Source organism: Monodelphis domestica, chromosome 3 (assembly GCF_027887165.1).
Source record: "Monodelphis domestica isolate mMonDom1 chromosome 3, mMonDom1.pri, whole genome shotgun sequence".
Lineage (NCBI taxonomy): Eukaryota > Metazoa > Chordata > Mammalia > Didelphimorphia > Didelphidae > Monodelphis > Monodelphis domestica.
Window position 1 is genome coordinate 287,491,674 of NC_077229.1, and position 60,948 is coordinate 287,552,621.

The 60,948-nt window shown below is 36.6% G+C and overlaps 1 protein-coding gene across 12 annotated transcripts; it reads left to right on the top strand.

Moving 5' to 3' along the window:
• Positions 1 to 13,129: 13,129 nt before the first annotated feature.
• RNF138 (ring finger protein 138) lies at positions 13,130 to 60,518 on the top strand. Of its 12 annotated transcripts, XM_056823851.1 has the most exons (10): positions 13,152 to 13,444; positions 13,775 to 13,886; positions 14,224 to 14,278; positions 14,677 to 14,846; positions 37,089 to 37,254; positions 38,356 to 38,471; positions 48,059 to 48,115; positions 50,183 to 50,294; positions 54,126 to 54,233; positions 58,848 to 60,518. In XM_056823851.1, the coding sequence occupies exons 4-10, from the start codon at positions 14,737 to 14,739 to the stop codon at positions 58,914 to 58,916; spliced, it is 738 nt and encodes a 245-aa protein (XP_056679829.1). In that variant the 5' UTR covers positions 13,152 to 13,444; positions 13,775 to 13,886; positions 14,224 to 14,278; positions 14,677 to 14,736; the 3' UTR covers positions 58,917 to 60,518. The 12 variants fall into 12 exon arrangements, with proteins under 12 accessions (XP_016287034.1, XP_016287035.1, XP_056679829.1 ...); XM_016431548.2 differs by lacking the exon at positions 13,775 to 13,886 and having other exon boundaries at positions 13,130 to 13,444; XM_056823853.1 differs by lacking the exon at positions 13,152 to 13,444 and having other exon boundaries at positions 13,881 to 13,947.
• The last annotated feature ends 430 nt before the right edge of the window (positions 60,519 to 60,948 follow it).

The following is a 60,948-nucleotide window of genomic DNA, read 5'->3' on the forward strand; positions in this document are numbered from 1 at the left end:
AAAATGAGGTTTTTCTCTTCTATCTTCTCTAGCAAAGTTGGAAATCAAATTGAGGTTATGTTTGAAGAAGAGTTTTATTTGGGGAGTCCAGAGGGAGTATTCCTATTTAAAAGTCCCCAAGGAAGGTACTGGCTGAAACTAAAGTTCTTGTCTCTCATCAACTCTGCCCTTTCTTTATGTAGGGTAGGGCCTTCATCTCTACCAAAAAGGAGAGAGCTCCATGCCAAGGGGTCTGTCAATTTCTGGTTTCTGGTTACATCATTTCTATTTTAATCATATTCTTTAAGTAGTGCTTTCGTGATTAAATTGTTATTCTTACTACTGATAACATAATTATATAGCTCTTTAAGGTTAAAAAAAAATGGAAAAAGTCAACAGTTTTTAGTTTTTAAAATGATGTAGAAATCTTTTATTTGGCCATACTATAATCAAAGATCAAAAAGTCAAAAGTCTTTAATATAAAAATACAAAAATGAGAAGTTTTATTTTAGATTAATATTGAAAAATAAAAAATGCCATACTTTGGTAAATTCTTTCATTTTTAGATGTGTGATAGGTAATGTTGGCATTAGAGTTAATCTAAAGTCTAGCTTTACCATTTACTAATTGTGCAACAGGCATTTTACCTACCTTCTCTGTTTCTTTATTTGTAAAATGAGTTTTATAATACTTGTATGACTTTATGCATTCTTGGGAGGATCACAGAATTTTTTTCAGTAATTTTTCAATCGTGTCTGACTCTTTTGTAATTCAATATGGCATTTTTTTGGAAGTAGTTTGCCATTTCCTTCTTTAGTTTATTTTGTTGTGGGGGACTTGAGGTGAACCCTTGAGTTCCAGTCAGGTACCCTTTGCAAGAATACAAGACTCCAAACCATAGCTTAAAATTAAAAAGAGAAATTTATTTATTTGCTAGTAATGTTGAAGGGTCAAGAGATAGGTTCAAGAGTGGACACTGCTTCCTTGGGGGGATGGATTCTGGTGTTTTTTTTTTTTAATATACCCTATTAACTATAGATACTATGTTGAATTGAATTGAATTTCTAGAGGAGGGACTGTGATGGTATGAATTTTAGGCAGAAGTGGGGGGTGCTGATCATCTGACTAGGGTTAGAGTGGCATTTTGTGTTCTAGACACAGGGGTTAGCTGGGCATATTAGGGAACAAGTAGATGTCCTAGATTACAACCCTATGGTTTCAGGGCATAACCAGAAGATGTAGATCTGTGTCCATCTGGAAATCTAGGGGAGAAGCCAAGGGGATTGTTTCTCTCAAGGGTCTTTTCTTATGATGAGTCTCTGATGCCAGAGTCACCTTTCCCTCAGCATTTTAAGAATGCAAGGAAGGGAAAGAATTTTCCTGTTTTTTGTTTGCCCTGAAAGCTTCTGGAATCTGGGTTGTCCAGAATGGGAAACCCTGAGTCTCATGCCAATTTTGTAGATGAGAAATTGAGAAAAACAAAACAAAAAAAAGTGACTTGCCACAGCTAGTTTGTGGCCAGATTTGAATTCAGGAAGATGAAACTTCCTGACTCCAGGCCTGGCACCTTATCTACTGTTCCACCTAGTGGCTCATCAATAGCACTGAGGGGCAGGTCCTCTGCTTTTTCATAGTTAATCCAATAGTTTTAGATGAATTCGTTTTTCAACATTGGGCTGAATCAAATAAGGCAAAATTCAAGAGGCTGTAAATGTAAAGTGTTACCCTTGGGTTAAAAAAATCAGCTTCCCAAGATCAGGAAGCTAGAAGCGTGGTTAGTCAGTAGATTGTCTGAAGATCTGGAGGATGGTATTCTAGAATAGAGTGGTAGTCATGGGGTTAGGAAAACCTGGGTTCAAGTCTTAACTCTAGTTGACAACTAAAATAGCTAATTCGATGTTAGACAATTTCTAGGAATAATGATGTGATAGTCCTGCTGTACTCTACCTTGGTCAGACCACACATAGATAACCATATTAATTATGGGCATGACCATTTAAAAGTAAAGATATTGATAAGCTGTAGAGTCATAAGCTGGTGAGGGCCTTCAAATTCATGTCAGATGATGATGTATTGAAGTAATTGGGGATCTTTTCTCTTGTCAACGTGGAATGTAGAAGCCTCCAAACTTGTAGCCTAGTACGATTTGATGACTCCAGTTTAGTTAGCTTGAAGGTGAAAGTCTCAAGTTTGACTTTGTCACATGAGAGTTTCTCCCTGAGGGAAAGTCCAACTTCTTGAGTCACACACAGACTAACAATAGACCCTAAAGGAATTTAAGTAGAGCTAGATACTCAGTTGTTGAGTATCTCTTTTGTCCCACTGGTTTCTCCCCTTAAGGGAAAGTCCTTTACCTAGGTAGCCCAACTCTTGACTGGATCCTTCCCTTTTGTGTCCATTGTAAAGCATCAGCCCCTCACTGTTATTCCTGTCTGGAACTCCTCATTTTCCTTTCTTACCATTGTAAAGTCAATCAACCATCCCTCTCACCCTAAGCCCCCAGGTCATCTAGAATGGTATATACGTTCCCCAAATTCTTTTGTTCCTCGGAGTCCATTTTGAGCAGTGGCTCTCCCAGTGACCAGAGTGGTTTAATCCTCGGACTCCCGTGCAGTCCCATGGGGCGAACAGCTCTGTTGTGGAAGCCTATTAGCGCTGAACCCCTTTTGCCCTTGATTAAAGAGTGATTTTGACTATTTAATACTTCTGTGTTTTTTCTAGTTGACAAGGTCAACAATTTGGTTTTAGGAAATTCCAAATGTACATTTATCCCATGGGAACTTGGCTTCAAGGATCTCCCAAACTGACCCTAGTCCCAAAATGAAAATAAGCCATCAAGTACTCATTAAACACCCTGAATAGGAGAGACTGAGATACTCAATTCTTAAAGGGACTTTTTCAGGGTCACACAGCTAGTAAATGTCTGTGGTCAGATATAAACTCATGAAGATGACTCTTCCAGACCCTAGGCTAGGTACTGTGTGCCACTATCCACTGTGCCACCTCCCTGTTCTGAGATACTCAATTCTTAGGCACCTTTTTGTCTTAGAAGCTTTTCCTACTGTATCTGGGCCTCTTGCAGGTACTGTAGCCCCAGACTAGAATTCCCCTTCCCTTGTCTCCAAACAAGTCCTCTTTTTCCTATACTCCCCAAAGTGTATATAAGATCCCAAGTTCTTCAGTTTGATGGAAATTCTCATGATGAAAATTCCCTTGATGGGGATTCCCATTCCCTGAGACATTGTTCCCAAAGTCTCAGAACTTAGCTCGGTGTAGTATTTGTGTTGTTTGTGCACCTGACTGTATGATGGCCATAATAAGTATTGTCTCTCTTGTCCTGATTAAAGACTTGTGGTAGTTCTATATTTTTCCAGGTTGAAAAAAACCCAAGTTTTTAACAATTAGATATGAAAGTGAAAGGAACTGCTTTAGGGTTTCCTTTTATTGGAGCTCTTTAAGCAAAGAGACTGAACTGACCACTTATTTGTTGTACATACAGTGAGAATTCCTTTTTGGGGTATGGGTTATATATATAAAGTGGCTGCTGAATTCTCTAATTCTAACATTCTGTGATTCTATTAAAAATCTGTTATGTGTTAGGGACTATTTTAGGCAATGAAAATACAAAGGAAAAAAAGAGTAGGAAGGGACTAGTTTGTGGAAGGTTTTATATGACATGAGCTTCTATATTTGATCATGGAGGTAATAGGAAGCTACAGAATTTATTGAAGGGAGAGGTGACATGGTCATAACTCAAGTATAGCAAAATCATTTTGGCAGATGAATGGAAGATTTATTAGAGTAGAGAGAAACCTGAGACAAGGAAATCAACCATAAAGCTCTTATAATAGTCCAAATGTGAGACAATGAGGGCCTGGAGATGCATATGAAAAATGTTATGAAACTAGAAAGAACGAAACTAGAAAGGACACAACTTGTCCATAGATTATAGATATGGAAGCATATTTTTAAAACTTTTTAGTTCAAATAAAAATATTTTAAAAATATTATTTTCTCCAGGTGAAAACTCTTTCCAGACTTTTCCCTTTAGGAAGGTCAAAAAAAAGGACTAATGTTCCAGGAAATGGATCAAGGATGAAAACTAAATTTGATTCTATGTAGTTAAAATCTTTGCCTCCACACCCTTCTAAAGTGAAGAAGTGGCATGGGCATTGTAACCCCCAAATTCAGACAAACTGCAAGCAGGGAAATTCCTTTGCTCCCTTCTGTTCTTGTGACTCATAACTCATTAACATTTGATAACTTCTATAAGACCCTGAGATTATTATCATCCTTGGACAGTCCTTTAGATTTGAGATGAAAATAGAGATGCACCTCCCGGCTACACCTTGATACCATCTGGTTGTATCTCAGACATCCATCTGTCCTCTAAACTATGAGGGTCACCAGGCAGATCCTGGTCAGATGACATCCCCCCCTTCCAAATGCCAGTGTTTACCACTCTAGAATCACATCCACACCAGGACACAACATCATGTCCCCACTGTTATAAAAAGCACATAATCCCCAGAATTGATGGAGTAGCCTTCCATCTTGCTGTTCCACCTATACTATTCTCCTGCCCAGATTCAACATTACTTTCTAAATAAATAAATTTCTCTTTTTATTTTTAAGCTAAGCTTTGGAGTCTTGCATTCTTGCAAAAGGCTGGGTCAACGTGGAATCTAGAAGCCCCTAAATTGTAGCCTAGAAAGATTTAAAACTGAGGCTTTCACCTTGTCACATGAGAGTTTCCTCCCTGAGGGAAAGTCCTACTTCAGCAGTCTCAGACTAACAATAGATTTTAAGGTAGTTTAGGTGGGAATAGCTAATCCCATCAGATGTTAAGCATCTCTTTTGTACCAATGGTTTCTCCTTAGGCCAAAGTCCTTTACCTAGTTGGCACAAACCTAGGCTGGATCTTTCCTTTTTGTGTCCATTGTAAAGCATCACTGTTATTCTTGCCTGAAACTTCTCATTTTCTTTTACCACCATTGTAAAGTCAATCAACTGTCCCTCTCATCCTCAACCCCCATGTTTCACCTAGAAAGGTATTTAAGCTCCCCAACTTTAATGGCTCCTTGGAATTGTCCCATCTAGAGTGATTGGCTTTCCCAGGGGTCAGTGACCAAAACAACCAGAGTTCAATCCTTGGACTCAGCGTTGGCATGTGGTGCACAGCTCTTTGTAGAGGCCTACTATGGCATTGAACCCCTTTCCCTTGATTAAAGAGTGGTTTTTCTGACTATTTAATAGTTCTGTGTTTTCCTAAGACAACAGTACCCTTCCCAAACCCTGGAGGGGTTACCTCTAGCACCCCACAACAGAAGGACTGATTAAGCAACTTCTATGTGGTACTTGTGATACAAAGAAAGGGGGAAAAGTCCCTCAACTGATTGGTACCAAGATTTACTTAATTGGAGTGTTGCTTTCTATTCCAAGTTGAAGATAATGATCACAGGAAAGAAGCCACGCCCTTATAGGATGTGGTCCAGAAAAGAACCTAGCTGTCTTGAAAAATGTAAAAACTACTCTTAGCTCTCTGCCCTTTCAAAAACAGGCTGTAGGCCATGTCCTGAAACTTTAAAATAATTTTTAGTTTTTAAAAATTGTTTTATTTTATTTAAAAATGTAAAAAATATTCTTAGCTCTGGTGGTAGCAGATTTGGCCCTCTGGCTTCCCCCATTATGTATTGAGCTCCTTGAAAACAGGGACCACCTTTTGACTTTCCTTGTATCCTAGCACTTAGCACAGTGCCTGGAATATAATAGGCACTTATGAGAATGTTTTATTTTTTTTACTAATGTTTATTATGATTCTAAATGTTATTTTATTACTATTTTATTATTCACTATTTTAAGTTACTTATAATTCATTTTTATTACTAGTGGTAGTCTCTCGTTAACCGAGGATGACGATTGTCTTTGTGCGTTTTCATCTATGGTATATAGATGAGTGTGCACAAAGACACTTGTGCGTGAAGGAGATTTAAGTGGAAAAGTCGATGCACAGAGACAGTCCCACTCTCTCGGCTTTGGAAGCCTGGGTCCAGTGGCATGAAAAGTCGTTACACCTGGAGACTTCCTCAGCTGCATTGGATGGCCGTGTTGTCCTTTGTGCTCCAACACGCCCTAAGCACTCCACAGTGCTTTGCTGTGTCGCCATCTCAGCCGTTGAACCTTCTTATTGGTTTCTTCCATCTGTTCGGCCAAAGCAGTCTTCACATGCTGGATGAGCAAAGCCCTGGTTCACCAGGGGTCCACGACGACCCGATGGCTACCCTCACAAGGTTTAGGGGACTGTCGAAGCCGTTGCCCGGGGTGTGGCCGCTGCCGCATGCTAGCAGCTACTGGGAGCCACAAGTGAGAGCTGGGTGTCAGGTGAGGGTCAGAGGCTGGAAATCTGCCCTAAGAGGGCACGACAAGCCCTCCATACCAGAGATATTACCCCTCCCTGAGCACCCCATACACCCCTTTTTATTACTATCAATTTATTATTATCATAGGGTCACGGAGGGTATCAAACTGGCAGAAATCTGTCCCGGGGGTGTGAAAATTTACTTAAGGCCTCAAACATTACTCAGAAAAGAAGCTAAAGAGAGAATCTGGACTTCCTGGAGTAATTTGATCTAATTTATTTGAGGAAGGATCTCAACTAGGGTCCTACCCCTTTAGTTATCTTTAAGATATGTAAATTTCCCCTCTCAAAAAGCCCACTGTGGGAACCTTCTAAATGTAGTTCAATCTAAATGTAGTTCAATTGACTTAATTTACCAATATAGTCTTTTTCCTTAAGGGACATATGATATTACCATTCTACTTAAGTTTTTACCACTTTTATGGCCTAAAAAGATATATGAAATGGCTATATGTCAAAAATTATTTTTTTATCTCTCTGACATAATTTTTGCCTACAAAAAGCTTTGGAAGAATCTTAATCTTGGTCCAGGATTATTTTTCTAATTCTTGAGTTTATGCTTAAGTATAATAAAATCTAGGTTTTTAACTTTATAATTTCTCTACAATGGTAGATTTATTCAGTAGTAGTAACCTACCAAAACAACTCAGAGAAAGCAATTCTATAACACACTAATGTGCTTCTTGACTGTTGAACTAGATGATTTCTAAGGTTTTTCTAACCCTGAATTTCTTTGATTTTTATCAGCCTAACGTCTCAAGCATTTAACTCCTCAATTCCTACTATCAATAGTTTAGTCCTTCATCCCTTTAGACCAAACTGCATCCTTTATGGCACATGTGAGATGTCTCCGTACCCCTGACAGGGGAGGGAGGAAGTGCTCCCACTGGGCTGCTGGGCAGAGGGGTGGGTGATGGGTGAGAAATGTCCTCAGGCATGGTGGAGAGGGGGAAGGGAACTGTCCAGCCACATGTCCCTCTGGCTTTCTAGTAATGAACTGTGTTGGGGTGACTGCCCATGTGTCCACAGAGAAGGCTCTAAGTACCCCCTCTGGCACATGTGATATAGGTTCATCGTCATGGCATGGCTTTAGACAATTGTAATAATGTCCTGATTGTCCTCCCCACTTCTATTATTTTCCCTCCAATATCCATCTTCATAACTGCCAAAGTAGTATATGAACCAGGCATAGAATATGATGCAGCCTGCTAAAATTTTTTTCAGGGGCTTCCTATTATCTCTAGGATAAAATGCAAATTTAGTTTTTCATCTAAAACTATCTATAATTTGCCTCTAAGGGCAGCTAGCTGGTAAACTGGAGAGAGTGCCATGCCTGGAATTAGAAAAGACTCATCTCAGAGTTAAAATCTAGCCTCAGACACTTCATAGCTGTGCCACCCTGAGTTTAACCCTGTTTGCCTCAGTTTCCTCATCTGTAAAATGAGCTAGAGAAAAAAATGGCAAACCACTTAGTATCTTTGCCAAGAAAACTCCAAATTGGTTCAAGAAGAGTTGGACATGACTGAAATGAATAAACACAAAAACAAAATTTACCTCTAATCTGTTTTTTTAGGCTTATCTCATTGACTCCCCTTCACTTGTTCTATATTTTAGCCAGACTGGCTCACCATATATTTGCTACATAACTGAAGGGAATTGTGAAGTTTAGGAAACTCAAGCTCCTGTTGCTCCTGATTTGACCTAAGAACTATTCTCAACATTACTGCCTCTATCTACTTTTATCTCATTATCATATCAAAGATGTTAGAGGGCAGAAGCATAACGCAAAGCCACAAGAAATTCTTGAGCCAAGTCAGAACCTACACAGGAATTCAGATTTCCTAGATCACATAGTTCCTTAAAGGGCCTATGTAGCTATGCAGGCTTCTCTTTGAACAGTTTCCTAGCTCCCAACCTTTTGGAATCTTCTTGTATTTTACCTTACAAGCCAAGTCCAAGCACAAAACTTATATGCAAAGAGTGAAGTAAATATAATCAAAGGAGTAACGAGTATTTATAACAAGGAAAGGAATTATATTTTGCAAGGAAACTATAATCTTGTGAATTAAACTTTTCAAGCAAATTTCACACCTTGTTAAAGAGAAGTTCAATTAAATTCAATAAGCCCTTATTAGGTACCTAGGCATTGTTCTAGATAGTAGGAATGAAATAGTCCCTGTTCTCAAAGGCCATATATTCTACTGAGAGGGAAGTTGGAATAGATAAGTCTACACAGTCATATAAAATGCTTCTGGGAGAGTACTAACAAGCATTGAAAACAAGAAAGACTTCAGGTAGAAGGTTGCACCCAAGCTTGATTTTTTTTTTTAAACCCTTACCTCCGTCTTGGAATCAATACTGTGTATTGGCTCCAAGGCAGAAGAGTGGTAAGGACTAGGCAATGGGAGTTAAGTGACTCACCCAGGGTCACACAGCTGAGAAGTGTCTGAGGCCAGGTTTGAACCTAGGACCTCCCATCTCTAGTCCTGGCTCTCAACCCACTGAGCTACCCAGCTGCCCCCTCTAAGTTTGCTTTGAAGTAAACTAGGTATTCTATGAGGTAGAGAGGAGGAAAGAGAACATTCTAATCTTTACAAAAGCTGAGTGAAGGCAGAATGGTCAGATAGAAGGAACCAACAATAAGCTTAGTTTGATTGGAATGTGGACAGCATGAGGAGGAGTAATATGAGTTTGATCAGGAAAAACATTCTGTGCCTAAATGCCAAATAGTCATTTGTATATTTTTGTAGAGGTGAGAGAGCCAGTAAAGCTTCTTGGACAGGAGAACCACATGATCAGACTTGTACTTTGGGAATATCAATTTTGCAGGGGACATCTTTAGTTTTACAGTCTACAGCTACACCTAAATATCTCACATTCATTTCAGACTTTGAAGAGTTTCAAACTCTGGAGAAAATTCATTATCTTGCTTTCTAAAGTTGCTCTTTCTTCTGACTCCATCATGCCATAAATAAGGAAGAAGAGGAAGGGTGGGGAGAGAGTAATTGGGAAAAGAAGGGTAGCTGCTATAGAAATAAGAAATATAATTTAATGTTTGAAGCATTTATTTTTAAATATATTCAAATTACTCTTCAATAATTTTATATTATTAGTTTTATTTTTCCAACTCTAGGTTTTTTTAAGGATACGAATCATATATTCCCCCATATCATCTAGCAAAGCACTGAGAATGTAAGGCACCTAATGTAAGTACTTGCTGAATTGAATTCCATGCTCAACTGCCATATCAGCAGAGTTCAAGTGGTGCCACTGAAAGCTTTAATAGAAAAAGAAAGGAACTGAATGCCTCTTATTTACCTATCAGTTCAAAATATTTCTTACTAGTTACTTTTGTTTACTAGAAATATGTTCCAGATCTTCAGTTTCTGTTTAATTCTTTCAAATGTTATGATTTTATTTTATAGGCATATCTTATACCTTAGTATATAACTTCTTGAATCCTATCTTTATGGTTTTGTTAGCAAAATGTCCTGGAGCAATTCAGGACTATCTTGACAGTGGACTTAATATCTCATTTGGATAACTGAGAAGAACCTTGAAATATCAGAATCCAGTGACTGGAGGCTCAGACTCTTCTTTTTTCCCAAAAGGCAGTGACAAACAGGACACAATGGTTAAGATTGTGAAGATGAGATCTCAAGCATGTCTGTAAAAGACTTTTTTTTCCTTTTAGATTTTATAATATGCTGTATTTTCTCTCCTGAGATTATTTTATTTTATTATTTATATTTATTTTAATAACATATTTCCACATGAGTTTTCCAAAGTTATATGATCCCAAAGTCTCTCTCCCTTTTCCCCCTCTCCCCCTTCCTGAGCTGGCAAGCTGTATTGTACAAACATTATCATGCAAAACATGTTTCCATATTATTCATTTTTGTAAGTACATAATCTCATAAGGGTAAAAAAAACCCCAAACATATATCCAAATAAACAAGTGATAAATCATATGCTTTGGTCTGCATTCTGATTCCAACAGTTCTTTCTCTGGAAATGGATTGCATTCTTTTTCTTAAGTCCCTCACTCAGAATTGTTCTGGATCATTGTATTGCTGTTAGTAGCAAAGTCTAACAAGTTGATCATTCCACAATACTGCTTTTTTGGTGTGTACAATGATTTCCCAGTTTTGCTTATTTCACTCTGCATCATTTCACATAGGTCTTTCCAGCTCTTTCTGAAATTATCCTGTTCTTCATTCCTTATAGAACAATATATTCCATTACCATCATATTTTTTTTGTTCGGTCATTCTTCAATTGAGGGATATCCCTTTAGTTTCGAAATTCTTTGTCACAACAAAAAGAGCAGCTGTAAGTATTTTTGAACAAACAAGATTATTTTTAGAAATTTCTTTGGGCTCCAGACCTACTAGTGGTATTAACTGGATCAAAGGGTATGCATTCTTTTATAACCCTTTGGGCATAATTTCAAATTGCCCTCCAGAATGGTTGGATCAGTTCACTACTCCATGTCCCAATTTTGTCATATCCCCTCCAACATCTGTCATTTTCCTTTACTGTCTTATTGGCCAATCTGATTGGTGTGAGATAGTACCTCAGAGTTGTTTTAATTTGCATTTCTCTAATCAAGAGTGATTTAGAACATTTTTTCATATGCTTATGGATGGCTTTGATTACTTCTTCTGAAAACTGCCTAGTCTTATCCTTTGATCCTTTATCAATGGGGGGGGGGGGTAAAAGATTTCTAAGTAGATTTTCAGTACTGGATGTCTTCTGAACTATTCATTCAAAGCACATCTTCTGTACTTAAATGCACTCCTCCTTTTGTGCTTTTTGGAATTATCTTCTTTCAATACAGACCCTGGGGCTACTTTGTCCACAACCTCTCCAGGCAGTAGTGTCTACTTTTTTCTCTAGCTGCATAGTAATTAATTATGTATGTGCTTTCATTTTAGTTCTCCAGTTGCAAAATAGACTAGAGTACCATATTGGCAAAGGCTTGGCACATGTGTCCCAGCACGCCAAAGGGATCTGCTCCTTTACCTCTTTCTACCCTGCCTGAGGACGTTTTTTGTATGCCCGGCCCCTTGGTCCAGGAACCCAATTTGAGCACTTTCTCCCTCTGCTCTCTGTGGTAACGGGAGGGGGAGGGGCCCACAGCTTGAAGGTGCAGTATGGGCACTGGATCTCTAAAAGGTTTGCCACTATAAATTCTTTGCAGGTTTGGATTGGGTCATTCATTTGTCTTTCTAGAGTTTAGCTTTCCACAGTAAATGATTGTTGAACTGAGTATTTGAATTGGCTTTGGTTTAAACAGTGAATATTATAATTCTATTTCCCCCATTTTTTTTTCTTATAGTCATTCTGCCCTCTGCCTTCCTCTCCAAAGGGGTACCACAGGTCACTAAGATAATTAACCCTGTTTACCTAATCCTCAAGTATATTGTGCTATATTGGGGATGTTTGTCTTTCACCTCTAAGTAATTAATGAGTTTTATGTTTTTCAAAGAGTATCTCTCCCACTTTCAGGACATCATTCAGAATTTTGAAAGTTTTATGTAAGAAGAGCTGGTGTTAAGTTAGAGCTGAGGTGTCAAAACAGGAGACTTCTGGGTCTGCCTGCCATACTCTAGAGTGCAGCCAGAATTGGAATAAAATCTAACTAGGAAATATTTAGCAAAAGAAAAAATATAATAAAATATAGATGGTTTAAACATGTCAATATGTAGTCTGCAGGGATCCATATTGTATGGATTAGTGGCTCTGATTTCTAAGCTTGACAAAACTATCTTAAGACATCTAATTCTAACTAATCTGTCTCTTTTAATTATTTCCTTTTTATCCTGTATATAGCTTGCTTGGATATATTTTTTCACATTGTCTTTTGATTAGACTGTAAGCTCCTTGATGGCAGGAACTGCCTTATTTTTGTCTCTCCAACTTAGCAAAATGCCTGGAACATAGTAGGTGCTTACAAATATTTATTGATGTAATATAAACCCTACCTGCTTGAAGACAACATTTTCAAAGAAAAAGGCTTTCTTCTGATCCTACTCACAATTCTCCCGAAACTTCCCCTCCCCCAATTCCTTGTTCTTTCCCTCTGTGGCCTGGCACACTAAAAAGCAAACGAGGATGAAACTGAGGTACAGAAAAATTAAGTGATTTTCTCAGTCACACCATATTAGTGACAGATTACAATCTGGATTGGAATTCCAAGTGTTTGAATAGCAGAACTCTCACCTTCTAAACAAAAGCTGTTTCTTCACATCATTAGCAAAGTCCTGTGGTTGAGGGCAGCTGAGGTATGTAAGTTGAGCTCCAATAGAAGGGTTTTGGAATTCTTGTAGCTAAACAAACCAGCCTGGGATTTAAGAGTCCAAAGGTCTCTGTCTCTGCTACTGTGTCACCTTGGGGAAAGTGGCTGTACCTCCCTGGTTTTCTCATTTTGCTCATCTATAAAATGTAGGGGGTTGGGCTAGATGGTCTGTCTTCCTGCTTCAAACTGATGCTAAATCAAACCAGGGAATTTTAATATGAATCTTCCCCCCAGAAATTCAGTAATCGCGGGAGCTAGTTCATGCTCTTTTGCTTGTCTTTCTCGGGGGTTGTTATGAAATGAAGAAACGAGTAAATGAGTTTTGCCGCAGCTTACTATGTCATAACCTGCTCCAAAGCCAAACAAGGTGGTTGCTATGGAAGCCCCACCCGCTGTCTCCCATTCTCACTCACCCCCTCCCACCCCTGCTTTCTTTCTCGTTCTTGTCCTCCTCAGGCGCCCAGCGGACCGCAAGGCAAGCAGCAGGCAAGGGGCAGTGCCATGGGAGAACTGCTGGTGGGGGGCGGGGGGAACCGTGTGCATCATGAGCTTGGGGACGTCCCTCCTGCAGGGTCGGTGAGCTGTGGAGACGCAGCCCTCCCTGCTTTCGCCTCTTTCCTTGCCTCTGCTGTAGCGGCAAAAGCGGCCAGAGAAGAAGGAACAGGAGCCTAGGTCTGGGTCACGTCTCCGCAAAGAAGCGACAGGAAGGGAGCGCCTGTATCATCACCCCTACTCCCGGCCTCCTAAGTCAGTGTCTACGGCTGCAGGGGCAGAAGAGCGGAGGCGGCCGGGGGCGGCGTCAGGGAAGGGGGAGGGGATGCGATAGAGAAAATGGGAAAGGGGGGATAGGAGAATGGAGGTTGGGGAAGGATGGGAAGAGTACGCAGGTGTGGGGGGGAGGATGGGAGTAGATGGAGAATGGGGGATGTTGGAAGAGGATGGAGGTGGGAGAGGATGGAGGATGAAGTGGCTGGGGAAGGTGGGAAAAAGCTAAGGCCAGAAAAAGGGGAGGAGAGTGGAGGGAGATCATGATCCAGAGAAAACGTGGGATAAAAGGATGGAGGTGGGACTTTGTAGGGAGGGGGTGGGAAGAGAGAGAGCTGGAAGAGAGAATGGGGGAGGAGGAGGAGGAGCAGCAGCTGGAGCCGCAGCCGGAGGAGGAGGAGCGGCGGCCACGCTAATTAGCCAGGTACCGGGCGGGGCTAAAGTGGCTCCTGAGTCTAATGGCCCACGGCCCGCAGGGGCTGGGGGTAAGGGGCAGGACCGGGGGCGGGGAGGAGGAGGAGAAAAGCCCCGGGGGAGAAGAAGTGAAGTGAGCGCATTCCTCCTTCCCCGGGCGGCAGGCTCTGCCCCCTGCAGGGCAGCGTGGGGGGAGGGTGGCTTCCGCCCTGGGAGGCGGGGACTGGACCGGAGAGCCGGCCACTTTGGTCTCTCGGCGCCCCCTACCCCAAGCGAGAGAGGCTGCGCGAAAACGAAAGTGAAACCCTTCCTCCCGCTCCCCTCCCCCTCCTTTCTCCTTTCCCCAGGCAGGGCCGGGTCGTGCTGAGCCGCGCGGACGGAGCTAGTCACCGAGCCGCCCAGGTAAGGCCAGGCCGCGAGGGCCTCTTCCTCCCCTCGGAGCCCGGGCCTGGGGGAGGGGCGTGGAGGGGTGTATCCCCGGGCTGGGCCCCTCCCCCACCCACCGAGGTGGTGCCTGTGTTTATGTGGGGGGGAGGGGTTCCAGCGGGGGGGGGATGGGAGGGGGAGAGGTCCCGTCCTCATCATAATCATCCGCCCCAGCAACTGTCATGGGTGAAGTGGCAGTGATTGCTGCGCCCGCCTCCTCCCCCTTAGCTCCTTCCCTCTGGTCCACCTCTTCCTCCTCCTCCTCCTCCTCCTCCCCCCCTTCCCCCGCCCCCCCCCTTCCTGGCGCGAGCCGCTTCCTGACGCTGCCGCCGCCGCTTCCCTCTCCCCCTCCCCCTCCCCCCCGGTGCGCGCAGGGAGCCAGGCCCGGGGCCGTCGCCGCTGCCGCCATCGTAGCCTCCTGCCAGCCTCGCACCATGGCTGAGACGCTCTCCACCGCGACATCCTACACCGAAGACGACTTCTACTGCCCGGTCTGTCAGGAGGTGTTCAAGACCCCGGTGCGGACCGCGGCCTGTCAGCACGTGTGAGTAACTACGTGCCCCGAGCTCCTCCCCCTCCTTTCCGGGCCCCCATCCCGAGCCCCAGGGCCCGAGCCTGGCACGCACCCCCCCACCCCCACCCCCCGGGCTGGTCCCGGGTGTGCCCCTCGCGCGGTGGAAGGAAGCGGCCGGAAGCCCGGCCCGCGCTCCCCAGGCCCAGCCCGGTCGTCCCCACTCTCCACGGGCGTCTTAGCGGCCTCCTCCCCAACCTGCTCCAGACCTCGAGGGGTCCCCTCACCATCCACTACCCTTCCCTCTCCCCGCCCCTCCGTTTCCCGAGGACCCTGGTACTAGCCGACCCTCGCCCGGCGAGGTCAGGCCTGCAAGGCCCCCTTCCTCTGCTCAGCCCTGGAGGAGAGGAGGTGGGGAATGAGGGCGAGGGGAGGTGGTGTTGATGTTCCCCCCAAGCGCATTTGTGGCTAGAGGTGATCTCAGTTATTCAGGTCGCCCGCGAGATATCTGCTGAGGTAGTCATGCAGGGTCTGCAGTGATATCGCCCCCTTCTCATTCTCTCTGGAAATGGGGCTGGGAGGGGGCCCAGAAGGGCACCCAAACTTTCTTCTCATTTCTCCAATATTCTGGATCTCTCACACAGGCTACTTACACTCTAGGGCGCCACAAACTACCTTTTTGGTTTATCGATTTTTGCCTTTCTTTGTATCATCACCAGCTCTTAATGGTACATAGCAGGCGCTTAAGCAATACTTGTTGCCTTGACTTAAAGACTTCCTAAGAACTGCAGGTTTCTGGTTGTGGTGGAATGGTTTCATTAATTGAGTTGGAGGGTAGGGTAACATTTCTTAATTATGTCTAAAAAAGGTGATAGTATTTCCGTTTTCAAGAATTGTGGTAGCATTTTTTTCCCTTGCTTTCCACCTCTCGGTTTCCATTTTGTTTTGTTTGTAAAGTGAGGGCCTGAAGAAGGAAAGCAGCAGTCTCTGTTTGAGGTTGGGGAATGTGACCTTAGGGGATTTAAATCAATTAAGTATTTATTCCGAGTCTTTTCTTTTGGAGGTGGTGTTGTGCTGGATTCTGAGAGTATAAATATTTTAGTAAGGCGGCTCCTGCCATCTCGAGGCTTTTATTATTCTTGGAGGACCCAAAATCTTGGAGGGAAGAATTAATTCTGTAGCAAAATAAGATCTTGAGATTCAGTGGCAAAATGGCCTTTAGAATTTATCTAGAGATGCCCTGCTTCCATTGAAAACTGAGGAAACTAAGGCCCAGAAAGATTATGACTTGTGATCACACCGATTAGAAACCAAGCATGGATTCTAATCCAAGTTGATTTAAAGTTAAAGCTTTTAATCTGAGCCTCAATTCCCTTATTTGAAAAATAAGAGGGTGGTTCTAGGTATCTCGTGAGGTTCCTCCTGTTTCTAGAGCTAAGATCTTATGTCCTTTTTTCCCCCTTTGAGTAGGCTCTGATATTTCTGTAACTCAGTCTTGGAGTTATAAGGATGACAATGTGGAGACCAGTAAACAAGGACCGTTAATGGTAGAGAAATTCTCATTTAATAGCTTTCTTTTATCACATGAAAATCCCAGGGTCCTTTTTAGAACTATTTTTTTCACTCCTGGATTTGAGACAATCTTCATTTTAAGGGTTCTTAACCTAGATTTGTAGACTTGAAATAAACTATTTCAATATAATCTGTTTCCTTCATAATCCCGCATATTTTTATGCATTTAAAAACATCCTAAGAATTGGTCCTCATAGATTTCACCTCCCAATGGAGTTCATAACACAGAAAAGTTAAGAACTTTTTTACCTAATGGATCTGGTTGGTTCTGGAATCTGGTAGATTTTGGTGCAAATCCTGTATCTGAGACTAAAAAGTGTACTTGGGCTAGTCACTTAAGCTTTGAGCCCAGGGCATCCTCATGACTCTTGTAGGTTTGTGTTGAATCTTTGGAGAGAGTTCCCACATGTTGAAATAGTGATCTGACCATCTCTGCTTCTCCGGCTTTTCTGAGCTAAATGCAGTGTGTAGGAGAGATGGTAAGAAAGGGCTAGGAGGCCCTTCGTGAAGATTTAAAAAATGCATACTAAGAAATAACTGAAACTTTTTATTTCAATTTATTACAATTGTTTGTAAAGTGAGGTTGAGAGGAAAATTTTTCAGTTAAAATGGAATTCCCTTGAGTAAATGTTGTAGTTACTAATATTTGGTTTAAGGATCTAATAGGAAACATTTTGGAAAGAAAAAAATAGTCATATACTGGTATTCAGATGCATAATTTATCCTTTCTGCTACTATTGCTTTGAAACAGGAAATTTTTATTTTTTTCTATTAATACCTCCTTGTATTTCCATTTTCTCCTCTTAGGCATGTCCACCTTCATGATTTTACAGACTTGGAAACAAAACAACTAACTGGTTTTTCACTTTAGCAGTAGGCTTCCATTTGTTTTTATTTTATTTTTAGTGTTAATATTTATTTCTTATTTTTATTATCATATTCATTTCTCCTCCCTTGTACCCAGTGAGCTATCCATTTACTAAAATAATTCAGAAGAAAAAAATTCAGCAAAACTACAATATATTGAATGTGTTTGATAATATAAACAACATTTTACATCCATAATCTCTTCTACCTCTGCAATAAAGAGAAAGAAATTAAGTGTACAGTTTCATATGGTATGAATTTTGCCTCTTAACACTCAATATTCTATCACAGAAATTTGAAATCGATTTTAACTGTGGTTGTATACTTTTATCAACAGTTTTTTAAATGGTTGCTTATTTACTCTTCTGAGATTACTGAATCAATACCTTCACTCATCTTGTTTCTGAGCGAGCAGTGTAACCCCCATACACTAAGCTACTTTAATTTTTCTCTTGGTCTGTTTGAAGAAATAAGGTGCTTTAATTTGCTTTAAAGTCCAAATGATATCTGGTTGTAGAATATATGGGAAGGTAAAAAATATAACTTAATTTTTATTTCACAATTTGGGATTGTTTTTATTCAGAACTTAAATATCCAATAAAATGAGCATTTCTATTTACATTGTAGAACAGAAAGAATTGTACATGAAAAATATATATTTATGTATAGCTGGCTTTTCTTTTAAAATATATAATAAATTTAACATGTAACTTTCAAAGCTGTCCTATTTGTTCATGATTCCTTCTGTTCACTCTCTTTTTTTTTTTTAAAGGTGGGTGGGTGGGGGTCTCCATTCCTAGCCTCATCTCTTCAGTCTTAAACAAAATGAAGGAAAATGAGAAAAAAAATTCCACAGCCTTTTGTAACAAATGTGAATAATTAAGCAAAACAAATCCCCACATTGACCATATCTGAAAATGTATTTTGTTCAGTAACTTGAATCCTTTACCACTGTTAGTAGGTAACATGCTTCATCATCGGTCCTCTGGAAATTGTGTCATTGTGTTTGATCATTGTTTAAGTCTTTTAAAGTTATGTGTCTTTAAATATTGTTATTGTATAAATTGTTGTGGTTCTACTAACAGCATCAGTTCATATAGATCTTTCCAGGTGTGTCTGAAACCATTCCTTTCCTCATTTATATAATCCTTCACATTTATATTCAAAAATTTGTTCATTCCCCAATTGAGGAGTAGTACCCTTTAGTCTCCTGTCATCACAAAAAGGACTATTTTAAGGACTTTTTTTTTTTACATAAAAGTTCTTCATTTTTTGATATTTTTGGGCTATAGGCTTAGTAGTGGTGTCCTTGGGTCAAAGAATAGACATACAATATAGTGTCTTGGGGCAAAGTTCTGCAGTTTTCCAGAATGGTTGGACTAATTCATAGCTCCACCAACAGTGCATTAAAATGTGCTTATTTTTCCCTCAGGCCCTTTGACAATTGTCATTTTACTTTTTTGCCCTTTTTGCCAATTTTGAGGTGGACCTCAGAGTTTTACAGTGCGTTTCTGTATTGGTGACAGTATTTTTCAAGTGGTTGTTGATAGCTTAGCTTTTTTTTCCCTTTGAAAACCACCTGTTATATCCTTTGTTATGGGGAATGGTTCTTGTTCTTATGAATATGAAAGTTGTTTCTTAGGTATGTCACTGAAACTTCTACAAAGATTTCCCCCCTAATTTACCTGTTTTCTCTGTTAATTTTGACTGCTTTGGTTTTGTTTTTGTGCAAAATCTTTAAGTTCCATATAATCAAAATTGTCCATTTTTTTCTTCTATCATCATCTTTATCCTATCCTATCCTATCCTAGCTGTTCCTCATCCAGTCAGTCAGCAAAGCATTTATTAAATTCTTTCTGCCAGGTATTGTGCTAATCCTTGTGTTGGGTATAAGATAATTTCTTCTCATGGAGCTCAGTATAATGGGGAAGTTGAGAAAGGTATTTGAATTGCTTTTCCTGTTTGTTTAGGATATGACCTTGTCATAGCTTCATTTGTTGTTTATCTTATCTTGGTGTATGTGATGTGAAGAGACATTAAGCTCTTAATTGGAGTTTTTAACCTGGTGTCTGGATTTTTAAAAATAATTTCCTTGGTAACTTAAAATAACCAAATGCATTTTAATTTTATACATTTAAAAATATTATTTTTGAAGGGGTCCATAGCTTTTACCAGACTGCTTGAAGGGGTCCATGACACAAAAGGGTAGAGTTTATATCAAATTTCTGCCAGACTGCTTTCCAATTTCCCCAGCAGTTTTTGCCAAAAAGTGAGTCTTTATTCTAGAAGTTGGGAGTTTTGGTTTATAGGCTTTAGGCTCCTGTATTCATTTGGTTTTGCATTTTGTATACAATAATTTTTTTCAAACTTCATTTTTTTAACCAGTTCTTGATGATTTACTGTTTTGTAGCATAGTTTGAGTTTTGGGTATTGCTAGGCCTCACTTTTTTAATTTTTAAATTCCCTGGGGGGTTATTCACCTTTTATTTCTCCTGATGAATTTTGTTACTACTTTTTCTAGCTCTGTTAAATGATCCTTTGTTATTTTTGTATGGCACTGACTAATAAGTAAGTTAAATAAGAATTGTCATTTTTTATTATTGACTATTGACTCAATTTATTCCTGAACAATATTTCTCCCAATGGTTTAGGTTTCTATAATTTTGTCATTTTAAATTCCAAACCTAAAATAACAAAACATTTCCATATCTACAAAAGAAGAAAAAAAAGGATTGTATATGAAACTTTGAATCTCAATATTGATTGCTTTTTTAAGGAAAGTATATAATAAATTTAACATCACTTTCAAAACTGTTGCTTGTTTGTGCTTCCTTCTGAATTTCTTTCCATTCAGTGCATTATTTTAAAAAAAGTTTCAGCGGTCATCTTTTTTTTTTGTCATTGTCACTACCCTGAAAGCCCTTTTGAATTAAAAATTGAGAGAAAAAGGGGGAAAAAATCCTTGTAGCAAAAGAAAGCATAGTCAAGCAAAACATTAAAAAACAGAGACCTTTTTATGTACCTTGTATCACCTCTGCCAGGAGGTGTACATAATATGTTTTGTCAAAGGTCCTCTGGAGATCTGTTTGGTCTTGGCCTTGGCCTTGGCCTTGGCCTTGATTAGAGTTCTTATGTCTTTAAAAGTTGTTTTTCTCTATGGTGTAATCCTTATATAAATCAATCTGGTTCTGCTCACTTTTTATCAGTTTTTTTTATCACTTTTTATCAGTTAATACTTCAAACAATCTCTGAAATTGTTTCTCTGATACATTCATAAACCATAGGTTTTTCAGCCATTCCCCAATTGGTGGGCACCTCTCCTGTTCTTTTCTGTTCTCTCTTCCCCCCTTTTTATTATTGTCACCTGAACTCTGTCCCTGTCTGTCCCCTCCATTTTCCCTTTCCCACCCTCAACTCTCCCTCATTACCCTATTCACCCCTGGCTTGAATTGTCTTTTTAATTCCCATTTGTCTCTCTAAAGTAAGAGTGAGAAAGAATTCATTCATCTTTTATCTCTTCCTTCATATTTTTGTATGCTATTTTCATGCATCACAATATTGAGAAAATCTACTTTTTCCTCTTTATACATCATTTTGTTCCTCTTACTCAGCCCTTTTCCTCTTCAGTCTTACAGAACGAAAACAATCCAACTCCACATCCTCTGTTATGCAAGTTCCTTAATATCCTTTAAAAACATTAATTTTCTGAACAGACTTGTTTATTCTCTCCCTATTAGGACATTATCCTTATATCATCATACATTCCTTTTCAGTTCAAATAAATGTATTATTCTAGGTTTCTTTTGACACTTTATAGTTCTGTTTCAAAGTTCCTATTCAACTTTGGTCTTTGTCAGAAATGCAAGTTTTCTCTAACATTAAAAGTCCATTTTTCCCTCATAGTAGGATTTTACTTTCAGTTCTGATACTATTTGTTCCTAAAAATCACCAAAGAAAAGCCACAGACTTACTGGGGAAATGATGGTGAGAGCACAACAATCAAAAATATCTTTAATGACACTTTAAAAAAGAGATAGCAACCTACTAAAAATATCACCCTTTAAGACCTGCTAAACAAATAAATAATGCTAAAATAAAATCCAAATCATTGGCCTTTGACTCTGCTTTTTTGTGTTTGTGTTCTTATCAATTGGACCGGTCCAGTAAAATTCATGTTTACAGGGAAGAGGGCAGCCTACTGAGATTATGAATCTCCTTTAGTACTTTACCTTAAAAAAAGGTGAAATTTTCTTTTGGAAAGTACACCTTGAAAGGGTTTCAACTTGTGAGTTATTATGAAGTGGTGGTAGGAGGAGGGAGGATATCTGTAATCAGACAAAAATGTAATATCAGATGTGGATGTATATGGCTCATTGTCCTATTGTCCCGACTTCTGTGTGCATTTTGGATTCTGTTCAGTGATGTGCAGGTTTCTGAGTTCTAGCTATTTTCTCATGGAGAAAATTTGTATGATGTTCATATTGTTCCCTAATATAATATTGTAGAACAAATTCACATTTTCAAAATGAACATTATAGCAGAACTCACTGTACTCCACTTTGCAGGTTAAGTTATTCTTGGTTGTAAGTCTATAGCTTTTGCCTTTTAGAATTTTCTATTTCAAGATCACTTGATAATATATAGTTGAAAGCTTATTAGATTTTGTGTGAGCTTGGCTGTGATTCTTTCATACTTGAACTCTTACCTAGTTCTTTGCAGTATTTTTACTTTGAAGGAGGATATTTTGTATGTATATATATTTTTGCCTGTGACTTTTTTGGGTCTTTTTGTTTTAAGAATCTTGAAGTGATTGGTGGATTCCTTTTATCTTTATTTTCCCTTCTGGTTTAATGGATCTGGGCACTTCATTTATCTTGAAATATAGTGTCTTTGTTTTTTTAAAAATCATAGTTTTCAGGAAGGTGTGATAATTCCTAAATTAGATATCTTTCCTTGATTTGGCCTTTTCCCCCTCAATATTTTTATTTTTTCCCCCTAAGTTTTCTTATGTGTCCCATGGAGTCATTGATTCATATGCTATATTCTAGTTTTTAAGGGAGTCTTGGGTGTATTTGCAATTTTTTCTCTAAACTACTTAATTTCTTCCACAGCTTTCATTTCATTTTTATCTCTTTCATAATTTCTTCAAGGTATATATGTAGTCCTTGTAGAAAATTCATTTTTCCTTTTACTCTCTACTTGTAATTGTTATGGAGTCTATTCCCTACTTTGTAGAGATTCCTAAATATATGCTGGTTGATGACTTTGTTTTACTTCTCTCTCCAATCTTAATTCTTGAATTTGGCCTTTTTGCTGGCATGTTAGTTTTTACTTCCTGTTTTCTTTTGGGGGAAGTTGCTCTGTCTTACATGATCTTGCTCAATTTTCCCTGAGTTTCCTTGTTGACCTCCATCTCCTGGGGGTAGACCATTCTTTTTAAGGTTCATATACATATTCTTAAAGGCCTTTTTGTCATTCCAGGACATTAGGGACCTTGGACTTCCACAACACTTGGGCTCCCTGAGTCACCATGAATGCTATGCCACATTCATAGGGATAGTTGCCATTCCCTCTTGTGAATTGTCACCCTTGTGCTTTCTCTGCCCTTGCTGCTGGACTGGCTTACAAGCTTTTGGCTTACATGTCTTTGACCTGCTCCTACCTATGACTGAACCTACAGTTCTTGTTTGCCCTCATTGTCTTTGCTGGTAGAGTCACCTTTTCCTATGGTCCTTGGCTTCTGACTTTTTATGTAGTTCTGAAGTTGAGGTCATTGTAGTTTCTCATTGGTTTTCTTGGTCATTATTCAGTCTTGTGAATTTCAGATATTTTGCTGAAGCAGTTGTTGGAGATCTGGACAGCCTGCTTTTAATCAGGCAGCCATCTTGGTCACAGTTCTTTATTATATAGGACTTTTTGGTAGAGTAAATCCATTGTTTAATCAGGAATGTGATTGCTATGGAAAAGCCTTGGATGTTCTTACAGGTGCTGAACAGTACTCTCTTTGGGGAATGCATGCATGATGGGTTTGATGAAAAAGCAATGGATTTAAATGAGAGGACCTTATACCTGGCTCTGCTTTAGGATCATAGACATAAAGCTGAGAATTAAGAAGTCAATTCCAGTCTCCTCAATTTACAGATGAGGAAACTGAACTGCACAGAGAGGTGATTTGCTGAAGGGATCTCTCATATTAAATAATTGATAAAGTTTAGATTTTTATCCAGGGCCTTTGTTTCCAAATTTGGTGCTTCCTTTGAAATACTTATATGATCTTAATCAAGTCACTTCTTTAGGCCAGACTAGATAACTTAAAATTCTAGTTGTTAGAGTGGTATTCCAAGTAACTTTTATTTCTTTGGACATTGGTTTCCTTACCTACAGAATAAGGTTGCTCTAGTGTTCACATTCTATGAAGATCTTAGTGTTGAAAATAGTGAAAGGGTTGAAGATATTTCAGTTTATTTCAATTGACCATGTACTTTCTCCTATCTCTCTCCTTAGAAATAGAAGGATTTTAGTTAGTCTTTTTTTATTTCTGCTCTTACTGATTCTCTTTTTTGGGTGAAAGTCGGTAACTCTCTTCAACAAACTGATGGGGTGATACAGGCGTGAAATCAAGGGAAAAGTTTTTTTTTTTTGAAAGAAGTGACTACTGGAGTAATGCTAACATCAGAAGTCAGCTAATACAGAAATTTATTGTTTGTAGTAAACATGAGGAACATCTATTTCTAGTTTGTTTAATTACCTTAGTACAAAGACATTTAACTTTCATTTGTGGTATTTTGGGAAGTTTATATCTAATTAGCACAATGTCTTGTACATAGGGAGTTGCTTAATAAATATTTCATTGGTTTTTTTATCTAACTGGGCCATGTATCTTTGGGAAGAGAAAGGTACTTCATTTGTAGTCGCCAGATGAAGGTAAGATGCCATACCAACTAATGTTGGAGACTTTGTTTCTCTAAAGATTTACTTTGTCCTTACATGAGTAGTTTTTTCTACTTGATTAACAACAGCAGAGTACCAAAAAAGGGATATCTGCCTTCAGTGATCTGATGAAAATCCCATGGACAACTTCAATATACCAAGTAAGGTTCAAGGGTAAATGGGGGGTGGGGGGGGTTATTATATTCAAGTTTTATGGGTAGGTAGGAAAAATTTGTGCATAAAATTTTCAGTTTGTCATTCTAGTTTAGGAATAATTAATTATTCATCAGATATTTATTCTGCTATGTGCTAGGCATTGTGCTAGGGCCAAGGAAGATATAAGTATTATATTTAATACAGAATCCCTACTGGAAATGAATTTACATTCTAATATACAATGTTGTAACTAGTTATTTGTGTTGGTGCCTTATTTCCTCTTTTAGAGTCCCCATTTTAGTAGGCATTATTCAATGAGTACTTGAATTGAATCTAAATTTAAAAAGGTGAAATTAGAACTATAGGTTTAAATTTTTTTAATTTAAAGCTGCATTGACTTGTTATTTAGTTAAAATGACTACCTATTTTGGGACAATGGTAAGCAATAGGAGTAATCTAGGATTAAACTATGTATTGAAGCTATGTAATAACCACATCTAGTTGGAGCTAGATGTCCCTGTCCATGTGATTGTTTGGGTTTTATAGGGACCCATGGAAATATTATTTCTTCCTTGGTAACTTGGTAAGTTACTTAACTTGGTAATTGAATCCAAGGCAAGCTAGGTGACACAAAGCATAGAGTACCAGGCCTGAAGTCAGGAAGATTCATTCTTGAGTTCAAATTTGACTAAAGACTTACTAGTTATATGACCCTGAGCAAGTCACCTAGCCATTTACTCTAGTGTTACTCATCAGTAAAATGAGTTGGAAAAGAAAAAAGGCAAATCATTCTAATATCTTTGCCAAGAAAACCCCAAATAGGGTCAAGAAGAGTCAAATAAAACTGAAATGACTCAATAGCAATGATGGCTCTGAATTAATTATTAGAGCTAGATTGGACCTTGAAATCAGGCTTTCAGGGACCATATTAATCCAAGGTCATTTAGAGTGCCAGTCTAGGTAACTCCACCAACCTAGAATAGTTCTCTGACTTTCATTTGCTATGATTTTACATTATTCTCCATAACAGTATTTGTAGCCACTTGTTCACTGGGCAGGTCTTAGGGAACAAAAGATTTCTTCCCCAAGCTATCCTTTTTTTCCTGGAATATGATAAGGCTTTTGAGAAAAGGTATGGAACATAATTCCTGAATTGGAGAGGAAACTATAAGAGAGCAAAAAAAGTTTCTGTGTAATTTGAAATTCATGCTAGAGGGTTTGGTGTCAGCCAAAAAACTCATTGTCTTGTCTGAATTTGGGGCAGTGGGGCAGCCAATATGAAATAATGGCTATATCTTCTGTCATGGAGTCATTTTTCTTAATTTAATTTTTTAAAAAATTTTATTTGGTCAATTTCAAACATTATTCCTTGGTTACAAAAATCATATTCTATTCCTCCCTCCCCTCCCCTCCCTCTTCCCTTCCCATAGCGGACACCCAATTCTACTGGGTATTACATGTGTCCTTAATCAGAATCTATTTCATGGAGTCATTTCTGACCAAGAAGATTGAAGGCTTAGAGAAATGTTTTTTATATCAGAAGCTTAGGAGAATTTTACCATTTTTTAACCTTCCAACAATTTAAATTCCTTATTATTATTATTGTCATTGCCATTATCCTAGGCAGAAGGCTTAGTGTTTCTAGTTGTAAATCCTATTCTTAGAGTTCAAAAAGTTTCTTAAAAAAGAGTATTATAATTTATTCACAAGGGAAATGTGGCCCAACATCTCTAAAACATACCCTGTTAAGGTTATCTTTCCAAGGCTTGAACTTGAGACCTTTCTCAATTGTCAATTGACTTTTTATCAATGTCCTTAATAAAATATGGTACCCAGACCTGGATGTAATATATTATAGATGTAGTCTGACAAGGGCAAAGTACTATGTGACCATCAACACCCTACTCTGGACTTTGTGGATCTCAATATAATTGAAGATTGCTTTAGCTTTCTTGGCTGCCATATTGTCATTATATTGCAATTCACCAAAATTCCAAATCTTTTTTAGCTGAATTACTGTGTAGCCACCCCTTATTTTGTATTGAAGTTGATTTTTGAACCTAAATATAAAATTTGAAATCTAGTAGAGATAAATGTAATTTTAATAGACTCAGCCCAGTGATAATAAGAGTAATAATAGCTAGCAATTTATTTAGTGCTTTATGATTTACAAAGCACTTTACAAATATTTTATTTGATTCTTACAACAACCCCGGTAGGTAGGTGCTATTATTCCCATTTTAGAGATGGAATAAACTGGAGGCATACATAAATTGCTTGATTTATTGAGGATCACACAGCTAGTATCAGAGGCTGAATCTGAATACAAGTTTTGAACCCTCTGTCTAGTAGTGCTCTATCCTCTATTCTCTCTGACTGCCTAGCTCACTAACATCTATTTTAATAATGAATCTTATTCAGTGTGTTAATTGTCCCTTCCAACCTTGTGCCATCTTTAAATTTGATAAGCAATTTCTCTTGCTTCCATCTTATCAGGGAACTTTTAATGGCTACTCTTGTTCTGGTCAGTAAACCAGGTCTCAATATATTTGACTTGTTAATCTTTTCTCCCTCTTTTAAGTTTTTAGGTACTATATTCATTTGTCTATATGTTTTATTCCTGTAATACACCATAAACTTTTTGGAAGCTGGTGGAAGAATTATTTTGTGTCTGTATCCTTTTATGCTGTAAATGCTTTATAATATCTGTTGAATTGAATAGATACAGACTAGTTCTTTTGAAAGTCTTGAAGATGAGACTAATTTGGTGCAAAACATTTCCCTTGAGGGAAATAAACTGTATGTATTCTTTTACAGACACTTTTTAATAACTTCCTGGTGAGGTTGAGTAGAGACGAGGTGTTCTTTGTGGGGTTATGGGGTTATGTCACCTGGTCAAAATGAATTACTTTTTAGGTAATGAAAGATATTTCATGTACTATTGCTAGCTGCTGTTAACGATTGTAGGAGAGAGACTTCTTTGGACTTAAAATGGCCATCTGTCCCAATTGTGAAAAGGAGAAAAAATGGATTTTTCCAACTATAGTCTAGTGAGCTTGATATTAATTCCTGGAAAAATTCTTAATTTCAATTCTCCCATCTGTATGAGTATTACTCCGACCTATTAGGAAAGCACAACCTTTTTACTACTTGGGAAATGGTCTTTAGACTTGTGTCTGAATACTTGATCACCCTGTAGCTAATAATATGATGAGCCATTTCTTTCACAATTTAGCTGTGTTCATTCTTAGCCAACAGACAAAATGTTGCCAGGCTAATACTTGAAACATTTTTAACTGGAAAGGACCTGGCTGAACTTACAATCTTGGAGGTATGCAAGCAATTTCTAAACTAGGAAGAGGGACTTGAACAGAACTTTTAGTGGAGGGAAAAATTTTTAGAAATGGACTGTAACATAGTTCATAGATACGAAAAAGACTGCTCATTGTATATGACCAGCAATGTGTTCTTTAAAAGTAGGCCATGAAGGGGCAGCTAGATAGGCAGACGTAGAGACAGGAGGTTCTGGGTTCAAACATGGTCTCAGACATTTTTAGTTGTGTGACAAGTAACAATCCAAGGTAATAAAAGTTTTTTAAAAGGTCTTGACAAACTAATTTTTTTTTAATAGGATTGCTAAAATTCTGGGGTTAGGGAAATGTAGTCATAATCATACTTAAATATTAGCAAGGCAGCAAAGGCAGTCAGCAGCTTTGTGGAGAAGATGAAGTAAATTTTGAGTGTTTCAGAAGTGGTTGAAAAACTTCAAAAATAATGTTAATATTGATAGCAAGTTTGAGAGGGGTTTCCAGTGGTATAGTTTAGGGTTTTTGCCTGTTTTTATTCTGTTTTTTATTAGTATTTAAAATTTTTATTTCCTTGGATGAAGATACAGATCACACATTTGAACACATTTTTGGATGGTATAAAACTTTGATGGCAATTGGGTTCAAAAAGATTTTGATAGACTGTGAAGTGGGTCAAACCTAAACATAAGAAATGTACTTTAGTATTTGCTTTATACAACCTAGGAAATAGGATTGAGAAGATATAATTAGATAGCCAACCATATGAAAAAAGTCTGATTGCAGTAAACTGCAAACTCAGTTATAAGTCAGTAGTCTGTAGGAACCAAAAAGATTATTTTTAGCAAAAACATGCATGTGAAGTATTGGAAGGATGTTGTAGAAGACTTTTCTGTTTTATTCTAGAGGACAGAAGTAGGAACCCTAGGAAAGAAGGATAAGAAATGAATTACCTAATAGTTAAAGCTGTTTAAAAAAATGGAATGGGCTATATGAAGTAATGAATTTCACTTGTCATAGAGGTATGCGGAGTGGAGATTTTGTATGTAATTGTGCATAATGAATGGTTGTGGAATAAATGAATGATTTATGAAGAGATTCGTGAATAAATTTTAGCTTTAAGAGCTAATCTTGCTAAGCACACCTGAGTCAGGTGAGTTGGATGTGCTGTGGATCTCTAATCTAATTTCCCTTCCATCTCTTAACTTTCTAAGAATTTCTCTACCATGGGGGATGCTGGTTTTGTTATGCTTAGCTTACCTGAGAGGGAAACAAAGGAACTTTTGGTTGTTTAGATGTAGCTGTTGCTATGATACAGATTGTAGCTGTTTTCTCTAGTTCCTGTGCCTTTCTGTACTGGTACCATAGAGCCAATACTGCAAATGTTGTGCAGCAGATAATACCATTTAATCAATGTTGATGTTAAATGTTTCTGATTTTAGCATACCCTTAATCTTTTAGCTTTAAGTATCATTAGCCTTTAGGGTGAACATGTATTGGCTATTTATTGTTGCTCGGAATTCCATAATCAATATTTGACAAGGGGCAAATATTTTCAGAGGATATAAATGCGAAGACATAGTGAGAGAAACGGAGTCTCTGACAGCTGCTTAATCTTATTTTGCAGAGTTTGTTTGGGTTTCTGAATTGATATTTCCTTTGTGCTAATGGAATTAAAAAGCCCATTTCATCTATCAAGAAGCATTTATTCAGTGGCTGCTATGTGCTAAGTGCAAAGAAAGGTAAAAACGTAGTCCCTGATCTCAAGTTCTGCAAACTACAATATACATATAAGATAAATTGCACATAATCAAAAGAGAGGAAAGACTAGATTAAGGGGGATTCTATCTGGTGGTATTTTATCTGAGGCTTGAAGCCTGGGAAGTTAGATGAAGAGGAAGAGAGTTCTAGACCTGGGGACAGCAAGAGAAAATTGAAGAAATTAGGAGATGGATTTTCTAGTGTATGAAACAGGTAGGAGACCAATATCTCTGGTAATGGAGGGCTTTAAAAGGCAACCAAACCTCCATTATTTTTGGCAGCACAGTTTCTCTTTGAGGTCAATCAATAAACAAGCATTTAAAGTGCCTATTATCTTCTGGTTCCTGGAGATAAAGATGAAAATATTTTAGACCATGGTAGTGAGCTTTAATTCTTTTGGAAGAACTATATGTATATATCTTGGTATACATGCAATAAATACAGGGTTTTTTAGGAAAAAGGAGAGTTTGATTTCTCTCTTAGAATTTGGTAGAGAGATTAGAGGTCCATCTCATCTATGCCTGACACATGAATCAACTTTGCAAAGATCATTTTATTTCGTGTGCAGCCATCACATGTCATTATGTACAAAGTAAGCAATTTATAGGTAGTGTTGGTACAGTGGAAGAAGGTATGGGAAGGCCTCATGAGAGGGAAGGAATTCAGGCATAGGGGACTGCTTGTGGAATGCAATGTGTAGTAGGAATATCAAGAAAGCTAATTTGTAGAGTGAGTGGTAATACATAACTAGCCTGGAGAAAATGGATTGAAGCCAGATTGTGAAAGGTTTGATGCCTAAGGGATAGGATTGTGGTCCATGCTTGTATATTGCTCTATAGGAGTATAGATAGGTTGTTATATTCCAGGAACTCAAGGAAAAAGATAATTTTGACTGCTGTTCTTTAAGGGTTTTTAAAAGTGGCATGCCTTTGACAACATAAGGAATAATTCGTATATCTTCTTTATTTGAAAAGATAATTTATAAAAACATTAAAAGAGATCAGAGAAAGTAAGGAAAGTGAGTTGATTGTTTACTTATGTGAAGGTAACAGTTGGCCATGATCTGAAATTTTTTTTTAAATTTTATTTAATTAGATGATTTAGAATATTTTTCCATGATTATAAGACTCATATTCTTTCCCTCCCCACCCCCCTTCCCATATCTGATGCATAATTCCACAGGGTTTAACATGTGTCATTGATCCAGGAATCAGGAAATCCAGGAAATTTTTTTTTTAAACCCAAAACTGCTCTCTTCTAATTCTACAAATGTTGGCTCCAAGGCAGAAGAGTGGTAAGGGCTAGGCCGTTGGAGGTAAGTGCCTTTCCCAGGGTCACACAGCTAAGAATTGTTTCAGATCAGATTTGAACACAGGTCCTCCCAACTCCAGGTCTGATACTCAATCTATTGAGTCACCTAGCTGCTCCATAATTGTTTTCTTAGTGGTCACATTCTATGCCTGACCCAGTCTTTCATGTTCTACAATTACATTGGATGTCTTCCTTATATTTGTCTAATAATAATCATCATTTTGACTTCCAGACAAGTAACTTTGACACTTTGGTTACTGCCAGTGACCCCATTATCCTAACACTGTTTTTACCAGGGTTTTACTGCTTGAGAACCTGCAGTGAATTCCCTCAGTTCCACAGCATTCAAGTCTTTTCCTGATTGGCCAATCATCATGCCATTTATTTTTGAATGCTGTGTATTGATTCCAAGGCAGAAGAGTGGTAAGGTCTAGGCAGTGGGGGTCAAGTGATTTGCCTAGGGTCACACAGCTAGGAAATGTCTGAGGTCAGATCCTGCCTCTACCGAGCCAACCAGCTTCCTCCCATTTGTTTATCTTTTTTAAAAAATCTTCCAAATGTGGATATTTCTTTCTGCCATGCCTCTTCCCACCTCTTTTCTTTTCAATTGAGAAAGAAAGGAAAGTTCTCTAAATTTGTATATTTGGGCAAAACAAATGCCTACACTTTCCAGGTCCCCCAAATTAAATTATCCCAATCTTTAGTTTAGTCACCTTTATTGGAGGGTAGATAGTTTGTTTTATCATGAGTTCTCTAGAATTTTTGGTCATTGTATTGATCAGAATTCCTAATACCTTCAAAGTTAATTGTTTTTATGAAAATATTATTGTTTAAATTGTTCTCTGGTTTTGCTTATCTATCAGTTCACATAAGTTCTTCCAGTGCTCCCTGCCCTCATCATAATTAGTATTCTACAAACATTCATATACCACAAACTGTTAAGTCATTCCCCAGTTGTTGGTTTTCAGTTCTTTGCCATCTCAAACAGCTTCTATAAATATTACTATATATAAATTCTTTTTCTTTTTTTCCTGTGGTTCAAAGGGGGAGTATACACAACAGTTTAAAAGCTTTTGGGGCATGGTTCCAAATTGCTGGACTAGCCCTATAGCCTCACCAGTAGTAGTACTTTTAAGTTTTCTCACAGCTTCTCCAGGATTTGTCAGTTTTCCTTTTTTTTTTGGTCATCTTTGTTAATCCAATTAGTATGATGTGGAGCCTCAAGAGTTGTTTCAGATTTTCATTTCTAATTGCTAGTCAGCATGTATTTATGAATTATCTATTGTGTGCTAGGTGCTAGACATGTAGATACAAGAATTACAGGTATTTCTGCACTTGAGGAGTTTACATTCTACCAAAGGGATAATCATGCAAAAAAGATATATATACACACACACTATGTATAAAATTCTATGTTTTGTATTTGGGCATGTTGAATTTGAGAGACTTGTAGGACACTTGGGCACCAGGGAAGTTTAAGCTAGCAGTTGCAATGAATGAAATATTTATTTGCTTAATATAGTACAGTACTATGCTAAGCACTGGCAATACAAATAGAAAAGTAAGACAATCCCTACTCTCAAGGAGCTCTCGCATTCTAATAGGGAAGACAATCCATGGAAAGTTTCAGCTGCAGGTCACATCCAAAGGTCCTTGGTCCTTGGAGTATAGCTGCAAACACATGGTAATGTCTTTTTCTGAATGTCATTTTCATTGATAAAATTTGTATCTATTGATGTTGAACCCATTTGAAAGTACAAAGACTTTGGTGGAAGGAACTTTCTTTTTTGAAGCCTACAAAAGATGTTCTGGAACATTTATAGGGACTACTTACCAGCCCAGAGTCTCTCTTGGGTTTGTTTTCCAGCATGATGACTGTAGGCACTGGGATGGAAGCACTGCTATTCTCAAGGATTTGGACTTCAGGGTTTTGGGGGTATCTCCATCATGGTTGGGTGGTGGTGGGGGTGATGGAGGTGGTTTTCCTTGCTGAGCATATACTGTCTCCTGACTTAGAATATCCTGTTGCTTAAGTTAGACTGGCCTGTCTGCCCTATGGTTGTTGGTGGAATGGCTAGACCCCCTTCATAGATAGACTGTGAGGGCTGTGGAACCCTGGAGCTTGAAGAGAGATGAGAGCTAGAAGATACTTGCCCAGAGATGTTAGTTGAATCCATGGGAACTGATGGAATCCCAAAAGTTGATGGTGATCTCTTTCTCTTTCTAGCCAACTTCAGCTTTATACTATTAGGTTTTCTGTTTCAATCATGCAAATTCTTTGCTCTTCACTATATACAGTTAATCCAGTTACTTAAAATACTCTGTACTCCAACTAGTCCAGGCTAATTATTAACTTAAAAACTATGTTTAACTTTTCATAGAGAAATATGGACTGGAAGTTAGAAGATATGTATTTCAGTCCTGTCTCTAAATAACTAGCTTCTGGTCCAATGACAATTATCTTCTTTTTTTTTCTCAGCTATCAAGTGAAGTGATTAGCTGTGGGCTGGAAGGGAACCTCTGTTTTGAATTATTTACTGAGACAGTGCACATGAAATAGGAAGGTCTTAAGTATGTATTTTATATACCTGCATAGGCTTAACCTTTTTTTCTTTTGAGGTAATTTTAAATGTTTTTTTTACTTCTAGTCATTATATACTTTTTTCTATTCTTTCTTTAAAACATTGATTTAAAAAATTTTTATCTATACATTAAACCACTTTTTTTATACATTTCCTGTCTTTATGGAAAACTTGTGTTACTTCTGTGATTTCAGTGCCATTATTATGTTTCCATTCAGAAATTCAAATTACTATTGATGAATCATTAACTAGTATTTAATTTAAAAAGTAGAAGCTTTATAAAGCTTTTATTCACTTGAAAATTTTATTCCTTTTTATAAATACCTGTGAAATGTTTACATATATTTGTACATTTACTCTCAAAGAGATCTAATTTTAGATATCCAGTCTATGTTTGGGTACCCTGTATTTGAACTATTATGATATTTTGACATAGTTTACAGCGAATACTGAAAATAATATTGAAAAAGGATGATAAAGAATCAGAACTTATCAGGACCTTATTGATTTCGGACATTCTCAAAGAGTGTTTGTTTAACCAGGATCTGGGAAAATACTATTTACATTTGTTTGAATTTTTCTTAAGATTCTGAATACTTAATATAACTTCTGGAATTCATAATGTTCTTTTTATTTGACAAGAAAAAGTGAACTTGATTCATGGGCTAAGTTTCCATGGATTTAATTATTATAACTCCTATCTTCAGTTTCACTCTCCCAAGCTCCAGAGGTCATATGCCTTTTGTATAGTTCAAACTTCTTGTCTCATAGGCATTTCAAACTCAAAACTGATCTCTTTTTTTCCCCTCTTTATCTGTGAAATGCAGTATCATCCTTCTAATCACCTAGGTTCACAAGCTGGGCCTTATTCTTGACTCCTTTCTTCATCCCATACATTTAATCGATTGCTAAATCTTGTTTTACCTTCTAGATGTTTATTGATGCTATCTTTTTGCTTTTCACATAGTCACCAGGCTAGTTCAGGGTTCTCATCACTTTTAAGCCTGAATAGTTAAAATAGCCTCATAATTGGCCTCCCTGCTTTAAGTCTTAATTCTTTCCAATCCATCCTCCACGAGTCCCAAAGTGATTTTTTCTAAAAAAGTATGTTAACCATGTTACTCCTTTACTCAATAAACTCCAGTGGCTTTTTATTACCCTGTTAGGATCACATATAAGCTTCTCAGTTTAGTTTTTAGAGCCCTTTACAAGTTGATTTGAACCTACCTTTCTAATTTTATTGTTGATATTCTCCCTAGACATTGTAATTCAGTCAAAATTGGTTTTCTTACTATTCTTTACTCACACCTAGTAAAATGTCTTGTATACATAGTAGATGCTTAACAAATATTTATTTATTTAATTGATATTTTGAAGATTATCTCAACACAACTCTGGGTTCCAATATGACAAAGACTTTTGCACGGGAAATAAAAGTCACTGCTCTCCCTTCAATGTGTAGACTTTGGTACTTTTCCAAGTATAGGATAAAACCATAAATATATTGGAGGTGAAGCTATGTGGCATTTTAAAAGAGAAATTAAGTGGTGCAGGAGAAAGGATATAATGTGATCTTTTTTATTTTTTTAAGGGAAGAAAGATAAAATATAAATTTGTTCCAATATATTATTTATTTTATCCTTTTTCTTTTCCTATCCCCCCATTTTCAAAATATGATGATTTTTTTTTTTTAAGTAAATCTACTCCCTGGACTTTTGTAATTGAATGAGTTGTTTTTAATAGGCCCCTTTGAGTTAAAACCACTTGGTACACATTAGCTATTTGTGGTTTGCCAGGTATGGTGCTAGGTGCTGAGGGGAACAAAGGCAAAAAATTCAATTAAGTTTACATTTTCCTGGGAGATACAACATATATCTATATAAATGAGTAGAGAATAAATGTATACAGAATAAAAACAAAATAGTTAAATAAAAAGGGTTGTTAGGGAGGGAAAACACTAGCAGGAAAGGGTTTGTGAAGATAGAGGCTTGAGCACCTTCTTGCAGGAAGTTAGGGTTTTTTTAGTTGCAGATAAGAAAAAATGTATTCCAGGCATGAAGGATTACCCAAAAGTACTGAAGAATGAAAATGGGAAATAGAGTGTCACTTGTTAGACTAATTTGAATCAGCCATGTGAAGTGCAAGAAGGGAGAGAGTAATTTATAGTGAGGCTAGAAAGATATGTTGGGGCCAGTTTGTGAAAGTCTTGGAAAAACTAAACACAGAAGTTTATAATTTATGGCTAGGGTGGTAGTAGGTAGTCACTGGAGTTTGAGTGAGTGCTACACAGTCAGAATTTCCTTTAAGGAAAATCACTTTGACAGCAGTGTAGGATAAATTAGAGTGGGGAGTAGTGAGACTGTGAGTAGAGGGAAGCTGTATAACATGAAAGATGTATGGAAGTTGAGATGGAAGGGGTTTGATAGGCTAAATCTAGTGAGGAGAGAAGAGTTGAGTAAAGAAAGTTTGTTGAGTTTAAGAACCTGAGAGACCAGAAAGGTCTTGCTGCACCCAAAACAATAGGGAAGTTTGGTAGGAGGAAGGAGCTTAGGGAAAAGTAAATTAATGAGTTCTCTTTTTGAAATGATGCATTTTGGTATCTCTGGGACATCCATTTTGAAAGGTGCACTAAGCTAGCGACACTCTATACCTAGAGTTCAGGACAGAGACTTAAGCCTGAATGTATAGATCTGTGAATCTCCTTATATTTTAGAGAAAAGTGAGGGAAATGACCAAAGGCCACAGAAAAGTGGTTTTTACATATATCCTGTAAATCTTGAAATGTTACTGTAAATTACAATGAAATCTTAATTAACCAGAGTGCTCCAGAATGGAGCATTTTTGTATAGTGATTTGCTGCAGCAATATGTGCTATTTCTTCTGATGAAAAGATCTTGCAGTACCTAAGTAGGGGGTTGGGGTTACTATTGAAATAAATTTCAGGGTATGGTAGTATAGGTGTAGAAAATCAGGATGAATATGTTATTGTGACCTTAAGGCACATGTAAAAATTAATTTTTAAAAACACAAAACAGCCTAGAGTCCATGGCATTAGTTCATTTTGTTGAAATTGCCTGCTTGTTGTTTGCTTTCTCTGAAATGGAGAGAGAGACGGACAGTGGTGGTGTAATAACATGTTGGATTTGGAGACAATAAAACTTGGGTCAGAATCCTGCCCCAGAATTAGATGTATGACCATGGACCAATCAATTAACCTCTCTAAGCCTCAGTTATTGTTATATAATGCCTTTAGCACATATCCCTCACAGTACTGACATGATCTTCAAATGAGGTAATGTGTAAATAAAGTGCTTTATAATGCTTAAAGTGACATAATAAATTACTGTAATTAATTGGGTTATTCATGATTCAGTAATGATTTGGCATGAGTTAAATTTATTTATTTATATTTTTTAATTAAAAACAACAACAACCTTACCTTCTGTCTTGGAATCAATATACTGTGTATTGGTTCCAAGGCAGAAGAGTAGTAAAGGCTAGGCAATGGGGGTTAAGTGACTTGCCCAGGGTCACATAGCTGGGAAGTGTCTGAGGCCAGATTTGAACCTAGGACCTCCCCAGCTTCCCCCCATGAGTTAAATTTAAATTGAATGAGTATTTAACATTTTTACCAAACTAGATTAAACTTATACAAGTTTTAGTGAATTAGAATATAAAAAATAAATAGCCTAAAATTATGTGGCATGAAAAATCAAGTATTCCTTTAACATATAGAATGACAAGCATTTTATCCATTCGCTAGATGATTTATTACTTAACTTTTGGTTTAGTTTTTGTAGAAAATGTTTCCTGACTGCTATGAGAGAAAGTGGAATACACTGTCCCCTCTGTCGAGGAAATGTAACTAGAAGAGAGCGAGCATGTCCAGAACGGGCCTTAGACATTGAAAATGTCATGAGGAAGTTTTCTGGTAGCTGCAGATGCTGTGCAAAACAGGTAGAGTAAAATATCTAGTATTTGATATTTGAAAGTAAATTTTCCATACTAAATGATAGAATTGCAATAACTTGACACTTTATTGATCATATTTTATGTATTCATTTGATTGTTTTTTATTATATTACTTGTGTTATAAACTTTATAGATCATAATGTCAGGGGCTTAAGAGCTGGAAAGCTCTCAAAGACCATCTTTTTTTAGCCCTTCTCTCATTTTATGGATGAGCAGACTAAAAACTAGAAGTTGTGACTTGCACAGGATCTTGACAAATTATACATGGAGTTTAGGAACAATATTGTATGACAAGAAATTTTAGTTGCTCACTTATAACTATCACAAAATACTTAATAATATTGACAACTGACTTTATCGCTTACTTGTTTATCAGAGAAAACTTTAAAGGTTTTCATGTAGAAAAGGGAGTGAAATGATAGAGAAATATAATAATGTGTCTATGCGCTTGTTATAGACATTGTTTTATTCTAGTTGATGAATTTCCAAAATCCATTTCATACATTAACCCAAATCAGATACACCACCACACCTTCTTGTGAGAAGGGTTCAAAAATAGAATGAAACTAGATACACTTCAATGATAACTGGCTCCACATCTCATTGCTGAAATGAAAAAAAATGTTAGTATTGTTAATCTGACAATTTCATTTTTTGATTTCTACACTGATTGTACTTAAAAGGCTAGGGGAAAAAAACTTTAAATAGTGTAAGATAGTAATGTAGGTAATATGCAACTAATAATTCTTAAAGGTACTGCTTGTAGTTAAGATTCAGTAATGGCTATAAAGGTCAACACTTGTAATTATTAGTTAGAATAGTTGATAATTATAATGCCCCAGGGTATGGATTCTTTATTATTTTTATACTTTATTGGCAAATATAATATTTTCCTCATGTTTAGGTTCAGCAGTTAGAAGAGAACCATTTTTAACTATTAAATTTCAATGGGGAAGACTTATTTTGGTTGGAGTGTTTACATTATCTTCACCATTGGATTTTTCAGTCATTCCCAGAAAGCTGTTTTTTTAATCTTGTGAAAGATTTCTGTTTCAAATGCATAATTGTTTTGAGTTTCATTTACAGATCAAATTTTATCGCATGAGACATCATTACAAATCTTGTAAGAAGTATCAGGATGAGTATGGTGTATCCTCCATCATTCCAAACTTTCAGATCTCTCAAGATTCAGTAGGGAATAGGTAAATAATTTTTATTCATATGTACTTAACACATAACTTGCTTATTATTCAAATGAAAGTAAAAGTAAAGTGAAATTCAATATTTTTAAAGCAGTGGTATGGAAATTGTTTTTAAACTACTATGAATTGGTTAGAGATCAGAGAGGTTAAAAGTGATATTCCTAAGCTCATTTAGATGGTAGAAGTGGCAGTCAAGATGAGAATTTAGGTCCAGTGAATCCCTGAGTTCATTATTACAAGTGCTATACTGTTTTTACTGTACCACTCAAACTCAAAGTTTGATTGACTTCCAGACTCAAACTCTTTAATTTATATTTGATATAACTAATGGTGGATTTCTCTTATTGTTAATGCATCAATGGATTCAGTAGGACCCAGACACAAAGGTTTAAGTCTCAGTTTTCGTGGGGAAATACTGGTCCAGAAGGAGAAGAGTTGGTTGGAGGCAGCACACAGATGATAGGATAGCCAAAGTGCATGACTGGATGGATGGTGAAACTGAAAACATGGTGTGATGTTTAACAAGAAGTTGTTAAGTGGACTACTCAGTCACTAGTAAACCATGTTGGCCCTGGGGGCTTTGGTAGTGGACCTCCAAAGATGAGTGGATTAATTTTCTTAGGAATGGGGAGATACATGGAATCTTAAGTAGAGAAGCCTTGATCTGAAGTCTGACGTGGAGATATGGTGCTGGATGAACCAGATGTGAGGAATAGGTCAGAGGTGGCAGGTAAATAGTGAGACAGGCTGGGTATGTTTGGGATGTGTGAAGTTCATTACACACTTTTGAGCATCCTATGGTACTTATATAAAATTGACCATTTGGTTAGACATTGTTACAGTTAAAATTAAATCATGAAACTGCTAGTAGCTTTAGTGACTTTATTAACAGCAAAGTAATGATAGTAAAGAGAGGGAAATGTAGGAAAGAGGAAAAGAGTTGATTAGCTCACTATCCTATTTGCTATTTGATGGATTGAAGCTCACCACTGACAGGGTTCCAAGCTCCAGTCAGAAGAGAGCCAGAGCAGTCCCTTGGTCTCACCTTATAAGCAGTTTTCTCCACACATTAGCTCTTCCAGGGCACATCTCAGGAACCAATCATAGTTCCTTAATTTGCCTGACACTGTCCAGAAAAGGGGGGGGGGGCAGTGCCTGTGGGATCAGTTTCCTGTCTAGTTAGATTCAACTTCCTTTCTCTGAGGGTTTGTCTATATCTGCACATCTCAATGGTAAACAACTTCCAGGTCACTGATATCAAACAAAGTGACATAGCATGAAGGAGTCATAAGTAATAAAATATACTTTAAAGACTATAACAATAAAAACAGTAATGCATAAAGGCAATATGACAAAATAATACTTATGAATGAAAATAAGTAATAACATTCTGAATGAGTTGCTAAATAAATTATAGAAATGAAAGAACTTAAATCATGATAGCAATGAGAACATCAAAACTTAGAGTATGCAGTTAATAGCAGTCTACAGAGGAAGATCTATCCCTGAAAACTAAATGAACTTGCCATAAAAAAAGACTTAGAGAATAAATTAGCACCTTAAAAAGTTTTTTTTTTTTTAAACCCTTACCTTCCATCTTGGAGTCAATTGGCTCCAAGGCAGAAGAGTGGTAAGGGCTTGGCAATGGGGGTCAAGTGACTTGCCCAGGGTCACACAGCTGGGTAAGTGTCTGAGGCCAAATTTGAACCTAGGACCTCCTGTCTCTAGGCCTGGCTCTCAATCCACTGAGCTACCCAGCTGCCCCCCCCCCCCTTAAAAAGTTTTAAAAAGGCATTTGTATATTAATTAAAAAAAACTAAGATACCTACAGAGTTGACTAAAAACAGCTGATTCTTTGAAAAGATTAGCAAAATGGATGTTATCATCTAATCTGATAAACAAGAGATAGAGAAAAATTATCATATAAAATAAAAATTTGTGGCAGAGGAGAAATAAAAAAGGCAGAAACTTAACATTTATATCAACAAAACTGAGCTTAAGAGGAAATTGATGAATATTTACAAAATTGTAAACATCAAATCACAGAATGGATCAAATAAATGGATTGAAGAAAAATCCTTAGGCCATTTGAATTTTTTGGTAAATTTTATCAAACACTTATGAATTGATTTATACTTAAGACACAAAAATTATTCCCAGGAAGGTAGATAGTACACTGTACTAAATTGCTTTTATATTATAGATATGGTCTTGATACCAAACCTGGAAGAGATAAAGTAGAAAAAGGTAATTATAAAACAATATGTATAATCCATATTGATACAGAAATTTAAATGCAAATCTTTTCAAGATTATGGTAAAACATTCAGAAAATAATTTCCTATGGTCAAGATGGCAAGATTTTTAAGGGTAGCTCAGCTTTAGGGAAAATTATCATAATCATATAAATAACCACAAGATTATTTTAATATGGGAAAAGTCTGACAAAACATCACTTGTTTATATTGAAAACACTTTTAAAAATGTAGATATAGAAGAGTTCTTTTAATAGGATGAAAAGCAAACATTCAAAATGAAGACTTAGCTTTTTTTGCAATGAAGAAATAATTAGAGGCATACCAAATATAAACTGGAGCAAAGTAAGGATTCTCCTGTCTCTGGTGTTATTTTCTGCATAGTTGAGAAATAATAGTTTTCATATGATTGTTAGTATATGGTTTGAGCCTTATTGACTTTGTTTATCTTTTCTACATTCTTATAGTCATTAAGTATTTGATGGCCCTTTCTTTATGTTTCCGCATTCCATACTACCTCAGGAGAAAACTATCCCATATTTCTCAGAATTTTTAATATAGGTCTTTCCTTAAGGTACAAGTTATAATATTTTCCTATTTCGTAGCTTAGTCATTCCTAATCTTTGGGTAAATAGTTGATTGTAACTTTTTGAAGCAAAGTAATACTGCTCTGAATATTTTTGAGCTTATAGTCTTTGATTTCATTTAAATTCTTTGGGATAGACACTCCGCAGTGAGATAGTAGGATCAAAAGGCATGAACAACTTAATTTGTATGCATAATTTTAGACTTAAAAAACAAACCACCCCTTCACCCCCCCCTTAAAAGTAAATTTTATTTTTGTGCTTTCCCCCCCTTAATAGTAATAATTTTAGTGCACCCCCATCCCCTTTCCTTTGGGACAAACAAAAATAAGCAAAACATGTAATAGACCTAGTTTCATGGTTTCTTCATTGTTTTTTCAGTTCCTGAGAATTCTTTTTTTGGTATTCTTTGTGCATATACTTTTCTATGTTATGCTAATTTAGTTTTGTACTAGTTCACGCAAATCTCATGTTTCTGTGAATTTACTCTTACCATTTCTTAATTCATAATAATCCATTATTTTTATGTTTGGGGACTTTATTTTTAGTTCATTGTTTCCACAAAGGTTAAGGTGTAACATTGGATAAAGTTCTAGACTTGGAATCAGGAAGACCCTTCTTCTCAGTTCAAATCTGACCTCAGACATTTAATATCTGTGACCCAAGGCAAGTTGCTTGTTTGTCTCAGTCTTGTCATCTGTAAAATGAACTGGAGAAGGACTTTGCCAAGAACATTTCAAATGGGATCATGAAGTGTCACCACTGGAAAAAAGTGACAACCACCACCACAAAGAATGCTGCTATTTTTTTATTTCCATGGGGATAAGTACCCAGTAGTGTTTGGGATCAGTAAATAGGTCAATAGATATGGATTATTTATTCACTCTTTTGCATAGTCACAAATAGGATTTTAGAATAGTTGAGTTCTTTTATAACCAATAATAGTGCTTCTAGTTGACTCTCCAATATTAGCTGTTAAATTTTTTTGTAATCTCTACAAATTTGCATTTTGTGATGAATGAAACCACTAAGTTCTTCTATTTTCCATTTTCTTGTAATGATTTTGAGCATGATTTTTCCTTTATGTAATTCACAATTCTTGGTGAAACTTCATATCTTTGAAAGCTTATCTTTTGGTAGGTCTATTTTTGAATGTATTTTCTAATTTTGGAAAATCTACTTTAAAATACAGCAAAACTCTCAAGTACAGTTGTCCCTTGCTATATTGTGGTTCATTTGTCATGGCTTCACTGTCTCATGGGTTTAAAAAAAATCTTAATTCTGTATCATGGAATTTTCGCTATATTGTGGAATTTTAATTTTTTGGTAAGAAACCACAAGTTTATTGAATGAAAAATCCAACAGCAACTCCCCCACCCACAGCCTAACCAAGAGAGCAAGAGTAACAGGACCCAGAGGCATAGGAGGGCTAAGAAAGGCAAATGCTTTTGTGTCCAAACATCTGGAATGGGGATGAACACAGGGGCAGGAAAGGGGTATTAATGGACAGAACACTGATTGGAGGACTGAGGCCTCTAGCCCTAGTACCTGGAGTTCCTTCCCGCCCCCCCACCCCCACCCCCGTCTTTGGGGTGGGAGAGAAGGAAGCTAGGAATCAGACATGTGTTCACCATGAGGAGGAATGAAACCTGTGAGCACGGACAGTCTGGGGCAAGAACAAAGTGTGGAGGGATCCTAACAGGGGCTTACCTGATCCGGGAGGCTGCCCACAAAGGAAGAATAGGGGGAAGTAACAGGTGCTGGGGTGGGAACCTGGAGATGGCAGGATTCAGCCGGAATGTGGGTGGGCAAGAATGTTGGGAGCAGAGAAGCTGTACAGGGCAGGGCCTGGCACACAGGGGAGTCACATCGAACGAAGAGGAGAGAGCAAGCCAAAGTAGGGCGGCAGGTGCAGAAGCCAATGAGTTCTTGAAGACACGCACAACATCAAGGACACTTCGGAGGACACCGGGGATGCTGGGCAGGGCCCTTAAAAATAAGGTCCAGAGACAGAGGGGCCCATCCCTATAATGCCCTGCTAGCCAGGAGACAGAAGCTCGGCCGCCCTGACTGCCCCTTTCGTGCTGGGTGATGGGCCAGCTCTGTCCCTTTGACCTCAGGCCATCTCTTCTGGTCCCCCTCAGGAAACCAGAGCTGACTTAAGACAGAAATGACCTTTGGTCTGTTTGCTCTCTTTGCGTTTTTTCACCTATTACAGGGGTGACTGGAATGTGAAATAGGTGAGGGATCATTATATATTAGTGGAAAATCATACCATGAAATAAGTTTGAAACAGATTTGGAATTTTGTGTGTCCTGAGAAGGGTCTAGGCTGAGAGCTGTAATATTTGCAAAGAAAGAAGTTACTAAAAAAATCATTTTGAAATCAGAATTTCAGAATATTTTAATATTACCTCACTTTTATATTGTGCTGTAAGGTTTGTGAAACAATCCCTATGAGGGTAGAGTTGTTTTTATTTTTAAACCCTTACTTTCCTTCTTGGAATCAATACTGTGTATTGGTTTCAAGGTATAAGAGTGGTATGGGCTAGGCAATGCAGATTAAGTGACTCACCCAGGGTCACACAGCTGGGAAGTGTCTGAGGACACAGGACCTAGGACCTCTTGTCTCTAGGCCTGGCTCTCAATCCACTGAGCTACCCAGCTGCCCCCAGGGTAGAGTTTTTATTTTTACTGAAAATGATTAAGTATTCTTAGGTAGGTTAAGTAACTTGTCCATACCACATAGTTAGTATTTGAACCCAGATGTTCTGGTTCTATATCTACCTTATATCAGAAAACTTATAAATATACTTAATAGAAAACAAGAAACTTCATGTAACCTCAAGACTCTAGAAGCATTTAATATGTTCATTCAGAATTTTTCTTAAGCCAATAATAATTGTAATTACAACTTATTTATATAGTGATTTTAGGTTTTTAAAGCACTTCTCTTAAAACAATCCTGTCAGCTACATAGGCAGTCCATATAAGTGGAAGGAGCACTGGCTTTACAAATAAAGCACACCTGAATTGCCCCCTGAGTTCTGCCACTAACAATGTGTAACCTTGGGCAAGTCAATTAACTTTTATTTTTAAACTATAAATCAAAACAAAACCCTCTACTGCTGAAACTACTGGCAACCAACTATCCTAAAACAACTGAATTTCAGAAGGGGGCAAAATTCATATTAAAAATTTTACATTACTGCTTGCCTTGTAGACATTGATCTTGTCCACTTTAAATGATCTTATTCAAAAACTTTAAGACTGAAGTTAAGAAGTACTTTGAAAAACACTAAATTTTATAACTTGGGATCTTCTGGTTTAGAATCTCATTTCTTCAGAAAGCTCAACTCTAGTTTCCATTCATACCAAAAAAGGAGAATTTGAATTATAGGTAGCCAAGAAAACTAACCTTTCTATACTCCTTTTTTATATTATTTCTCTTCATGCATTTGGTTTGAAAGAAAATCGGGGAGGGGAGAGAAGTACAATTTTAACTCAATTCAAACTATAAAATTTTATAAGAGAAATAATAAGAGTTTTAAAAAACTTGAGTAATTATAGTCTGGATTGGGATCATAAGAGAAGTATGAGACTTGGTTCCTGCCCTCTTAAGAGCTTATACTTTTAAACAATAAATAAATAATTTAAATAAGAAATAGGTAGTTAAGTTACTCGAGTAACTTAGTACAGTGTCTTGTATTTAATGTTTGTTGATCAGTTAGCTGGACCAGCATTACATATAGTCAAGAAAGAGAAAGATTCTCTTCCTGTTCCCACATCTATCTGCTAGATGCATAGATTTCCTGTGTTCCTGGTGTTTATAATCTAGTAGGAGAATATTACTCTTGCAAATAATTGTAATATAAAATGGAATTTAGGTGCTTTATAATTTTAAAAATGCTTTCCTCGCAGCAACCCAGTGTATTAGATGGTAGAAGTCTTTATTTAACCACGTTTTACAGATGAGGAAATTAAGGCTAAAAAGTTGAGTGATTTGCCTTGCCTGTGGTGGAATGCATGTCTTCTGACTTTGATTCAAGTGCCCTTATATGTCACGAAAAAATAAGTCTCAATTTTAAGCTTCCCCATAATTGGGCTCATTTCCCTTTTGTAATTTCTGCCATATTCTCTACTGTGTTCAAGTCAGTCTGTTCCCTAGTTGTTCTTCAAGTTTTCCATGTCTCTTTTTGTATTTTCCTTTCCCATATCCTTCCATTCTTCGTGTTCTTTCTCTCATCCCCACCAAAATATTAACCTTTTTGCTTTCCTACCTATTTCGATTTTGACAGTTCTTCAAGACCTTTCTTAAGATTTGTTTCCAGGTTTTTTTCTAATAAATAAATACATTATGTATTAATCTTATAGAAGTTTAAAAGGAGGCTGAATGTGGTTTGAGTAAGGGAATCCATTCCATAGAAGTTCATGTGACTATCTTATACAGATCAGTGTTGGTCAGTATAATTTTGGACAATGATGAATAGGAGATGGAACTTGAGATAGATCTTGAAGGATAGGAAATGAACATGGATTGTTTGAAGGACAGCACGAGACGGATGTTGGGTAGCTATTGGAGATAAGAATAGAAAAGGGAGGCCTTATCCTGGAGAGTAGGGATTTTAAATAGCAAATAGCAAAAGTTTATATTTATTTATACATATTATAGTGGAAAAAACACATTAAATGAAGGCAGAAGTTTTGTGTGCAAGCTTTAACTCTAGAATTTTACTAGCCATATGACTGGAAAAGTCACGTAATCTCTCAGTTTTATTTTCCTCCTCAGTAAAATGTGGATACTAATATTCTACCTAATTCATAAGGTTATTAAAAAGACATCATTTGGAAAATGGTATTGTCAATATAAAAGCTGCTATTGTGGGTTTTTGATTGGAGGGAATAATCTGATGAATGTTATTTTTAGGAAGGTGATTCTGACAGTAGTGTTTAAGAGATTTGTAAGGAATCCTAGTAAAACAGTTATTTTAGTCTAGGCATGAAGACTTTGGACCAAGCTATGAAAATGAAAATGGAGAGGAGTGATGATTTAGAATCAGATTTTGAATGAGATAAGAAGAAAAAATATATGATATCATAGATACTTTAAATCTTAACTACAGGTTACTTAATGTTGTTCCCCAATATTTTTTTAAATCCTTACCTTCTGTCTTAGAATTGATGCTGAGTTTTGGTGTAAATGACCTGCCCCAGGTCACAGACCTAAGAAGTCTCTCTGATCAAAGTTTGTATTCTCCTCAACTATCAGAGTTAAATGTCATAACTTTTTGTTCTGAGAACATCCTGTTTATATTCCATTTATTTATTTTTAAAAATTAGTCAATTTAGAACATTATTCCTTGGTTACAAGAATCATATTATTTCCCTCCCTCCCCTCCACCCACTCTTCCCATAGCCGATGTGCAATTTCATTGGGTTTTGCAATTTCATTGGGTTTTCATGTGTTTCATGTGTCCTTGATCAGAACCTATTTCCATGTTGTTGATGTTTGCATTAGGATGTTCATTTAGTGTCTGCATCCCCAGCCATCTTCCCTTTGACCCATGTATTCAAGCAGTTGTTTTTCTTCTGTGTTTCTACTCCCACAGTTTTTCCTCTGAATATGGATAGTGTTTTTTCTCATAGATCCCTCCAAGTTGTTCAGGATCACTGCATTGCCACTAATGGAGAAGTCTGTTACATTCGATTGTACCACAGTGTATCAATCGGTCTCTGTATGCAATGTTTTCCTGGTTCTGCTCCTCTGACTCTGCATCAATTTCTGGAGGTTGTTCCAATCTCCATGGAATTCCTCCACTTTATTATTCCTTTGAGCACAATAGTATTCCATCACCAACAGATACCACAATTTGTTCAGCCATTCCCCAATTGAAGGGCATCCCCTCATTTTCCAATTTTTTGCCACCACAAAGAGTGCAGCTAAGGCACCTTATTTTTAAAAACATCAAACTAATTATCTAATTTCATAGTGAAATGGTGCTCTCAAGGCATTGCTATTAGACTTTTTGTTTTTGTAACTATAACTAGAAACAAGCCATTCTTCCAACTCTATGGTTTTTTTAAAGCTATTAGCTAAATACCTTTGCTGTCTTTTGTTGGTTCATATTAATGTATACTTTTAAAGTATTATAAAACTGCTTTAAAAATAATAACGCATGGGGGACAGCTGGGTGTCTCAGTGAATTGAGAGCCTGATTTAAAAAATCTGACCTCACACAGAGTCTAGCTGTGTGACCCTGGGCAAGTCACTTAGCCCACATTGCCTAGCCCTTACTGCCTTGGAACCAATACATGGTATTGATTCTAGGAAGGAAGGTAAGGGTTAAAAAAAATAATAATACAAAGCTATTTCTTTATAAATATTCTGAAGTCCACCCATGTTTCCATTTTCATTAAGATGCTTCCTTGCCACATGAGGGCTTCCTGTACTTTAGTCTTTGGAATATTATTTTATTTATTTAGTTTTAGACCCTTACCTTCCATCTTAGAGTCAATACTGGGTATTGGTTCTAAGGCAGAAGAGTGGTCAAAGGCTAGCTAGGCAATGGGGGTTAAGTGACTTGCTCAGGGTCACACAGCTGGGAAGTGTCTGAGGCCAGATTTGAACCAGGACCTCCCATCTCTGGGTCTGACTCTCAATCCCCTGAGCCACCCAATCTTTGGAATTTTAATTTAACCATGTAGGATAATTAATTTTAAACCAGATTTTCTCTTTTATTTTTTTTAAGTAATAGGAGCGAGACATCTACATCTGACAACACAGAGACCTATCAAGGAGATGCAAGGTAATCTTGTGAAAAATTGTGGGATTAAATGGTACTGTTACAAGGGAATCACTTTAAAAGACTGATATATATTAATTTAAGGTCGCCAAGGAATCAGCTATGTAATTCCTAAATGAAAAACTCAAGTCAGCCGTCAGCCTTTTTTGGAGTTTAATTACAATAGGAGTAAGAAAGGAATTAGAGATAGAGAGAGAGAGAGAAAGGGGAGAGAAGGGAATAGGGCTTAAATACCCCTTCTGTTTAGGCTGGGCCAAAAGGCCCAAGCCCTTAGATAGCTGGGGCAAAGAAAAGAGATCAGTCCCTATTACTCACGTGTCCAAAATGGAGAAAAAGTCTCAGAGGCCCCCACCTTCAGCTTCCTTCAGAGCAAGCTTCCTCCGAGCCCAGGAACCACACCGACCAAAAACTCCACCACCTCCCCAGTCTCCAGACCCTCCTATCTTTAAGGACACCATCCAAGTTGCCTCCCCTCAGTCCTCACATCTACCAATCACTCTTCATCAATTTCCCTGTCAATGGAGGCTTAACCCAGGACCGCCCAGAGGTTTCTGGCTTTTGCACATGTCTGTTGAAGGTCATATTTTTCAAATGATTAAATCTTTACTCCTTTGTTACAGCCCTTTCTAAATCCTGTTAACTTGAGTATGGTAGAGATTGGAATAATTAAATTTTGATCTAGGCTGCAGCCCTTACTCAATCCTATTAGGACTGAATAGGGTGGAGATTTATTCCAAGTATCTCCATTGTATCAATTCTAAAATCAATCAAGACTCAAAGAAATTCCTGTTCTATGCTCAAGCATAGGTCAAAGTCCTTTCCATTGTTCAGCAAAGGGTTTCTGTCCTAAAGTAATCTTAAGAAGGGAAGAGAAGGAACCTCCCATGCCAATGGAGTTCCCATTCCAATAGACTATCAGTAAGAAATTTTCCAAGTATGAAATATCCCAATGGTGAAATTTACAACATTTATAAGTCTAAGGAAATTTGAGGTTTACAGTCCCTGCCATTTTTCTAAATAAATTTGTATTATTTTTGATTGGATAAAAAATTCTAAGCCATAGTTTACCTGAAATATTCATAGTAGTCATTTCATATTGAAAATGTAGTTTTGGAGCGTTTCTCCTCCTCCCCCCAAAACCCTTTACCTTCTGTTTTAGACGCAATACTGGTTCCTAAGCAGAAGAGTGGTAGGCAGTGGGGATTAAGTGACTTTCCCATAGTCACCCAGCTAGGAATTATCAGAAGCCATATTTGAATTTAGGATTTTCTGTCTCTAGGCTGGTTCTCTATCCACTGAGCCACCTAGATGCCCTTGCTTTTAAGGTTTTTGATCCCTGTGTACATTAGTGGCATGCAGAGGAATACTTACTTTGAACCATATGTTAATAATTATATTGTATTAATTGTCAGTAAGAGGGAGATGAATAGTATAAGACTTCAGGAGAATTGACTTTTGATAGGCACTTAAAAAAATGTTACAAAAGCTTTATTTTATCATCTTTTCCAGGGTACATTTTGACAATGTAGTTGATGATGGGTATAAATGTATTAAAATGAAAAAATAGTTTTCCCCCCTTCCCATGGAAAATTGATCCATATTCATTTAGAACTCAGAAGCTTATTAAAGAGTTCTTAGTATTGAATTTTTTCTCTGGGAAGTTGATATTCTTGGTAACTTTTTTTTGTATAGTTTTGAACACAGAAGGAGGGAAAACTTTAATCAGCATACTAAATTTAAACTTATGGGAAGTCATGTAACTGATAAAATGTGATTAACTTAAAAACAGTATTACATATAAAGTGGAAGAATCTAATTATTTCTTGATATTTTGAAAGAAAATACTGGTATGTTTTCTTTTAAATTAAATTGCTATCATTTCTAGATATAACCCTCTCAACTTCCTTTACTCTGAACTATTTTTTGATTTCTTGGAATTAAAAAAAAGGTAAGTTAATTTTCAGAAATGCAATTAACATCAATTTAGTTTGGTAGTAAATGTAATATTCCACAATATCTAACTTCCATAAAAAATGGAGGGAAACACATTTTCTCATTATTGTCTTGCAGTTCTACTGGGCATCCCACATTTAAGTGTCCCTTGTGTCAAGAAGCAAACTTTACAAGACAACGTTTACTGGATCATTGTAATAATAGTCACCTCTTTCAGATAGTCCCTGTGGTAAGTGTTTGAGATAGTTTTTAAATTCTTTGGTAAAGTTTACAAAAAGAATAATAAAGTGTCATTTACTTCATTTGTGTACATCCTTGTGGATTATATCTTTTATACACACATTTCTTTCTGCTTTAATATTTAAGTACAGTGTTATGAAGCTGTTTTCCAAAACTTTTTCTTAAACTGTGCTTGTAATCCTAAAATAATGTTACCAAGTGGTTAAAATTAAAATTTTTGGTTACTTAAAGCAATATTCCTGCTTTAAAAGTTTTCAAGATGTGTCAGGCTTCATTCATTCCTATTATAAAATAGAGACTATTTGGGGGATATGGTAGAATAGAAAGGCAGAAACAACAACAGCTGGATCTATCCTTTAACACCTTAGTTGAGGCCACCATTACATATTGGGTAGGCTTGATGCACTGGTCATCTAACCAGGTCTCTCTACATCTAACATTTCTATGCTGCAATACATTCACCACCATCTTCCTCTCACCCCCTCAACTGCCACATCCATCTTCCTAATTCTCAGATACTGCTGTTTCCCCATTGCCTTCAGAATAAAAATCCCTTAACCTGACTCATAGCTTTTGTTTTTCTTTTTTTCTTTTACATGAGGCATGGCTCTTTTTTGGGTCTTTAGGACTTAGCTCAGTGCTGGGTACATGGTAGATGATTAATAAATATTTATTTATTGATATTTCCAGAATGGTTGGACCACTTCATAGCTCCAGAATTGCATTCGTATCTGTTGTAGAATTTGTCATTTTCACTTTTTGTCATTATTTCCAGTAATGACCAAAAAGTAGAAACTGAGTTTTTATTAATAACTGGGAGAATTTTTTAATATGGCTATTGGGAACTTGGATTCCGTCATCTGAGATCTGTGTTCATATCCTTTGATAATTTATCTGTTGGAGAAAGACTCTTTATCTTTATTTATATTTTGGGTAGTAATACATGCCTATATATCTATAAAATTAATTAATTAAGAATATTTTTCTGTGATTACATGATTCATGTTCTTTCTCTTCCCTCTTTCCTCTCCCCTCCTGGAGCTGGCGAGCAATTCCACTTTGTTCATTGTTCAAAACCTATTTCCATATTATTAATATTTACAATAGAATGATCACTTAAAGCCCAAATCCCCAATCATATACCCATTGAACCATGTGATCAATCATATATTTTTCTTCTGCAATTTTGCTCCCACAGTTTTTTCCTCTGGATGTGCACAGCATTCTTTCTCATAAATTCCTCTGGGTTGTCCTGGATCATTGCATTACTGCTAGTAGAAAAGTCTATTACATTTTATTGTGCCATAATTACTTTTTTTTAAAAATCCTTCCCTGCTATCTTAGAATCAATACTATTATTGGTTTCAAGGCAGAGGAGTGGTAAGGGCTTGGCAGTGGGGGGTTAAGTGACTTGCTCAGTGTCACACAGCTAGGAAGTGTCAGATCAGAGTTGAATCCAGGACGGTCTGTCTGCAGGCCCAGCTCTATCCACTGAGCCACCCTATTGCTTTGGAGAATGACTTATGTTCTTGAATTTCAGGGAGTCTGTTAGGTAACTCAGTAGATAGAAAGTAGACTTGGAGATGGAAGTCCTGATTTCTGGTTTCAAATAACTCCCTAGCTGGTTGACTCTGGGGAAGTCAGTTAGTCCTAATTACCTTGTCCTTACCATTCTTCCCTCCTTGGAACTGATACTTGGTATGGATTCTGTAACAGAAGATAAAATGATGAAAAAGAGAAGGAATTTGATTAATAATTTAACTGAAGCAATTTATTTCCATGACTGCCCTTTTCCCCTTGCCTAAGACCTTTATTATAAGTTTTTAAGCATTTTCCCTTTTTTTCTTAAGCTTTTAATACCTACTGACCGAAGTTGAAGTTTTTCATTTAATGTGACTTTGTTTCTAGTGTTATCTTCTTATTTACCCTTTTGTTTTATGGTTTCCTTTTTGAATTTGATGCATTTCTTCATTAGATTCTGTATGTATGAGTATTCAGCTTTTTTTTTTTATCAAGTTTAGACAAGAGTGAGATTATCTCTTTCCTTTCTCCCATGTTTGCATAGTTTTCTTTCCTACTCTCTTAGGAGAAATTCTAAATTCTATTCACTTCTTATACTGATGTATCACTTTTAACTTCCCTTTTCTTTCCTCTTTTAAAACTAACAGTGCAGAACCAGTCTACCCACATATCCTCATTGTCTTATTGTACTCCATCAATTCTCTTTAAGGACATTAATATTCTGAAGGGACATTTGTTGTCCTCCTTTTATTAAAATGTTAGGACTTAAATCATTTATATCCCCTTCCAGTTGTTAGGTACTTTTACCTTTCTAGGTTTTTCTTGAGTCTTGTGTTTGCATTTCAAAGTTTCAGTTGAACTCTTGCCTTTTAATTAGAAATGGTTGAAAATTGTGGGTTCCCTTAAAGGTCCATTCTCCCCTTCAAGCCCTCACTTACTCCCCTTCAAGCCCTCACTTATATTCCTCTTTGTGGGATACGGTATTCATTGTATTTAAATAAGTATCTATTTTGCTTTTTGAGATATATTCCAAGACAGTTGCGTATTTATAGTAGAATCTGTCAGGTCTTAATGGGGTATCCTGAATGTGGTTTTCTGGTAGTTTGCAGTTTTCTTACTTTGTCCTGGAAGTTCATTCTGGATTTTGGTTGTGGCATTCTTGAGGCTTCTCATTTGTCTGTACTAAGTTGCCCAATGGATAGAGTACTAAATGTGGAATCAGGTAGATTTGAGTTCAAATCTATGCTCAGACACTGAGTAAACTATTTAAATTGGGCTAATAATAGCATGTACCTTTATAGGGTTTTTTGTGTAGAACACATGAATTTGAATATTTAAAGCTCTTTGTAAATCTTAAAGAATTTTGTAAATAATTGTTATTTATCAAAGCCACTACCATCTTTTTAATAAGAAGGAAGGAAAAAAGTAATTTATTAAGGGCCTATGTTAGTCTCTCAAGTACTAGTCTCTCAGGTTTGTAACCTTGGCATTAGCTTGGACTACTTACTCTCCCTCATTTTACAAATCTAATTAGTTGTCAAATCTTACCCTTCTTATAGTGTCCCAAAAGTCTTAGTGTAGTTTTGTTCTTTAAAAAAAATTAAACCCTTTCTTCGGTCTTCATATCAATTCTAAGACAGAAAAGTGACTAGGGCTTAGGCAATTGGTGATTAAATGATTTGCCCAGGGTCACACAAATAGGCAGTGTTTTAAGGTCAAATTTCAATCCTGGTCCTTCAGACTCTAGACCTGGTACTATATCCACTATGCTTCCTAGCTGCCCCACTTAGTGAAGTGAAACTTTAGTAGCTTGAAACTTTTGGGGCATCCTGTATATTTTGTTATTTATCAGTCTTCCCCATTATAATGTAAGTTACTAATGAGTAGGAATTGTTCCTTTTTTAAAAAATTGTACCCCTATCCTATAATCAAATAACTGAATATTATTCCTGTCACATAGTACTTAATAAACACTTGTTGATTGATTTATTGGTTTGTGCTTACTCAATGGAGGGTGATCTATTACAGGATGAACCTTTTGGGAGGTGGGAGAATCCTTTTTAGGGTTGAAGAAGGGGGTTCCTGTTCCAAGTTTGTGTTAGGTTAGATATAGATATAGATAACTCCCAATATCTCTTCCAACTTCAATACTATGATTACACTAAAGTAGAAGTTGCAAAGCAGATATTTTGGAAATGAACTAGTGGAAGTAGTAAAAATTATTTTTGTTTTAAACCCCCCAACAATTTTTATTCATTTTCCTGATTGGATTATTAAATGTTAAATGTTTCTCTTTTAGACGTGTCCTATTTGTGTGTCTCTTCCATGGGGAGATCCTAGCCAGATTACTAGAAATTTTGTTAGTCATCTAAATCAAAGACATCAGTTTGATTATGGAGAATTTGTGGTAAGTGTTTTCTTCTAAAGAAAATTCATTTTGTTATGAAAATAAGAGGAATTTATTGTATTAAACTTTTTTTTTAGATTATGTGTTTTGGAGTAAACTGTTAAGATACAGTGATTGATGGCTTTGGAGCCCTTATTTTGATATTTTAAAAGTCGGACAAATAAACTGACTAGAAGTGAAAGAGGCCTAGCTTTCATGTACTCTTGCAAGGCAGTGATTATATAATGAATGTTAAATACAAAAATAATCTATTAATTGGTGGGAATTGAGCCTTTTTTAAAAAAATCAAAGTTGTATTATTGAAGCCTATTGTGTCAAGAAAGATCTTTGAGGCCATCAGGAGTCAAGTGTGCAACTGATTAAAAAATCCTGGGTGAAATTGCTTTTTTCAAGTCCAGCAATTTCACATAAGTGATATACTTTTCAAAGTGAAAAAGTTTCTAAGATAAGTGTCTGTTAAAGAGGAAGCATAGGTTTAGTTCTTTTAAAGACTGAGCTCTGTTGCTATTATAGAGTAGCAGATAGGTATCTGGAGTAAAATTTTACTTCTGTTGTCATGCAGTTAATGGTAATTGGCAATTGTTTCCCAATTTTAAATTTGAGAATATCCATTATTAAAATGTGACATTAATATTTTTATAGAAATCAGGTGACATACGATTACATAAAAAAGATTTTTTAATTCATTAGCCTTTAAAATGGCTACAATCCTAATATCTGCTAAAGAAAGAATCAGTAGTTGATTGTTTCTTAATTGTATATGGTATAAACTATTTATTTTGAAGTATTGGATAGATGTTAGAAATAACAAAATTTTGGTTTTTTAAAACCTGAAAAATTTCATGGATTAGTCTGGTTAAACATAGAATTATAAGGTAATCATATTTTGATGTTGCTGTAGTAGAAAGAGTTGATTTTAAGTGTGAGAAGATTTAGGGTTGAATTCTTATAGTATTACTTATCTGCCTACATGAACTAGTACAGGTCATGGAACCCTCTCTAGACCTCAGTTTTCTTATTTGTGAAATGAGTTGAAAAATTTCATTTAGGTCTCTTGCATTTCAAAATCCTATAATAATGAAGTGCAGTTTTCAGTTACATATGTGGATAGCAATGGAAATTATAGTCCTTTAAAAAAGATACCGGTAAAAAATAATTCATAGATACATCATAAGTCCATATAGCAAACATTTATTCACTCTCAATATTTGTTAAGTAAGAAACAGATAGTATTTGAGGCACTTGGGTCATGAATTATTCTCTGGTCCTCAAGGAACTTAATATTCTACTGTCAGAACTTTACACAAATAAGAAAGGCGGGGTTTTTTGAGGATAGGAGGATGATATTAAGAACTGAGAGCTAGAGGCGATGCAGGGAAGACTTCATATGGTTACAACTGATCTTTGAAGAAAGATACATAATATATAAATTGGAGGAGAAAAATTTACTTGATAAAAATACAAGAAAATAGAAATTGTTGAATTCAGGAAAAAACCCTAGTAGTATGTATTTGGGGGTGTAGTCATATGAAATATGGTTTTAAAGGTAAGTGGGAGCCAGGTTATGGAGATCCTTAAATTCCAGACAGGAATTTGTGTTTTTCTCTAGAGGCCATAAAAGACCACGTGATTTCAGCTGTCTCACATTATTTTGACAACTATATGGAAGTGAGAGAGAGAGAGAGAGAGAGAGAGAGAGAGAGAGAGAGAGAGAGATTAGATAATTATGGATGAGGGAGAAAGGGAATAGTGGGCTTTATTTTCCTCATCTCCAAAATGAGAATTAGGAGATCTTTAAGATGATTTCCCATTCTTTGAATCCCTATGATTGCAGAGTTTTGAACCTTGGTGACTAAGAGGTTAGTTGTGTCTTTGACAGAAAATAGGTGTTTGGAGGAAGGGTGAAGTTAGTGAGAAAGATGATGAATTTGCTAAAGGCATATAGGTAGTAATTAGTTAGGAATGGAACTCTGAACTTCCAGCTTTTTCGATGTCACCATGGTCTTTTCAAAACAAAAGAAACAAAATTAATTGCTACATCTGATAATCTTTTTGGTCAGATTTGGCTTCTTTAGCTACTTAACTCTTTTCGTGTCAACCATACCTATAAATGCAAGTTTTCTCAAGATGAGGCTTGATAAGTTAGCACTTGAAAGTTAAGCAGCTTCCCCCAATATGTTTCTAACTCCTTGCAATTTTTTATGGTTTTGTTTTTACCTTCATATCCGTAGGGCTTAACAGAGTTTCTTGCTACATAGTAGATACCTAATTAGTTAACTATTAATTTAATATTATGCTTTAAATGATTATCTTTCCAGAAGAGAAGCAGTAGTAGTATATAATCCAGATATCTTAAGCATTTAAAGCTATATTTGGCAAATTGAATATATTTACTTTATTTATTTATTTTATTTTTTTAAGCCCTTACCTTCTGGTCTTGGAGTCAATACTGTGTATTGGCTCCAAGGCAGAAGAGTGGTAAGGGCTAGGCAATGGGGGTTAAGTGACTTGCCCAGGGTCACACAGCTGGGAAGTGTCTGAGGCCAGATTTGAACCTAGGACCTCCAGTCTCTAGGCCTGGCTCTCAATCCACTGAGCTACCCAGCTGCCCCCATATTTACTTTTAGTTATCCTATAAACTAGCAGAAATCGATAGGGAGATTTTTTTTTCACATAGAATGTATATTTGTAACTTTTTGACATTTTCATACTATTGGACAAAAAAGTGATTTTTGAATATCCTACCAAATAGATTTGAAGTTGTATGTACATCGGTTATTTTTGTCAGTCTTTTAAAAAAAATAATAACTTGTTTTCATTAACCCTTAGAACCTATTAAAATACAATCAAAGATTAAGATAATCTCTCTAATGATGTAACTTGAAATGATGCCTCCTTTTCACAGTCTCCTTCCTATGTAGAGCCTAGCAAAACAGATATTATGAATATTATTCCCTGGAGAGAGTTGATTACATAGAATGCTGGGTCACTGTGGATTCTTAATCACTTAGGCTAAGAGAAGGGATGAACTATGATGGTCAATATATCCTACAAAGGGGAAAAATTTGATTGTAACTCAGCATCTGTTCTTACTTTTGAAAAAAGTATTAGTGGTAAGACATCATGTTTCCCTTCATATGTTCCACATAATAAAAACCAAAAATAGTGTAGTAATAGGAGAAACTGAGAAAAGAGCTTTTGAAGAAGGTAGGATTAGAGGTGAATTCTGAAGGAAGCTGGGAGTGAAGGTGAGGAAGGAGAGCATTCAGGCATAGCATCAACCCCTTTAGAGAACAATCTGGAACTATGCCCAAAGGGTATAAAACTATACATACTCTTTTACCCAGCCACACTGCTACTCAGTCTGTATCCCAAAGAGGTCAAAGAAAAAGGAAAAGGACCCATATGTACAAAAATATTTATAGCAGCTTTTTTTTTTTTTTGGTGGCAAAGAATTAGAAACCGAAGGGTTGTCCGTCATTATGGGAATGGCTAAACAAGTTGTGATGAAATACTATTATAAAAAAGATGATCATTTCAGAAAAACCTGGGGAGATTTCTATGCAGACTGATGCAAAGAGAAGTGAACAACTAGCAAACTAGGACAGCATTATACATGGTAACAGCAATATTGCATGATGATCCATTGTGAAAGACAGCTATTTGTTCTATACAATGATTCAAGCCAATTCCAAAGACCTGTACAGAACTTTTGATATTCCTTTATCATTTCCATTAATAAGCATCCCATCTAGACATCTAAAAATGAATGGATTTCCAATGCACTGGAAAAAATTGGCTCATGCGGCTGATGTACTGTACCTCCAATTCTGACTCAAGTTGAGGGTGATCCAGGGGACGAATCAGTACTTGTAGCGGTGCCACCCCTGCCACAAGACCCAGAGCAGCGAGCGCCACAACATGGCCAATGGGGAGATTTTAAAAATCACTGTTGGTCCACTTTTTAAAGTTTAAAAAACTTTCCTAGCTGCAAAAATATTTTAATTTTTTAATAATTGAAAATTTTTAATTTTTATTTCAAATTACATGCAAAAACAATTAGTTCCAAATTCCCATTTTGCTCCCTTGAGATAGCAAACAATTAGCTACAAATTATATATGTGTAGTCTTGCAAAACATTTCTAGATTAACCATGTTGCAAAAGAAAATACCCCCCCCCAAAAGTAAAAATAAGTATGTTTCAGTGTATATTCAAACTCCATCAAAATTACTTTCTTGATAAAATTTTATTATGCTGGAAATGATTTTTCAAAAGGAAAACTTATTCTTTTAGAATGTAAATGTCAATTTTGCAAATATTAATCAGGTATTTTACTGGTTAAATTTATTGTTGATTTTTTTTCTATTAGTTATTATGATGGCTAAAATTTGTTGATAAAGAATGGAAAATAGAGAGTAACGAACTGTTACATGTGAACTTTACAATTTTTTTTGGTGGAAGATAAAATTTGTCTATTGCTAAATGCTGATGTATTTATTTAGCTAGCTTTGGCCAGCATTAAGGGTCCTTATGAGAATAGGGTTTGAAACAATTGACTATGACCGCGTGGTACTTCATTTGCTTTAATTCCCAGTTTCTCTTTTTTTCTTTAGAATCTTCAGTTAGATGAGGAAACACAGTATCAAACTGCTGTTGAAGAATCTTATCAAGTAAACTTCTGAAGGTTGTAGTCATCTGCATCTTCTGTCTGCAAGTGCCATCTTTGAGGGAAATGAATTCACGTTTCAGTAACCTGATGTGTATATTAATAAAAAGGAATTCAGTCTACTCATTTGTTTTTATTTTTAAACAAGGGTAGATCTTTACAAACATTGTCTTTTCATCCTTGAGAAATGGAGGTGATAGTATTACTTAAAAAGCCTAGAAAGGAACTTCCCTGTGGTGATGGTTAAAAAAAATGGAATCTGCTGATGTAAATGTTGTACCTTATTCTTTTCTATGTTAAGCTTCCTTGAATTTCTCATTTCTCAATTTTTAATTTGATATAATTTTCCCATTTTATTCATTGTGCAGTAAATAATAGTAGCAAATTTTTTTAAAAGAATGGATTAAACCCATATAAATCTGAGCCAGTTATTACTACTATCAAAATGGAAATTTTGAGATTAAATGGAAAGTCATCTTTTGGTGTGATTTGTAACTGAAAAATTAATCTTAAAATTATATTTATAGATTTTAGTATTTTGAAGAGTAGTGAAATTTCTTTAGTAATATTAACACTTAAAAGAAGGAAGGTGAATGTTACCATTCTGTTTCCTATGTTAAAAATGTGGAGTATTGCATAGCTGTGTGACTTCCTTTTTGTCATTGGGAAGAAATTATATGCTATTATCAAAGGAAAATTAAGTTTTATTTCTGTGGAAGACAGTTAGAAGTGGGATGCCCTAATCTTTGACTGTCAGTGACCATTAACACTGAAGAAACAGTTACTTGAGCAACCCTTGATCCCAGAATTTTAATAGTAGTGATTCGAAGTAGTTATGACAGCAGTGAGTTTAATGGAACATTTTTTGAGTTGGTGGTATTACATGCTGATAAACAGGTATTTAAATGAGGTATATCCTCTTCTATGTATATAAGAAATTTTCTTTTATTCATAAAAGCTAAGGTGTATGCTATATATTTTTGGCACTTTTGCAGGTGATATACATGCACCGTTATCTGCTAGATATGAAAAAAATGGAAAAGCAATATGGAGGTCAAAGGGTTTTTATTGGACTAGTTAAATATTGTATAGTCATCAGATTTTCTAAAAACCCACTCAGAAACCAAATGCCAGGTTGTCCAGTTGGCTGCTAATACTTTTTTTTGTGTGGGGGTTAGGGGAGGAAGGGGGTGAGTTTACATGCAAGTATAGCACTCATGGTTTATGTCATAAGGAGGTGAGGCTAAAGTAATGAGAACAAATTCTTAAGCCAGAAAGTCTGCCTCAGGACTTTGTAGTGACAGGATTACTTACTTTGTGCATTATTTTGTTTTCATTAGTGAGACTTGAGAGCTAGCACATGCGTCATAAATTATCTTGCACTGGAAGGCCTAAAATTACAAAATTAGGATAAAGAGTGGACTCAAGACATTCCATGCTAATGTATACTGTTTACGCTATCTTAAAAACAGCAGAAAATGGAAACCTCAAAAGTAGTTTGCTGCTAATATACATATTGTGTAAAAAAAGTCTATTTTGGTTTTGTTAAAACCCTCAATGTTAACTTTTCTACAGTGAACATTTCTTAACTGATTTAATAAAGATGTTAATTTTGGAAGTGGTATTTTGTAAAAAATTTTTCAAACGAGTAACTTAATCAATGGGTGTCCGCAATAATCACATGGGAAGCCATACATGTAAATGAGCATAGCCTCTGTTCTGTCATTCCAAAGAATGAAAGTTAACTACATACTTGAACATTATAATTTTGCTTACATACCCTTGGAATTGCAGTTGTAACTTAAAAAATAAAAAGACTGGTCAAATTTTTTCCATTTTTAAAGCAATAAATTCAATAGTTGAATAACTTAAATATATCTAAAGTATTTTGAGACTTGGAGAACTTTAAAGGCTAACTTGGCTATAGTGTTTAAGTTAGCTGGTAGTTTATTTGCTAGAACTGCCTCTTGAAGCCCTGTAGCTTGTTTAGTTTAAGTTAAATATCCATAATGTTTGAACTGACCTTGTGTCCTCTTTTCTATAATATC

Excerpts from the sequence above, each read along its gene's own strand:
- RNF138 (XM_056823848.1), top strand. The coding sequence starts at position 14,485 with ATGGGTGAAGTGGCAGTGATTGCTGCGCCCGCCTCCTCCCCCTTAGCT. Across the intron at positions 37,255-38,355 it reads GCAGATGCTGTGCAAAACAG|ATCAAATTTTATCGCATGAG; the intron begins GTAGAGTAAAAT and ends TTTCATTTACAG. Across the intron at positions 48,116-50,182 it reads ACCTATCAAGGAGATGCAAG|TTCTACTGGGCATCCCACAT; the intron begins GTAATCTTGTGA and ends ATTGTCTTGCAG.